At 41.2% G+C, this 60,948-nt stretch overlaps 1 protein-coding gene across 1 annotated transcript; it reads right to left on the bottom strand.

Annotated features, from left to right (window-relative positions):
• Positions 1-829: 829 nt before the first annotated feature.
• On the bottom strand, positions 830-57,373 carry LOC120406930 (melanopsin-like). Its single transcript, XM_039542156.1, is given in 11 exon segments — positions 830-2,741; positions 9,760-9,912; positions 17,297-17,471; positions 25,593-25,700; positions 26,843-26,998; positions 29,090-29,261; positions 40,884-41,087; positions 44,784-44,917; positions 49,981-50,123; positions 57,262-57,300; positions 57,302-57,373. Coding segments are annotated over 11 exon segments (1,743 nt in total). The 3' UTR covers positions 830-2,354.
• Between the last annotated feature and the right edge of the window lie 3,575 nt (positions 57,374-60,948).

Below are 60,948 nucleotides of genomic sequence, written 5' to 3'. Positions count from 1 at the left end.
CAGCTGCTGCTCCCATGTCTGACTTCGCCCTGTAGTTTAACTGTCACATGCATTTGAAGTATTAAAGGGACACTATCAACTTGAAGCATGATTAATTAACATCCCCTGCCACCTGACATGCTCCACAGTTAAAAGAAATTTTATATTCTACACCTGTATACTCCTGCCAGATTTTAGGGTGTTATAATCAGTTTTCTTATTTTTTTAAAAATGGTTCTCTCTCCCCTGTGTGAAAGCATACCACAAACAGAGGAACTAATTATTTATACAGGAGAAACTATAAAACTGGTTGTACAAAAAGTGCTGGCAAATGCATAAACAAGCAGAAAAATTGAGAAAAAAGTGTATATTTTTCATTTGCAGTTACATGTCACTTGTAACAATACTATGTAAACAGTTTTCTGGCAGTAGTCTATGAGGGCTTTTTTTTATGTTGGTATTGCTTTAAATGAAGGGATGTAGTATGTTTGGGAACACCCCCCCCCCCGAGATTTTCCAGGTCTTTCCAGGATAGGGAACCAATGATATAATCTCTGCCCATTGCCCCATCTGAACCAGTGGGAAAAATATTTCAGCATTCAAAGAATTTAAATAAGGACCCCTTATTTCTTATTCCAAACCTTTATTTTACCATTGTTTTAAACTAGAACAGGTTGAAGTCTACCTTCTGCAGCCCATTGATTCATGGGAAAAGGAAAGGTTTAACAGACCTGCAGTCTAAACCTTACATTACATATGGATAGGGTGACCAGATGTCCCAATGTTATAGGGACAGTCCCGATTTTTGGATTTTTCTTATACAGGCTTCTACTACCCTCTCCCCACCCTTTCCCAATTTTTCACACTTGATGTCTGGTCACCCTACGTATGGATCTACTGGCAAAAATGCACACATGGTACATTTGTTTTAAACATAGAAGTCACAGAAACAAACAATTGCTAATTAATTACTAGTAAGATTCAGGACTAAGATCAACGTGTTTTGCCAAAGCCATTATCTAATGGTTGCCTAGCTTAGCATTTTGTTCCTTGTGGTTTTGTGTCTTTCCCCATTATCCACAAGTAAATATGTGAACTGGCATCCTGCAGTAAATCCCACATTTACAATGGTATAGCCCTATGCTACTATACTCAATCCCCACGGGGACAGCTGGGAAAGGAAGACAAGGTGAGTGAGGTAATATCTTTTATTGGACCAACTTCTGTTGGTGAGAGAGACAAGCTCTCAAGCTACACAGAGCTCTTTTTCAGCTTGGGGTAGGAAGTTCCTCTGAGGTACTTTGGAAGGTTGGCCCCTCACAGTAAAGTTTATGCATCCCTGTTCTTTTTCTCATGGGCAGCTGAGAGGGAAAAAAGCTCTTAATACCTGCCCCCTCCCTTTGTGTCCCACCAACAAGAAAACTGAACTGTAGCAGTTGGTGTTTTATTTTCATCAATGAGTCTTTAAGCCAATTGTGAGAATCCACTCTTTGAACAGGAGTCATTACAGTTCACACATGCTTAAACAATACCGCACCCCAAGATACTCTAAAATGCCTTTAAAATTTGTTTTTGGGGCAGTATAACACCTCTAATCTGTCAGTAATCTGCTGAATGGGCACGGTGGCTGTCCTAACATTCAGCTGAAATCCAAGCCTCTCTTTCTTACCCTTATTATCTTCTAAACAAATAATCACTTTTGTATTGAATGATCCATTCATCTAGCTAGCACAGAAAACTTCCTACTAGGGAAAAAAAAAAGACTTGACAAAAAGACATAGGTGCTTCTGATTGTGAGGTTGTATAGAGACTTGCAAGAGAGACTAGTACAGGGTGTCCACATTAATAATCAACTCAGTGGGTGCTGCTATGCTGTTTGCCATAATTTTGGGAAGTACTACTTCTGAAGTCCATACCGTCAACAAATTTTGGTGTATGCAGTCACTACATAGCTTATCCTGTGATGACATTCCAGGAACTATTGCCTTCTAGAGATAATAGTACTTGGAATGATGTTGAATCATGAAACTGCATCCTGGGCACCCAGGTAGGAGAAGTATTCATTGGGTGCTAGATAGTTCTTTGCTGGCATCCACCCATCTATATTAAAAACCATGAAGCAGCAGGTTGACTTGAAATACGCCATTCTAGTTTGCTGCCAGATATTCCACTGCTCATTTTAGCAGCACCATCTAAAAGGCTATTTCAGTGTCTGAAGAGGTCTGAACAAAGATGGATTCAAAGACTGCCTAGTGTCTATAATACAAATATACAAAAAGTCTGAAGATTTAATCTAGAAGGCTTTAGTTATTTGGTATAATAATGTGGAGAAGCAGCCAAGAAAACAATGACCAGAAAGTTTTCTTTTTTTACACTTATGACAGAAACTTCTCAAATGCTGCAAGGAAATCTGTGGAAGAGCTAAGCCCGTCTATGTCCAATAAATTATTCTTGCCATGAAAGTGGAATAAATCAGTCTCTTCCTCCTCTCCATTTTCATGTTCTTCTTGTCCTTCAACAAGGTTGGTCTCGGAAGTAGGAATGACAATGATACGTGGGACTGCAGTACTAATGATAGGGTCCAGGCCTCTGTTTATTTGAGTTTCCCTTTGTGAGGTATCTGAGCCTCTTCCTTTGCTGATGCTGTTCAAGCCAACGGGAAGAGAAGCTGCTTTTAAGGAACTGGTCACAAGTGCTTTAGGGGAATTCTGTAGGACTGACCTCCCAAGCAGCTTCTGCAAGTAGCTGGAGGAGAGCAAAACCTAGGGTAAAAACAACAACACTAAATCTTTAGTACCATCATTTATGCTATGATCAATGGAGAAGCACATTCTGAAACATATTAAAGCATTATTTATCCATTACTAATTTGGAACTGTATTGTACCCATTCTGCCATAAGTTTTTATGGTTACTCAGCTGCTCCAAATCAGTACAACTCCACTGGAGCAATGACAATTTACACCATCTAAGGATCTGACTGACTTCCTGTTTAAAAAAAACCTTCCAAGGAAAAAAATGATATATAAAAGGGAGAGTTTTTTTCAGGCATTCCAATAGTGACGCAGCATTTTGCTGCTGCATCAAAACTCTTTGGGGATGAAAGTAGAAACTTCCATGTGCTCACTCTTCAGAATAAAACTGAGTTTATTTCACAACACTTTCTATTCATTCTGTTCCACACAGGGTCTAATACCGCTCTTTTCGCTGTAGTATCTGAGGCTACATCTACACTGCAATAAAAGAACTGGTGCACAGGCCTAGCCGGCCCAGGTCAACTGAGTTTGGAGCATGTGGCTTGAAGTGCGGGGCTAAAAAATTGCAATGTAGATGTTCAGACTCAGGCTGGATCCTAGGCTCTGAGACCCTGTGGGTGGGGAGGATTTCAGAGCCTGAGCCTAAATGTATACACAGCTATTTTTAGACCTGCAGCCTCAGTCAGCCGACACAGGCTCTGGGACTTGATGCTGCAGGATTTTTATTGCAGTGTAGACATACCCTCAGGGTTTTAGAATAGCCTCTGCTCCCACCCTTAAGAAAGTTCTAATCCTGCATCAGATGCTTCATACATGTTTAAAATATTATTTCTCAAACATTTTAACACATGAAACCTGTCACATCCTGGAACCTTTTTTCTGTATAATGAACAAAGAAGTATCTCAGATTAAATATTTATATAGAACAGTTTGATTCTTCGTATCTTTATTTTTTTAAAATTCCATTTTCCCTGCCACAACCACAGTAACAATTTCAATAGTTGTGTCCTGAGATGTTTCCTATGTATCTTGTCTTCCCAGTAGGTGGCGCTGTAACTATAAGAAATATAGATAGTACCATATTTAACAAAAATGAGGGAAAAGAAAAATAATTCCACTTCTTTGGCTTCAGAAGCTCTTCACTTTCTATTCACTCTGATCAATCTATAATTTCATGATGACCATTTTAGTTTACCTAGGAGACTCAAAAGATCAATCCAATCATCATCAGGAGTATAAAAATCAACCACCACAAACACTAACGCTTTAAAAAATGTAAATAATAATAAAGGAAGTTTTTGCAATCAGACTAATATTTTTAAGTATAAGTAAACAGGTCTGTGTTCTTTTGGGAGAACATGTAAATCCTTTAATTAGCTCATCTGAAGAAACAGGAGGGAGAGAAAAAGACAGACTGTCCTTTTGAAAACCTATTTTATTTCCTTTTTTCCCCCCTCATAACTAGGAGCCAGAAACTCCTGAGTTCTAAACCTGGCTCTGACAATGACTCCCTCAGTGACCTTAGACATGTTGCATAACCCCTCTCCCTCAGTTTTCCCATGTCCAAAATTATGGCAATCCCTCACAGGAATGCTGTGAAGATTACTTAGTAAATGTTTTCACAACATTCTGAACATGGAAAGCGTGAAGTATTAATATTGGCTTTCCTACAATAATTGAAATGATGATTATAAAAATACTTAGTGAGAGATAGAAAGGAAGTGGTTAAAGAAAAATAGAAACCCCTCTCTGGCAAGGAGAAGCAACACTGAAAAGAAAAATATAATGAATACTTCACTCCTTTGGATATTTCTGCAAAAACTGATATAGCTCAAGGCAGAGAACAAGTCATGCTCTTTGTTTTATAAAGCATCGCATACATTTATGGTAATATACAGATCTACATATTATTAACCTTGAGTGTCTTCTTAGGTCTCCTCCTCTCAACATACATTAACTGTCTTTCTTCTTCTATTGGAGGTATTTCTCTAACACTGATAAACCATAGGACTTAAGCTCATAACATTAGTACACTGCAACATGATGGCCAAGTGTATCTTTATCTCCTTCTAGTGGCTGGACTCTGTACAAAGAGGTTTCCTGAATCTGCTAATGCCTCAGAGCTGATGAGCTAGGTTCTTGAGCTCAAACTGTTGATGCTCCTGCTTTTAGATCATGACAGCCTGATTGTAAGATATTTCACCTTTGAGCAAAAGATTTTGCATTTGTGGGAATGGGATAGGACAGGTTTGATGCTATTGTCCATCTCTCCCTCCCTTTAGGTATCACATTGGATGCCTATAACTTACACTATAACATAACAATATATTCCAATTCCATAGAAAGGATTAATAATTTTAATTTAATTATAATGATTTCTGCAGCTACAGTGATGGTCATTTTAAAGGGATGCACTCAAAGTGGACAAAACCAGAATATGACACTCCCTAAATAAACATTTTAAGGATCCCGGACACAGAAGAAAAGTCCAGTCCTCCAAACAGGGCCAGCTAGAGAATTAAAACTCCAGCTCCCCACCTGCATAAGCCATTCACCCCACATCAGAGATCTGTGTTTGTAGTGAATATGGTCGTGTGTGCACACGGCACCATCTCCCAGCTTGGTGGGCCTGGCTTGCTCGTTATAAATAACAGGGATCCTGCTCTTTAAAGTGCTAGGACAGCAGAATTCTTGTTAATTTCAACCCCTGCAGACTCACAAGAATGTAAAGAGCAGGGAGAACAGAAGAAGGGTTTAATGGGGTGACAACAAAGACATTAGAGCCAGCAAGATACCTTGCTGAACAACAGCACTGTGTTAGCCCTTGTCTTTGAAGGCTCATGGCTTTCCAAGACTAGGGGAAATTGTTAAAAAGGTACCATTTGGACTTTGGGGAGGGATAGCTCAGTGGTTTGAGCATTGGCCTGTTAAACCCATGGTTGTGAGTTCAATCCTTCAGGGGGCCACTTAGGAATCTGGGGCAAAAATCAGTACTTGGTCCTGCTAGTGAAGGGAGGGGGCTGGACTCAATGACCTTTTGAGGTCCCTTCCAGTTCTAGGAAATAGGTATCTCTCTAATTATTAGACTAGTATTAAAATATGGACCTTCAGTATGCCTATAGGTCTTCTACACTCAGTATACATTGTTTCTCTGCCATAGGTATGTCTGTAGTGCCCATCCCCATTGTATCTCAGCTAACAATATTTGCCTTTTCATCTACAGATACATGGGTACAGTAGATATTGCTATCTTTTGGGAGCGTAGGTGTGCAAAGCAGGTATGGGGACCGCCTTGTGAGATCATCGTAACTGTCTGATTAGAGCCTCATTTCACACTACCAACATAGCCTAGTCACTGTCACATGACACATCGCTTTCCTGGACCTGAGGAAAAGCTGTGTGTGGCTAGAAAGCTTGTCTCTATCACCAACAGAAGTTGGTCTGATAGAAGATACTACTTCACCCCCCTTGTCTTTCACATGTTTTAGTGTCATTCTAGATTTGATGTGTAATCATGTCATTGTAGTCCATTGCCATAGGCCATTAGTCTCATCACGCCCAGGGGCTAACACAGAAAGCACACTCTCCCAACATGCTGCACGCTCTGGGAACCATTGCCCCTGGGGTGGTAATTAGCTGCCACACTCCGGCCTTGGGTATCTCTCAGCAGCCCACTAGTAATTTTGCATTAAGCAATCTTCATCTGAATCAACTTACAAAGAAGATATCATAGGATACAATAAGTTTCCCGATCTTGACAGGATGGGCAGTTTGTTTTTTAAAAAAATGTGGAGCAGAGGAAAAGTGAGATTATTCTCTGCCTCAGAAACTTTACTATATTGATAAATACATGGACTAAATGATACTTGACCTGACTCCAACTCACAGCAAGATCAATAGTAGGTTTAAAGTGTTGCAACCAAAATCTGTTGTAGACCATCTGGTCATGCTGTCTAGACGTCTAAAGTAAGTGCCTAAAAGGTCAACTTTGTGTTTTTAGGGCAACCGGAAGACCTGATGTTGAAGTGCTCCCATTGATCTTGACAAGAGGATACGTGCTGGAAGCTACTGAGATATGCTTGTGCATGTAAGCAGCACAAAGAAGAGCTTCACACCCTGCACCTGGGACACTCAATGTGAACATTGTGAAAGCGCCTATCTGTAGCATTATAAACCACATGCCAGTGAATAGTACTGAGATCAGTAGAGTACAGGAACCCAATCGAGGGCTACTTATCAAAACTATTTGACAGCCATCCTTCGAGGACAAAAATCAGCATAGCCTCTGATTCTTCTTGTGGAGAACAGTGTGGCCAAGTTACAGTCATTAAAATAATGAATTACTATGGGTCAAAATGTCTATGAAGAAAACCTCAGATATCCTCCCCTCCACTTCTCTCTCAGGGGAAAAAAAGAGACGAGATTGAATTTGGAGTTGGGGGTGTCTGGAGGGAATCCCCTAACTCTTCTTCCTCTCCACTGTCTTAGGCGTTATGTCCAGACATGGATTTAGCAAGGGAGCTTTGAAGCAAGGTGAGGTCACCCAGTTTGGGTCCATTCCTGCCAGCAGGAACTGGACATTTCAGTCACCCAGCCCTGTGACTGAGGGTTAGTTGGAGACTTCACACTCAGGGTCCTTTCCCCACTTTCTTCTACACAGAGGGTATGAGCGTCTACTGTTTCCATGGCTTCCAAAGCCAAGGCCTAAATATAGCACCTCTATATAAAACACTAGCTGCCTTCCTCACCAAGAGACAGGAACAAACTGGAGGTCTGGGCACAGAGGGCCAGATCCTCAGCTGTTGTATATCAAAGTAGCTCCACTGATTTAAGTGGAAATATGCCAATTCACACCAGGTGAGGGTGTGGCCCAGGGTGCATGACAGAGGTGGGATTTGGCACCAAATCTCTTGCTCCCAATAGGTACTTCACTGACACCTGAGGAGCAGACCTACTCATTGTCCATACTGGCTCACCAAACTACAGAACGCTGGCCTAAGTGGTGGCACTTGATCTCTGTCATCAGTGTCTTTTTTTTGGTTTTAAAGTGATGAAACTGATTGATGTGACTTTTGCAGTGGCACCAGTGGCAGCTCCAGGCACCAGCATTCCAAGCGCATGCCTGGGGCAGCAAGCCGCGGGGGGGGGGGGGGGGCGCCTTGCCGATCCCTGCGAGGGCGGCAGTCAGGCAGCCTTCGGCGGCTTGCCTGCGGGAGGTCCGCCGGTCTCACGGATTCGGCAGCAATTTGGTGGCGGGTACGCTGAATCTGCGGGACCGGGGACCTCCCGCAGGCAAGCCGCCGAAGGCAGCCTGCCTGCTATGCTTGGGGCGGCAAAAAAGCTAGAGCTGCCCCTGAGTGGCACTAGCTGGAATGAAAGAAAGAGGATTATTCTGTCAACAGAAGAAGGTATCACACCACACTAAATTATTTAATTTACCTTGCCCAAGATTCCATAAAGCGTTAATGTTACTCTGCAGCCAGCAGCAATGTTTTATTGGGCCAGACTCCCATTTACATTAAGGCCCCTTTACACTATCCTATCAGTGTAAAAGGGCCTTAAAGTAGAAACAAATTGCATTTACACTCACTTTAAGTCCATTTTACATTGCTTGAGCAGCATACATGGGCCAAAAATGTGAATGAGGATCAGGCCCATTATTCATACAGCAGCAATGGTGCGGTGGATGCTTTCACGGATGAGAGTGGAGGTCCAGGCCTCAGAGAACATGCAACCTAAACAGATAGCACATAGATGAAGTGCAGAGATTGGATCCAAAAGCACGAGCTGACAATACCGGACAACGTGTCAGTGATGCAATCATTCTTACGCTGTTTTATTGTTTTTTTCAAAAATTATTTTCTACTGCCTGCTTTGTCAATGCTTTATAAAGGGGAGGACTAAGGTTTTCCAGCCTTGTGGACGAAATGATATGAAAGAGACACTTGGAGGAAGAGTGAGTAGATGCATTCAGGAGTAGGGAGATCAGTTTGCTGTGATTCCTGGGATAGCTTCTCACTTAAACTATGCTGTCTCTAGAAAAAGAACCGGAGATCCAGAAGGAAAGAAAGGTGACTGAATCAGGTCACCTTCTTATGGTGTATTGTTAGTTCAGTTAGACATGTCGCAGGTATCACCATGAGGAGCTGGGTACCTACAAACCTGGGAGTACTAGCCAACCTATTAGTAGGTTGGGTATTGAAAGTCTTACACCTTTGTCTACTAAAGGTGTGGCATTGGTATATTTTTCCATGTGAGTCACAGCAATACTATATCTGGAAGTCCAGTGATACTGAAGTATTGGCAAGAGCTGATTCAGGGGTGATCTGAGGTCATCTTCCGAAGTTCCACCTCTAGAAAAGTGACACTTCTGAGAAAATGACACCAAACTGCAGCAGTTTGGTTTGTAGTTTTGTTGCATCCACAAGAGATGCTCTCAGTACTCACCATCTCCAGTTTCAGTGAGAGAAGGGGGGTAAGCTGCCAGACTTCCCCACTCTCAGGGAGAAATGGGAGTTTCTCTCTCCTCTTCCCCCTCAACAAAGATAAAACATTTTTTTAATGTATACTAAAATGAGGGTGCAAAAAAAAGTAGCTTCCACTACTTCTGAATCTGACTTGAAACCCTTATTTTGTAGCAAATGGAGTCTGCCACAACATGGAGGTGAGTTCCTTAGATTTGGGAGTGGGATGAGATCAGCCAGGGCTGGAGGAGGTAAACATGCTGAGATGAAGCGGTCAGGTTCTTAAATTCATCTCCACTAATTGTGCCACAAGTCAGCATTTGATCTGGCTTTGGAATGGTAGGCTGCTTTTCCAGCAAAGGCAAAGCAGCTGGGAAAAGAGTTAAAGCATTCATAGGGCCTGTAATGGTGGGGATGGGAGAAACCTTCAAAACCACAAATACAGGTGAGGTCTTCAAGATGTATCCACCTGAGCATCAAGGTTGAATGGGTAAACCGGAGAAGACTTGCCAAAGAAAGATTATACAATAAAAACAAGAAGCAATTAAGTCCTTCTTTTACCTTTTCTTCAGTGATTGCATTGCAGCTGTGGGCCTTCAGAAGCAGTTCCCTCTTCTCCTCCTGTCTCGGACATGATGAAAAAGAGTTACTTCTGGAAGGCTGCAGTTTCTTATGAACTGGCTCCACTGGCTCAAGCTCTACGTCACTCCAAGCCTAAACACCAGGTAAGCATTATTTCAAACTGTTATATTCTTTCTAACTTTTTAAATTTTCTTTTTCATCTGCTGGTAAGCAGGTTGCTTTTGCATATAGACAAAATGAGAGTGTTCTAAAATGGGCCACATACCCAGCCCTGACGAATCCCCCATTAGACAAGAATTATTCCACATACTCTTGATTTTCAATCTTACTGCTCTCCTGGGACTTGTCTCTTTGGAAGCACAGAGCTTGTAAAACACAGTGCATCCATTTTTACCCAGACTTTTTACTCACCTTTGATCTCTGTAGTATAGTGATGCTTGTGGCACCTAAGCATTAGATATCCAGTAGCAGAGAGAGAGAGAACAGTCTGGAATGTGGGCAGTTACTTCACTTATTTTTCCTGTGCCTCACTAGGGATGGAGCTCAGTCCTGATTTGCTACAATCCAGATATTCCATTTCTGGACCTATCTTGTGCAAAGATTGCGTATCATGACAAATTATATGTTGATTTTGTGATTCGGACAAAAGGCGGAGATCAAACTGTTTTTGAAATGCACTTAAGTGAGGATTTGAAATGAGGTCCATGAAGGTGTGAAAGTAATGCATGAACATCACTGGATTACTTAGTTCCCTCAGCTATGAATAGTCTTTTCATTTTTCCTTCCTTGTATAATTAAAACTACAGATGCCATTTTATTTACATTAGAAACGGGCGCACACACAGACAAGAGAATTTGTTTGGTGAAAACAGCTACAATTCCTATTTGGTGCTGCCAACTTGTGCATTAGCAAGTGTGTTACAGAACTTCACCATGAACTGCTACCATGCAATATGCAAAAGCCACTGGGTTAAGCTTTTATTTCAAAGGGCATCTACACAGCTGCACTGAACTGGCATTTTAAAATCATGTTTCCTGTCAGTCTCTGAAAGAATAATTGCCTCTGGCAGTGTCAAATCAACACAGCACTGCATTACAACAGCAACAGCAGCAGCGGTTTTGTTTGAGACCTATAAGCAAAGGTTAGGCCAAGGCTGACACCTTTAAAGAACATTATCCCATGCCTAGAAAGGAGAATACTTTCAAAACAAAACAAAACTAAAAGACTCAACTGAGTTTACAGAAAATTAATGGTGACTAACAGAACAAAAGAAATGGCTCGCTCAGGTCAGGACATGTAAGGTGCTATAGAATGACTACAGTGAACCTCATTTAGCATCCACTGATCTACTCATCCATAAAAAGAATTTGTTGAGAGGGAAATAAAGGAGAAAATGAGAGCCAAGGAAAATGGAAAGGTGAAAGGAACAGGAGAATACGTAGGAGAGGGGAAAATAAATGAGTTAGAAGCCTTCCTTTTTTTTTAAAAAAAACTCTTATTTTATCTCCAGAAACAACATATTTCCCGTGTCACCCTTGCATAAGTGCTATGTACAACTAGTGACTTAGGCCTTGATCTAGCAAAGCACTTAAGCATGTGCTTAACTCTAAGCATGTGAGTAGTTCCAGTGACTTTGCTGGATATGTATCTTACAGCAGAAAATGTACCTGCTTTTCCTGTCAGAATGCTTTATATATTTTATACAACAGCCTAGGTTTCTGAGAATAAATTTTAATGCTTCCACAGAACCTCCAGGGCAATTACATGACCATCCATCCTCATGAGCAATACCTTAATGTATCATCCCTATAGTAAGAAGCTTCATGGCCTGTGAGTGTAAATTAGCTCAATGGGCAAAAGTTTCCACATTTTATTTACATTATAACAGAATTACTTATACTTTTTTTTTTTAACAGCTTCTGTTGCCATGGCATCTGTAGCACTGCACAATAAATACAAAAATGAGTGATTCATAGAGATGGTTCAATAAACAATTGCTGCGATGTTTCTACCATGTTAAGATCCTTCATCCTAACATAGTGACAATCAGTTAAATGCCTGGTTGAACAGGGAAGCCTTAAAATTTGCCCTGAAGGTTGAAAAACTCTGGATCACATAGACTTACAGAATTTAAGATCAGGGCCATATGAAGGAGCAAGTTCCCAAGGGATTGGTGTTCTGCAGACAATACTACTCCTGGAAAGTTCTGTTCCATTCAGCCATTGTAAAAGCATTGGAAGTAATTGTAAGTGTTGCAATGAGGCATTCAGGGAGAGGCATTCTCTCAGGTAGCCCTGACCCACACCAGCTAGTGCTTTTACAGGATAAAATGTTTGTATGCCTGCTAAAAGTTTTCATTACCTTAGCTCTGAAGCAGGAAGATTTTTTGACCACACACAAGAATCTCAAAGGGTACAGATATTCTCAGTTCAGTGTATGTGGATTTAGGGGTGTAGTTTCCTGTGGTTATGTCTGCGCTAGCGTTTTTCAGACAACTGGTGCAACTCCACTGGAATCAGCTATATATAACAGATTGCTAATGTAAGGAGGGGACAGGTTTTTACTACTTTATTGTCCTGATTTTTCAGAAGACTGAAATGTTCCCAGTGCACACTCCTAAGTTAGTTTGGCTCAGGGCAGATCTAAATGACAGAGTGATAAAATGGCTGTGTCCTGCTACCTGTAATGGTGGGAGGTTCCACCCAAACTACTAGTGTAGGCAAAGCTTTTGTGTCAAGGACAAACCGGTGTAGAATACTATCAAATACAACTCTTAGCCTGCAAAATAACAACAGGAGAAACACTGCAGGTCGGTGATGCTATGTAACTTAACTTTTAAAATATAACAACTTAGCATCTGTTATTCTTTTAAATTAAAAAGAAATTTTGCAGTAAATATATTATATAAAAGCTAGGGACAAAGGTTACCACTTATGTATTACTGAATGTATAGTTCTACAGTGAAGTAGGGCTGGCGAACAATTACCAGTAGTTGTGTTCTATTATATTGTATCTGTCACCATGATATTTGAATGCCCTCCAGGAGCGCATTTAGTGACAAGACTAAAGTATGTCACTTGTGGTTCTTGCCATATTCTTATTTATTTGTATTACGGTAGCATCTAGGAGCCCCAGTCACGAGCCAGGAAACCATTGTACTACATGCTGTACAGAAAAAACAAAATAAAACAAAACAAAACAAAAAGATAGTCCCTGACCCAAAGAGTTTACAATTGAAGTTAATAGTACTGCTGAAAGTACCTCATAAGACAGAATTTTCCATTTCAGCTGGATGGCTAACTAAAATAACTGCATGGTCTGTCTGAAAGAGTTGCAAAAGCAATGGGCTTCAGACATATCTTAATCTGGTCTAGAATTTTAAATATGACAGAGAGGTTTATTTGATTGTGGTATTACCACCAGATCTTTTGTTAAGGGAAGAGACAAATCATTTCACTATCTGTTCTTAGTTTTAAAAAAAGATTTTTATAAATTAAAGGCCTGATCTTGCAATTAACAGACCATGGGCAGAGTGTTTTGCAGTACAGAACCCTACTGACTTCAGTGGGGCTCTAAGCAGACGCAGCAGTCTGTCCGTGCTTTCAATTGCAGAATCAAACCTAGGTGTCCATCATGGATTTAAAGAGAATAAAGAACATAAGCTGCACTTAATGTCAAATATTTGGATCTACAAAGGATTAATATAGACCTAGCTTGAGCGCAAAATGATGGCCAGTCAATTTAGTCTAGAGCTCCAATAAACAAATATTTTGACTACTCTAAGTGGTTTTCAGGACTGGTTGGAATGTGAGAGGAGAGGATCATGTGTACATAAGAACGGCCGTACCGGGTCAGACCAAAGGTCCATCTAGCCCAGTATCCTGTCTACCAACAGTGGCCAATGCCAGGTGCCCCGGAGGTAGTGAACCTAAGAGGCAATGATCAAGTGATATCTCTCCTGCCATCCATCTCCATCCTCTGACAAATAGAGGCTAGGGACACCATTCCTTACCCATCCTGGCTAATAGCCATTTATGGACTTAACCACCATGAAATTATCAAGTTCTCTTTTAAACGCTGTTATAGTCCTAGCCTTCACAACCTCCTCAGGCAAGGAGTTCCACAAGTTGACTGTGCGCTGCGTGAAGAAGAACTTCCTTTTATTTGTTCTAAACCTGCTGCCTATTAATTTCATTTGGTGGCCCCTAGTTCTTGTATTATGGGATTAAGTAAATAACTTTTCCTTATCCACTTTCTCCACATCACTCATGATTTTATATATTTCTATCATATCCCCCCCTTAGTCTCCTCTTTTCCAAGCTGAAGAGTCCTAGCCTTTTTAATCTTTCCTCATATGGGACCCCCTCCAATCCCCTAATCATTTTAGTTGCCCTTTTCTGAACCTTTTCTAGTGCTAGTATATCTTTTTTGAGATAAGGAGACCACAGCTGTATGCAGTATTCGAGATGTGGGCATACCATCTCGTATGTATGTGTAAAACATAGGAGGATTTGCACTGTGTTAGCAAGTGCTTAGGAATGATTTCTTACAATGCTTGATGCTAACCTTGCTAATTATATTCACAGCAACCAAACACAACTTTTCTTTTAGTGCTTATGAAGTTGCACAGTAGTTCAATGTGTGCATGGGAGTGGGGCAATTCCCTTTGATAGGTGACCAGAAATCTATAACAAAAGGTTTTGTGATCCTTCTGCCCCCTTGATTGGGATTTCTTCAACTTGCCAGTGAGTACTTTCTTTTTACTCATGTATGTTTATTTTACCATCTGTTTACAAAACAGTTGTTTAAAAATCTTTCTAGTGCTGGGATCAGTTGACTGAGAAGCACGATCTCACATTTCTAAAGGTGGACTGGAGAATAAAGTAGAAAATACAGTGCTATATTTCCAGTTTCTACTCAGACATTTACAGCTTGAAACTGTTGCAAATCAATTGGTGAACTAGGAAACAAAGTGTTACTATGAATAATCATGAAAATTCGGTATTTATTTGCTTTCTGAGAAGTAACACTATGTAGTAGAAGAAAGTCATTCAGGTGGCTTAATAAAACAGAATGGACAGTTTTTGATCAAGTTTCTGAATACTTTATGTTCTAACCTGTGGGGAAAAGAATCATCTTCAAGGCAGATTTGTCATGCTCCTTGGTTTTGTTGATGTTCATCAACGCACTTCCTAGATCATACTGTTTTTTCAAAATCTATCTTATCGGAAGGATTTAAAGCATCTCTTTTGAAATTTGGCTACTTGGTCATGTTATTTTGACTCTGATATTAGTACGCTGAAATCAGTAGCTTGCAAGTGACACACTACACATCCATGAGTCCTCATCCTTGCCTAGACTGTAGTCTTCCAGCCCAAAGGACAGCCAAGGGATAAAAGCCTAACTTACTCTTTGTTCAACCTGTCACAGTGATTATTATCTTTGTAAATGTTCTAGATGATAGTTTGAGCTGAGTGAACTTTCTTATGCTGGTTCAGCACAGTGTGAAAGAGCTGAACAGACTAGGGCCCTAGACAGGGCTAGTACTGGCTGAGTGCATCCCCTATGCCAGTGTTTCCCAAACTTGGGATGCCGGTTGTGTAGGGAAAGCCCCTGGTGGGCCAGGCCAGTTTGTTTACCTGCCACGTCCACAGGTTTGGCCGATCGCAGCTCCCACTGGCCGTGGTTTGCTGCTCCAGGCCAATGGGGATTGCAGGAAGTGGCGGCCAGTATGTCCCTCGGCCCATGCCACTTCCAGTTGCTCCCATTGTCCTGGAGCAGCGAACCACGGCCACTGGGAGCCACGATTGGCTGAACCTGTGGACACGGCAGGTAAACAAACCATCCCGGCCCACCAGGGGCTTTCCCTACACAACCGGCGTCCCAAGTTTGGGATACACTGCCCTATGCAGACCACTGATGTGCTGAGTAATGCCCTAATAGGCACAGTGTCAATGCATAAGAGGCTGACTTTTCAGAAGTTGGGGGGAATGGTAAGAAGTCAGTCTGGGGGATAGCAGCAAAGAGTCCTGTGGCACCTTATAGACTAATAGACGTATTGGAGCATGAGCTTTCGTGGGTAAATACCCACTTTGTCGGATGCATCTAGTGGAAATTTCCAGAGGCAGGTATATATATGCAAGCAAGAATCAGGCTGGAGATAGCGAGGATTGTAGTTGGCTAGCCATTCACAGTCTTTAATAGCAGAGGGGCATTGCTGGCATATGATGGCCCACAGACAACCCGCCAACCTGAAGCATATTCTCACCAGTAACTACACACCGCACCAAAGTACCTCTAACACAGGAACCAATCCATGCAACAAACCTTGATGCCAACTCTGCCCACATATCTACACCATCATAGGACCTAACCAGATCAGCCACATCATCACCAGTTCATTCACCTGCACATCCACCAGTGTAATATACGCCATCATATGCCAGCTATGCCCATCTTCTATGTACATCAGCCAAATTGGACAGTCCCTACGTAAAAGGATAAATGGACACAAATCAGATATTAGGAATGGCAATATACAAAAACCTGTAGGAGAACACTTCAATCTCCCTGGACGCACAATAGCAGATTTAAAGGTAGCATCCTGCAGCAAAAAAACTTCAGGACCAGACTTCAAAAAGAAACTGCTGTGCTTCAGTTCATCTGCAAATTTGACACCATCAGCTCAGGATTAAACGAAGACTGTGAATAGCTAGCCAACTACAAAAGCAGTTTCTCCTCCCTTGGTGTTCACACCTCAACTGCTAGAAGAGGGCCTCATCCTCCCTAATTGAACTAACCTCGTTATCTCCAGCCTGATTCTTGCTTGCATATATATACCTGCCTCTGGAAATTTCCACTATAAGCATCTGACGAAGCGGGTATTCACCCACGAAAGCTCATGCTCCAATACGTCTGTTAGTGTATAAGGTACCATAGGACTCTTTGCTGCTTTTACAGATCCAGACTAACATGACTACCCCTCTGAGTCTGGGGGATGAGAGTCCCCAAGGGAACTTTTTATTTTTAGTACTATTCTGTCTGGTCCTATGGATATGAAGCCTACAAGGCCTGGGCTCTATTGAATTTTACCTGACAGATAAAGAGTTAAAAGGCTGACAGCATTAATTTTCATAATTTAACTAAAAAAATACATTTTTGTAATTAATGTGAATTTAATGTGTGTGATTTTTCCGCATAAAATCCCTCTGCACTCTCACAGCTATACCCCAGGCAGAGCACCAGCTGCTACGACGCCCAAGATTCCACTTCTACGAAACAACCACATTGGAATGCATGGTAAAAGTTGGATAAATAAATCAAACGATAATATTCCTGAACCACAGACAGTGATTACTCCCATACAGAAACAACTTTATTCTTCCAAGGCTTTCAGAAACAGATGCCAAAGTATGACTTTGGATACGTTTTTAGAGAATTAACTGGGGACCTGAACTTGTTTCAGACAGGCAAGTTTTATACGCAATTTTCTCCATGGAAATAAGAAAGACTTACTGCTTCTCCAGTGGAAACTGATGAAACACAACTACTCTTGTTCCGGGAGGCAAAAGAGCGACGGCTGGAGACAGAGGCCCTGAATGAAGATTCATTTATAGAACCTGATGAGAGATCGCTCTTTGATATCCGTATAAAAAATCGCAAGCAGGGAACAGCACTGTGAATGGTTTTCCTGAAGGGGAACAGGAGAGTAAAAGTTACAAGCCACATAAGGAGGGAGGGATAGCTCAGTGGTTTGAGCATTGGCCTGCTAAACCCAGGATTGTGAGTTCAATCCTTGAGGGGGCCACTTAGGGATCTGGGGCAAAAAATTGGTCCTGCCAGTGAAGGCAGGGGGCTGGACTTGATGACCTTTCAAGGTCCCTTCCAGTTCTAGGAGATTGGTATAGCTCCAATTATTACCTTTATAACACCACAAATACTAGCAGCACTGTTTGGAAAATGATCTGACAGAAATTCTCTCTCGGTAATCTCAGTATAGCTTTTGTTTTGTTGTATAAAGATTAAAGATTACTTGGAAGTAGCTTGTTAGGGCTCACGTGAACTGTTAACAAGACAAAAGGAAAGACATCACATGGATTCAGCGGCTTTAAACCAAAAGGATTTAGAGGATGCATGGATGAGTAGTGAGAATTGAAAATACAAACAATTTTTAGAAATATGTTCAACTTAAAAAATGATTAGTTGTTCATTTAATTGCAAATAAAGGATTAATACTGCAAACATACAAAGCTATTTAACCATAAGGGGTCAGATTCTGTCCTGTGATGACATCTGTTCTGTGCACAGGAGAAGGGGAGCAGCACTGGGGAGCCAGTTATTTATTTGTATCATGGTAGTATCTAGAAGCCTCAGTCACAGACCAGGACCTTAATGTGCTAGGCAACGTACAAACACAGAACAAAAAGATGCTTACAATCGACAAGCATTTACAATCTGCACAATGTTTAGTAGCAACCTAAGGGCCTGTCTACACAGCATGGCAATGCACACTAGACAGAGTTGGATTATGGATGTTTGGGGCCCTGGGCCAAAGCAAGTGCCCCCCCTTCCCTGGTGCTCATGCAGGGGAAATAGGGTTTCCCCCGTCCTCCCAGCACTCCTGTTGGGGAGTGGAACTGGCAGGAGTGCCAGGCAGGCGGGCAGAGTGGGGCAAGCCCCCGTGCCCCAACCCCCTGCAGGAGCATCTGGTGGATGGGCAGGCAGAGGAGGTCAGGGCATGGGGGAGCCCATTTTTCTGGGGACCCCCTAATTGGCCGGGACGCCTGGGCCTGGGCCCCATTGGCCCAGTGGCTAATCTGCCACGGACACTAGAAGGGCATGAATCTAAAGTGCACCGATGTGTTGTGCACAAACAAGCCTGTACACACCTGCTGGCACGAACTAAAAGTTCCCCAGCATGCTGGCATATCATGGGGCCAGTTAGGGTACATGTACACTGCAAAAAAAAGCCTGTAGGCCCGAGTGTCAGAGACCATGTCCATTTACCTGGGCTTGCAGGACTAAAACTTGCAGTATGACATTTGAGATCAGACTGGTGCCTGGGTTCTGAAACCCACTGTCCTCATGAGGTTTCAGAGCCCAGGATGTAGCCCAAACCTGAACATCTACACTGCAATTTTGTACCCATCAGCATGAGCCCCATGAACCTGAGAGTTAGCTGACCCAGGCCAACTGCAGCCCTCCCGCATGTCTTTGTTGCAGTGTAGCCATACCCTTCGTGTGCAACGCACTGGCGTGCTTCAGAATTCACAACCCTCTCCTGCACACTGCTGCACCATGCAGACAGGCCTTAAGTAACAGTTATGGGTCTCTGAGTTTTTGGGCTGATCTGTGCTGGCCCAGCTCCAGCATAAATTAGAGCAGCCTAGGGGGCTCCACTAATCCACGCCAGTTGGCTACACTCCACAAGGGACCATATGCCAGTTGAAAACTGGCAGATGAGACTAGGCAGAGCCCTCTGGTCCTTTGCCCAACCACCCCCACTCCCTGTGATGTGGTGGTCAGTTGGCACAGGAGCCAGGCATGTTGACTTGAAGCCAACTGATGGTTCTTCCTTGCTGAGGGAATTCTCAGCTGGTTAGCGATGACTAGATTCCAGCTCCTTGAGGCTGTGTTGTGCAAAGCAGATGGTTCAAGGGCAGAGAATCTGGCCCAATGCCTTTGTATAATAAATCTACAACCTCATATCACTCCAGATTAATTCTAGTGCAATCAACAAAATACCAGCAAATATTGCTACAGACAATGAATAAGATGGGACAAGCCACACATACAATGGACAACCACTACTGCTCTGTGCACTTGTGAATCACATATCAGTGAAGGAAGCAAAAACATATATTAAACTCCAGAAGCACATGTTAGAGCTGGATGAATATTGCAACAACAACAAAAAATTGCTTCAACATTGATTCAACTTTTAAAACAAATTTCTGAACAACTTTGCATGCAGGAATGTGTGAGGAAATAGTGACTTTTCAGCAAATACTCCAATATTCAAGAAGAAAATATTACATTTGGAAAAGTGCACAGAGGCCTCAGAAATCTGATTCTGAAAGATACTCTCACATGAATAAGGAACAAAAATATACCATATGATCTGGGAATCCAAGACAGACTGCAGCATATTCGGTAGTCTTAGGACCCCCCCAGCTCTTTGTCTACAGACCCGGCTGGGACAACGGAACGGATGCCTTAACGTCTACAGGAGATTTGGGCCCGAATGAGTGCTAGCTGGCTGAGTCTTAGATTCTGTTCTTGCAATGAGTCCTGCCTATGCAATTGCAGAGCCCCTCCCTGACTTCAGTAGTGCTGAGTGAAGGCAGGGGTCTGCCCCTGTGGAGCTCATTGCAGGATTGAGGCCTTAATCCAGGTGAGACAGAAGTAACGCTGATTGGGTGGAAGAAATAACTGGAAGAATTAGCAACGGTTTTATTGGTAGCTGAGGGAATGCATCCAGTGACTGTGACACAGGTTCATGGCTGAGATGTTTTCTTGGACCCCAGGCTACTGCTGAATTGTCTGATAGGACCTGCAAGAGAAGAGCAATCACTTCTTTGCTACCATAATTCATGCCGTTGTCACACTGGGACTAGATAGTTGTAATGCACTCTCCCATCACTATTCAGTAACTAAAGCTGGTGGCAACCTGTTTATTAGACACTGGAGCTACATGAACTGCACTAGCTGCCTGTGAATTTCCAGGAAGAATTTAAGGTCTATTCTAAACTTCAAAAGACCTGAATGGGTTTAGGACCAGGTTACCTGGGAGACCACCTGTGCCATTCTTCTCTCTTCAGCTGCCATCAGGGCACACTGCAAAACCAAGCTTTTTCTTGGGGCATGTGAGGAACAGGTGGATTGAGGAACAAGATTTATAATAATGCTAGTCTTCTGGAGGTGATTAGAATGGGACATTGAAGCTAATGGATTTTGAAGTGTGCTGTCATAATTTACATTTTAAAATTTAAAATGGATGCAGCTTGTGATGGGTACTTACTGGATGATGATTTTACTGTAAATTGAAATAAAATAATCAAATTTCATATATTGATTACTCGCAAAGAACTACTTGAGAATAAGCTATAGACCAAAACTACTTCATGGAAGTTATCTGATGAATAATTTTGAACAAATCCATTTGAGAACATTGTGATCTGTTTGACGATGATTCACAAACACAGAAAGGAAATTTTTTTAATTTTTTTGAATGAATCAATCAATCATTTAAAAAAATCCCTTCAAATCACAGTGAAAGTAACAGCAATAATTCTAAAATGAAATGAATGCTGAACTTTTTTTATTAAGTAATATTTGTTTAGTTTTGTGTACAGTTTTTCTCCATATTTAGTGGTTTTCAAAAAATTTGTTATTTCCAGTGATCTCTATCATGGAGAGATGGTTTATTCCAGGCCCTCAGAATGAACATGCAAATTTCAAGTCAAGTCAAACTACAGCTTATTGTACTGGCATAGAGAAAAATGATGAGATGTATTAGGAAATGTAGCTGTTCACATCTCAAGTGAAGCTGGTTGAAAAATGAAAAACATTTTGCAAAAAAGAATAATTTTTTTTAATTGACACTTCAAACAAAAAAATCTGACAAAAATTTTAAAATTTGAAAAATTTTAACCAGATGTAATATTGAGATCCTGATTTAACAGCAAGATAATTCTGGATATAAAATCATCATTTCAAATTGATTGAACTCCTAGTAAGCCAATAATGACTAAGTCAGTGTTTGGATAGTGCCTTTTCAGCAGGTATCTGCAGTTAAAAAGTTCTAGGAATAAACACCTGATCAATCCAACTAATGAACTTCCACAGGATTTACGGGACCTTAGCAAGGCTAAAAAGAACACACATGCCATGATTATTAAAGAAATTGCTGATGTTGCTATGACTGTAATTGGAATCAGCACTATTTTCTCTATTATATGCAGTCATTTTTTTGGCTTACCTATTTACAATATATTTTACAGTATGTTTCCTTTCATTGATTACTTTTTAAATTCATCCCACTACCAACAGCAATTCTCAGCACAAGGAAACGTCCTGCACTGTGAGCATCACACTATCATTTTGAACTGTGTGTGAACTCTTTAGTTCACTATTCCTGAATTCTCTGACTCCTGTGTACCATCCAAACCTATCAAAGTCAAAAAGGGAAAAGTTGGTTTCACTCAAGTCAGAAGATCAAAGACAAAATTGTTTTGTTTTGTTCATAGTCAAAAACTGAACAAAATGTCTCATCTTTGTGATATTTAGAGTTGGATGTATGATTTGATTAATCCAACCCATTTCACTGTTTGTGAATTATTCATAAACAGACTTTGATCTTGGAATATTTGCTCATTAGTCAGACTTATTGGGGAATGATATATGCATATATATTTCCATCAATGGACTGCTTGCAAACTATTCATTGTGTTGACTTATTCGCTATTTGTAACTTTCTATTTGGTCTGCATGATTCATTCTCCTAAGTGACATAATATTGCTTCTACTCTCTGACTGGACGATTCTCAGACCCATAAAGTGCTTTCACAAGGATTTCATGAACACTTCTGGTGTCAGAAGTCATGGAAATACAGATGGGAAAGAAGGGATGGGATTTTTAAAAGTGCTCAGTGGTAGCCTAACTTTGTTCCTATTTAAACAAATGGAACATTTCCACTAACTTCAAAGAGAATAAAATTAAGCCAATGCTGAGCACATTTGCAAAGTCCCTGCTGCATAATATTTTGGTTCAGGAATTTTACTCAATATACAAAGACTCTCAGAAGCAGTTCCTACAGTATAGTGCTTATTTAGGGACCAGTAATTTCTTTCTTTACAAACATAAAATATAAATATGAAATCATGGAAAAAAATAACTTTGGGTCAGAAATTCCAGCTTCATACTATACTTTCCTCTATTTCCACAAACCACTGGAGGCTGGTGACTTCTGAAAGTAGACAGGGAGATCTGACATATCCCCTCTAAGCAGTCTGGGCAGATGCCCACTACAAAAAAGATATTGGCAATTTTTGATTCTTCAGTAGTTCTTTATTTTTAAGAGTTATGTTTCCGATAGGAGATAGACTCCCTCTCTGTGTATTTCTCTCTTTTCCAGGCTTTCAATAGTTTGGTGCCCATAGGCAGAGAAATGAGCGCAGAAAAGCTAGTCACCTCTAGTGAAAACCAATTAAGATGTCAAGTGGTACAAACATTTTTACTATACACTCAAGACATTTGACAGTCTTCTGAGATTAAGCAGGAAATCATAATGTTGGGGTGCAAAATTGTCTGATTTGGAGTTTAATTTTCAGAAAAATATTAACTATCTGGGTTTAACTATCTGGGTTTTCCCAGCATCCAACTGTGGGAAAAAAATCAGAGCTCCAAATGACACAATGTTGCAATTTCCCCCTTTACTGACAATAAAATCTTATAGACAATTTATACTGCCATCTAGTGGTACAATTCTTTATATATTTACCATCACCTCACACATTTACTTTGTTCAAAGGCTTGCTATTATATATACAGTCGCTTTGCAAGAGATACTCCTTGAAAGAATTGTTGGCAAGTCATGTGAAATAATGAAAAACAGTTATGGTTAGAAGAAATTCTCCTTCTAAAAAGTCACATATTTTCTGTTGAAAATAGGTATTTGGACAGAAAGTTGTGTGAAAAAAGTGTTTTCACAGGATTCTTAGAAATCAAACATTTTAGCACTTTTACGGGTGTAAACCACTCCTGAACTCTTTCCTACCATGTTAGAAAACAAACCAGAAAAGAATAGTGAGCAGAAAAATATACAATAGAATCTTCTGCTTTCCACATCCCAATTTGACAGAAAAAATATCATTACAATCCCATTCCAATTTAGGGTTTGTTTTCAGTTTTCATGGTCCTCTTCTTTTAGGCATGGAGATGAATCTTGTGTTGATGGATATAACACAGGCTAAATATCTTTGAAATTTCTGCATTTGAGCAAGTGCTTGATCTTGGTTATATCTGTTTGTAGTAAGCAAAATCTAAGTGGCCATCAGCCAGCGAGCTTTCCCACTGTTAGCTGGAACAATTATACAATATCCAACATAATCATTGATGACAACCAGCCATATTGGGTGTCTTTGGACCCACGCCATCATTAAGGCTAGTGGTCTATCTGGAATGAAATTTCACAGCAACTCTCAGAAAAGCCTCTGGCTTAAAGGAAGTCCAAGGCTTAAGCTGCTGCTGGGAAATGCCGTGCAAGTATGTGCTAGTTTGACACCATTCAGCTGGACACCTCACTAGCCCTGGGGTTTAGTGCTTTTTAATATCTTTTGAGACTATACCACTGAAAGACCCCAGCCATTTGATATATTTTGTCTTGTATAAGATGAGGCAGTGCTTTTGTGGAACAGACTCCTTTCAGACTGCTAAAGGATTTTCAGTATTTTTAAAAAATTACCTATTATGGAACAGCAGTGTTTCAACCATTTACAAATCAAAGACCAGATTAATGACCTTTACGAAAAGCATGATGTGTGCTTCCCCAGGCTTTTCCTATGGTAACAGGGGAGGAACAAGTTGGATCTTATGGGAACTTTGTGGAGGCCATGAAGGAGTCACTAATGGAGATTGCAACAGGGCCTGAGCTGAGAAGCGAAGAATGTCTGGTCTTTTGGAAGTCTGCCTAAGATTTATCACATTATCCCTCCACCCACTCCTAAGTACTACCCTAACCCATATGCGCCTCTCTCCAATTAGTCTCACTCTAATTTTTTGGGTGTCCCCATCCATGTGACTGGGTAAAATCCTTCCCTTTGCCCCCCTCCCCCCCACCATATCACCTACATAATGTTCTCATCTCTATGGGAATGGACGGTCACTATACCCCCTCAACCCCTGGTTCACTGAGGTCAGAGGTGGTGGGTAAAACAGAATTCAAATACTTCAGCACAGAAACCCATAAACCAGTTGTGAAGGAACCAGCAAGGAAATAAACAGGAGAAAAAGAAATAAATCAGGAAACAATTCACAACAATCACACAGCAGATTTGCTGCACTTAGGTATACTGGGATTTCAAAAAGCAAGATGGTATAGCACAAATAGTCCATCCCCATTCAGAAAATTCATGGGTGCAGGAAGGAGATGCAGGGGTTATGGGTGAAGGGAGCACAGGGCAGGGGTTAGGGGCCCAGGAGGGGAGTGGCGGGGTTATAGGTGAATGGGGGCACAAGGCAGGAGTTCAGGGCGCAAGAGGGGAGTGGAGGGGCTATGGATGAAGGGGGCACAGTGCAGGGTTTAGGGGCGCAGCGGGGGAGTGGAGGGGCAATGGATGAAGGGGGCACAGTGCAGGGCTTAGGGGCGCAGCAGGGGAGTGGAGGGGCTATGGGTGAAGGGGGAAAAGTGCAGGGGTTTGGGGCACAGCAGGGGAATGTAGGGGTTGGAGTGAAGGGAACATAGTGTAGGGGTTAGGAGTGCAGGAGAGGGGCAGGGTTTGGGGCTCAGAAGGGCGGCAGGCCCATCTGCACATTACCTTGATATTGGTGCACATAACAAAATTCATTCCGCACATGGATGAAAAATATTAGTGAACATTGTGCAATTGCAATAACTTCTTTATCCTGCAGCCCACATTTTACAGCTATTGGGCCATATACACCACTGACAAAAAGGGGGCACAGCTCTATTGATTTCAATGGCACTGTGCCCACTTACTCCTGCAGTGAAGTGCCCTCCATAGACGGGATTATTATTAATGTGTACATTTGTATGTGTACTGACAGACAATTGTACTGTGTTTACTGTACCTGTATCTTGGGTGAATTATTGCATAGATGATAGGGTTGTAGATTGCAGAAGCTTTGGCGATAACAGCTGGCACAGATTTAGAATATGGAGTTAGAGTGTTGCCATGGCTAAAATTAAACAAAAACAAAACACAAAGGTATTTAATGGATGTGTGTTAACTAAATTACCAAAACATACTACTCTTTCTTGATTGACTATGTGCTGTGATGGTCTGACAACAAATAGCTTTGAAAAGATAATTTGTTTCAGTGCATGATTTGGTGCCTTACTGGTTACATTTACTTGGAGAAGCTGAATGGCCATCAACCAATGACTTTTCTGTTTCTAAGAATGACAAGCACCCAGAAAACACACAATCACTTCTTTCTCTGTTGTTCTGCTAGTCAGAAGCAGGCCAAGAGATTATTAATGTGGAGAACAAGATAGGTATGGAATGGTAATAAAAACCGATTCAGAATGAAAATCTCATATTGCCACCCCATAGTATCAATTTCATTCTGCACACCAAAGGGCATCAAGGAGACTGAAATTCCAGTGTCCGAAAAGAAAGGAGCATGAAAAAGGGGAAGTGGGCTGAGATCAGCTTTAGCTGTTTTTGCCTCAAACTCTCCCAGCTGCTAAGAGGAGTCTAATTTCCATTAATCATGTAACTCCTACTAATATCAGTGAAGCTGAATGTGCATCAACAGGGGAAGAGGTCCCCCTACAGGGGAGAGCTGGGAAGGGGAGGAGGACATGAGCTCTGAATTTAAAAAGGTGCGTAAAAAAGCCTCTTGACTCTCTCTCTCTACTGATCACTGTCTTGAGGAGGGGGATTCTTGAGAGATCAGATGTGAGGAGAGTGATTATCTGCTGAGATGCCTAGGATTACTCTGCATAAAGTCAGAATACACACACACACACACAAAGCAGCATGAAGGAAGTGAAAACAAAAATCTGTGCTCAGGGGAAAAAAAGCACACAAAGTTTCATGTAAGAAATGAAATAGACACTAGCTAATCTTGTTCTCTCTTTATTCAGAGGGCTATCCTGAGGAATGAGATATCACCTCTAATCTGGTGTCTATTTTAACTCCTTTTAAAAGGAAGATGAACTCCTTATGGGTGACAACACTGATTATAGTTAAATCTCATTTACAATCCATGGAGGAGTCAGATTTCTGTGAAATATCTCAGGGCAGCTTCAGGCTAGATCACTTGCTCCTCATTACTAACTTATCTTGACTAAGGGCCACCAGATTTCTACTTACCCCGCCCATGCAATCATGGTGACACAAGCATATGGAGACCAAGACAAGACAAACACAACGATGACCACAAAAGCAATTTTTGCCAGCTTCCATTCATTCTTCATGGAATGCGAGAGGTAGGATTTACGACCATAGGACCCTAGCTTCTGAACATCCCTGTGAGAAGAAGAACAAGGGAAGTCACCCAGTGTAAGAAAACATTTGGTACAAGATGCACAATGCATTATTAACAATAAATAAAATGGAGCACACACTTTATCTTTCCCTGCACAAATATAGTCAGTTATTTAATATCTTAAGGATAAAGATCTTACTCTGCTACACCCTGCAAAGGGGAGTATACATGCAAAATGGCCTCAAAACAGCCAAAAGGAGTAAGCAGGAAGAGAGACACTGCCTCCATGACATGCTCACTCTTTGTCCTCAAGAACAGCCCAGATGGGGCTGTGCAGTTCTGAGGGATGGGGCTAACACAGCTGGGGAGTAGCATAGTCCTTTTGGACCAGTAGCGAATGAGCAGAAAATCCCACTCCTTGCCCTCTGCGACAGTGCCAGAGGCACAAGGAGGTTACTCATTTCCTTGAGGAGCCATGCTGCCAGGGTTGGGTGGGAGGCCAGACAGCAGAGCTGTCATCAGGGCTGATCTCATCTCTGGGGATTCCATGTATTACACATGGATTCACTCCTCACAAGGGCAGCGCTCCTTGCTGCCTACACACTTCCACTGACTCCTCCTTGTCTCTTGAGGAGATGATGTCAAATGAACTCCACAGATTCCAACTCACTGAGCCAGGTATATTGGTGTTGTATGCTGGCACGTAATGTTTAAGGGGGCTATTTTACACTCCTGCAGGTTTATCCATCCGACAATGGTATTTGAGCCAATGAGAGATGACATTATTTTTGCTAAGAGATATTTTTTTTTGGAGATCATGGTTTAGCTGCAGATATTCTGAAGGAATCATTAATACAAGCCTGGAGAAATTCTCACAGCTATTGTGTGGGGATTCTTCAGATACCATCATCACTTTTTTATGCCAGCAAAATCAACTAATATCTTGCAATTTATAGTAAACTGGTCTGACAGGATTTAGCATAAAAACCAACAAATTTTAGTGAAGATTTACTTAAAAAGGAAGGCCACTATGCAAATCAGCACTGTGATGAGCTGCTTCCATAAAATGATAATACACAAATAGATGCTCTATGGAAGAAGCCTGCAGAAGACACTGTGTTGGCAAGTAGAATACATATTCAATTCTTGCAGCGGCCATGCTGAATGCTCATATGTAGTGATATTGCTTAAAGGACCAAGTTACCATTCCTTGTTATCAAATTTGCAATTGCCGAGAGCATTCACAACCCCCTATTCAGAAAAGCACACAAGCACGTGCTTAACTGTAAGCACCTATGCAAGTCGATCCCTATTCAGCAAAGCTTCTTAACCATGTGCTCAAGTCTCATTGTAGTCGATGGGGGTTAAACATGTGTTTAAAGTTAGGCATGGAATTAGTTACTTTGCTGAAACAGGGCAACAGGGCTTGATCCCATTCAGGTCAGAAGAAAGATTGACAGACTTCAACTGGATTTGGATTAGGCCCCGAATGAGTCATCTGTACATATTGAGAGGCAAAACAATAGAGAGAGTTCCCTTTTTGATCTCTGATCAGGCCAAATTTTTAGTTCAAATATTTACAAGAGAAGGCTGAGAGTCATGCGCAAAACAATTTGTACCTGCCTGTATATTTGCATGAAATTTGGTCAAATGCATGCACGAATAGATGTGTGTGCACCATGGCCCATCTCGTCCCCCTGAGTTCAGCTGTAAAAGCTGTGATTTCTGGAATGTCTACAATACATGAAACTCTTGAGGCATAAGGACTTTAAAGTCTGTGGAGTGCGCTAAAATCAGATGATGTCCATTTTGCTGTATAACAGATTTATTTGTTGTCAGAACCTCCAGGGGGCTTAGATGATGAACCCAAACACTGAAGAAAATGAAAAATAGCTGAATATGAGAAAATAGCATTTCTGCTTCTATTTATCTAACCCGACTGTCTATCTGGAGCATGTAAGCAGGGAGTTCTCTGTATTGTAATTCTGTGGGACATCAAAGGAGAATACGGATTCAGTGTAAGCAGCATCATTAATAAATCTACTGCCCAGCTTGATTTTCAGCCAGGAGCTTTAAAGTATGCTTTACAGCAAGAAGACAAAAGATTTAACTACTCTTGCTACCCTGCTTACCTGCCAGTACTTCTTATGGCCAGAAACATGAATAAATAGCAATGGAATATTATAACCAGGGGAATGAAAAACACACAGCAACATAACATCATGGTGTAACTTCTGTTTGCTGGGGAATAGGTTACATAGTCCCATGTACAAGATATCATCAACCCTTCTGGCACATAGGAACCTAAGAAACATGAAAAGTAAATATATATATACAAATATATACACACGCACAGTTTGTAAAATTACTGGTCAAGGTTTGAGAACTGGACAGTTAACAAGCAAATGGTAATACTATACATGTGACCCTCACTGGCCATCCTGTACTGCATAATTACTTAACTGCTGTATTGTACAAGCCAGTTCCAGAATACGGAGAGCACAGATACAGTGTTGGCATACATCTTGTCTCCCACCTAGTCTGAACTCATTAAAAAAACTGCATCATGCACAGACAATAAGAAAACGGCTAGCAATCTTTGAGGGGGTCAACAAGCATATAGACAAAGGGGATCCAGTGGATATACTGTACTTAGATTTTCAGAAAGCCTTTGACAAGGTCCTTCACCAAAGGTTCTTAAGCAAATTAAGCTGTCATGGGATAATAGAGAAGGTGCTCTCATGGACTGGTAACTGATTAAAAGATAGGAAACAAAGAGTAGGAATAAATGGTAAGTTTTCAGAATGGAGAGAGGTAAAGATTGGTATCCCCCAGGGGACCAGTCCTATTCAACATATTCATAAATGATCTGGAAAAAGGGGTAAATCGTGAGGTGGCAAAATTTGCAGATGATACAAAACTACTCAAGATTGCAGTCTGACTGGGACTTAACTAAGAGCTAAACAAGGATCTCACAAAACTGGGTGACTGGGCATCAAAATGGCAGATGAAATTCAGTGTTGATAAATGCAAAGTCATTCATACTGGAAAACATAATCCCCAACTATACATATAAAATAATGGGGTCTAAATTAGCTGTTACCACTCAAGAAAGATCTTGGAGTCATTGTGGATTATTCTCTGAAAAATCCACTCAATGTACAGCAGCAGTCAAAAAATGAACAGAATGTTGGGAAACATTAAGAAAGGGATAGATAATGAGACAGAAAATATCATACTGCCTCTATATAAATCCATGGTATGCCCACATCTTGAATACTTCGTAGAGATGTCATCACCCCATCTCAAAAAAGAAAAGATATATTGGAATTGGAAAAGGTTCAGAAAAGGGGAACAAAACAGATTAGGGATATGGAATGGCTTCCATATGAGGAAAGATTAATAAAACGGGGACTTTTCAGCTTGGAAAAGAGATGAATAATGGGAGGGATATGATAGAGGTCTATAAAATCATGACTAGTGTGGAGAAAGTAAATAAGGAAGTGTTATTTACTCCTTCTCATAACACAAAAATTAGGGGTCACCAAACGAAATTAATAGGCAGCAGCTTTAAAACAAACAAAAAGGAAGGATTTCTTCACACAACTCACAGTCAACCTGTGGAACTCTTTGCCAGAGGATGTTGTGAAGGCCAAGACTGTAACAGGGTTCAAAAACAAACTAGATAAATTCGTGGACGATAGATCCATCAATGGCTATGAGCCAGGACGGGCAGGGATGGTGTCCTTAGCCTCTGTTTGCCAGAAGCTGGGAATGAGAGACAGGGGATGAATCACTTGATTACATGTTCATTCCCTCTGGGGAACCTGTCATTAGCCACTGTTGGAAGACAGGATACTGGGCTAGGTGGACCTTTGGTCTGACCCAGTATGGCCGTTCTTATGTTCTTAACTGTCAGTCTTCCATGAGCAACCTTTTAAAGTACTCCAAGTGGTACATGATGGCATTTTGAATACGGTCTAGTGGAGAGACAATCTATCCAACTGCTCCCCACCTCTCAATTACTTGCAAGGAGGTCATTTTCAGCAGACACGTTTAAGAATCTTCAGTAACAGACGTGTTGTAAAGGCGCATCTGCTGAAACCACTGTAATTGAGGGTCTTTTGAGATTACTTTGGAGACGGTCTCTCATTTCATTTCAAGGGATTCATAATGTTACCTGTACAAATTTGATACAGGCTGAGTCTCTGCAAAGTCTCATCCTAGAAGCTACTTTCCCTACCCATACTTTATAAATCGATATGTCCTAAAAAGATGTGGGTTGGATATGGAGGGACAGCAGGAGAACCAGAGATTCTGCAAAGAGGTATTTGTGATGGATCTCAGCAACCACCCTCAGGGAAAGGCAGGGGCAAGGGGCTGTGTGTGGGATAGGTGTGTGGTGGTTAAAACTGGACTCATTTTACACAAGACAGATGTCAAAACTAGTCCCAATAAAATGTTCAAAACCCCTCTGAAGCATTTCTAAAACTGCTTTCTTGCAACATCTGCATATAAAATGCCTGATGGTGTGGTGCACTAGAAGGCTTTTACTGGCACTAATTTAAGATTTTGGGCAACCTAAATTGCTCAATGTGTGTGCGCTCCACTCCTGCTCCCTGCATCTGACACATGCCTAAGCTGAGAGTGAAGCGGGAGAGAATAGCTCAAAGTTGGCTACAGCAGCTTTCTGCCAGCTAGGATTTCCTTGCGCTGTGGGAATCTTCTGAAGCTGGCTTGAAATGGCTGCAATTGTAGTTTGCACCAGTGAAATGGTAAATATCTGCCCCAGGATATTGTATTAATTCTGGGTTTATGTACGTGCGTATTGGAGCAGGAGGAGCAGTGAATGCTGTAGAAGTATTTCTTAACCATTCCCTTCCAGTCACTCAGAACTTTCACCTTAGTTCAGTGGAAGGCCTGAGCTCTGCATAGGCAGACTCTTACACCCACATGGAGTTCTGCTGAGGTCTATGGGACTCTGTACAGGTGCAGGCATGTGCCCAAATTCCTTGGCACAGTCAGGGGCTTAGGCCCTGATCTTGCCAGCTGACTAGTGGAGTCAGAACCTTATGCTCCAGCTGAGCCTCACTGAAGGTATGTCTATACTGCAAATGTATGTGTGTTTGTAGTATGGTAACACGTGTGTGCTATCTTTAATCTAGCTGGCGCAGGAAACAGTAGTAATGTAGATGTGGCAGCAGGAGGTTCAGCACAGGCTAGCAACCAAGGGAGGCTGGGTATGTACTCTAGTCAGGGCCACCGAGAACGGGTTCGGGCCCTGGTGAAATATTTTTTTCGGGCACCGCAGCAAGGGTGGACCGGCTAAACAGGGCCGATGAAGCCGGGGAAGCCGAGCCTCGGGCCCCTTGCCAGGCCCCGGTAATTTGCAGCAGCTTACCCCCAGCCCCCCTTGTTGTTAGCTCCTTGCCACAAGGTCAACTCTGCTCTTTTTACCTATGCTAGCTAGACTGAAGCTAGTGTGTGCACCTGAGCTGCCATCACACCGTCACCTGCTGTGAATACATACCCTGAACAGGGTATGCAGGCTCATGGATCAGCCTGAAGGATTGGGCCTTAGATTTTAAGCACTTTAGGATACAGCCTAAGCAGGGACCGCTGTGTCTTATAAATTGTGACACACACTGTCATTGCTTAACAAATGAGAAATAATCCTAACGGCTATGCAGTAAAACCCACTACTCCACCTAACTCCTTTTCTTGATTATGAGCTGTAAATATAAGAGAGACAGTGCTGAATATCAAAAGCAGAGCTGTGGTGATTAGAGAGCGAGTGCAAGCTTTGGAATGGATATAAGCAGAGATGCTAATTAGAAGAAAAAAATCAGTGAAGGCAAAGGAAAATAGCTTGAAGATGCTCAATATAATTTTTCTTCACTGCATGTTAAATGAGATTTTTTCATTGTCTGACCCTTTTAGCATCAGAAAATCCTCTTCACTAGATGAAAGTAATTCAATTAGCATTTGCATGCTAGCTATCTTATTATGTTAACAGAATTTAGAGTATTCTCACCATCAGGGTAAAGCTGTACTGTTTTTGCTTTTCATAGGCAAGTCAAGGGAAACAACATTAAGCAAGCTTTTTTTGGTTCTCAGTGCCTGGCTTTCACTACCAACAACAAAAAAGAAAAATATCACTCATTACCCACTTCTGTTTCTTCACTCAGGAAAGCTGAACAACATTGGATGATGTTAAGCTTTTTTTAAAAGTTTTTAGAGAAAGATCACTAGCATATCAGTATCAGAGGCGTAGCTGTGTTAGTCTGGATCTGTAAAAGCAGCAACGAGTCCTGTGGCACTTTATAGACTATAGACTGCAGGGAGCTCTGAGCCCTTTAAATCCTGGCTCCCGCCTGGTCACCAAAGCTGCGGGCGGGATTTAAAGGGCTCTGGGCTCTCCACAGCGGCAGGGAGCTCCGAGCCCTTTAAATCTCGGCCGCCGGAGCTGCGGGTGGGATTTAAAGGGCTCAGAGCTCCCCACTGCTGCGGGGAGCCCAGAGCCCTTTTAATCCCGTCCGCGCAAGCCGGTGCAGTCCGGCATGGCGTACTGGCTCTTGCCGGTATGCTGTACCGAACCATACTGGCTTACAGGAGTCCAGAGGTGAAAGTAATATTTTATGAATATTAAGTGTGTGATTGATTTTTATTGTATTGTATGCTATATGATTTCAAGGAGGTAATTCAGGCATCAGCTCACATGCATGTAAACAGGAAAGTGGTCAAACACTTCTGACAGACACCCATTTACCAATATATGTCTTAAAAAGCCATGCAGAGAACCAATTGCTTTGAAGTCTATCCTTGACTCCTGTTGTCAGACATCACCGGTGTGGTGCTCTGCTCTGTTCAATGTTGATAACAGTCAGCTGTGTGCGTGTTCCCTCTGTGTGCTGCCTAACAACTCCCACCTAGTGGGCCACATACACCAGTTTAAACAAGGTCAAGAGACACAGGGAGACAAGGGGCAAGTCTACACTACAAAATTAAGTCGACCTAAATGACATTGGGGATTTTTCTGAAAGGCAATCGCAGTCAACATAAGCAATGCAGCATCTATACTGACACTGCAGCAACCTAACTACGTTGACTAAGCACTACACCTCTCGGCGAGATTGAGTTATTAAATCGGTGTAATGGGTAAGTTACATCGGTGGGAGCTACATTTTAGTGTAGAAACTTACAGAGATGGGTTGACATAAGGCAGCTCATGTCAATCTAACTCTGTAGTGTAGACCAAGCCAAAGGATGTTGGGGTGGATAAAGGAATGCAGTCCCTAGAGGAGGGAGGGAGGGATGGACACACACACACACACACACCGACCGCATGGAAGCAGACTGAACCCCAGTACCAAATGTGGGAGAGTCAAGACAAGTTAGGCCTACCTAAGCACTATGCCCCAATAGCAACTATGTGAGTGAAACCAGACAATCACTATACTCTTGGATGAACTCTCAAAGACAAAACACCACATCACCTGTGGGTGAACTCTTCTCACTAAGCCATTACTCTGTATCTGACCTATCAGTCCTCGTCCTCAAAGAAAGCCTGCACAACACTTTCAAAAGACAAACCTGGGAGCTTAACTTCATAATTTTGCTAGATACTAAAAATCACAGATTGAATAGACACATTGGATTTATGGCTTATTACAACAATCACCCCCAGACGCGTCCCCCGCTTTCTTTTCTCCCTATTACCAGCAAAGTGTCAATGGGTCACTTTATCTTGAATGGTCCCATGAAATACATGTTAACTACTTATGCTGAACCATCTGTTCCATCTTATATTTAGCTGTGACTTTCTGATTACGTTTTCCAGACCTGAAGAACTCCCTGTAAATTCGAAAGCTTGTCTCTCTCACCAACAAAAGTCCGTCAATAAAAGATATTACCTCACTAACCTTGTCTTTCTCATATCCTCTGACAAACACAACTACAACAAACACTGCATACATAAACTTTAGGTAAGACAATTATGCACGTAGACAGGTTTTTAAATTAAAAAATGCTTCACTCTTGTTATGCTTTGTTCTTTCTGTTGAGGTTAAACTATGCTTTGTTTAAACTGTTTTATGTTGTCATGGGGTCCCCTCACTAGTAGGGTGTCTCTTCCTGGCTACTCTGGGGATTAGCTCCTTCCAGGTCCAACAGCTCCTTCTGTCACTCGTGCATGCACCCTGCTGCCCCATGCAAATCAGGGTGATCTCTCTTCATGGCTTGGCACTCCCAGCCATTTCACTACAATGCCTCACTTCTGGGGTTTTAAAGTCTGATCACATGACTATCCGAGAGAGTCTTCTGCTCCCCTGCCCAGTCTTTGCCACTTCCCCCAGTGGCTGGTAGGGGAACCCGAGCCCACCCACTAACTCAGGTTCAAGACCAGGGACTATGTTTAGCCAACCGTGTTCTGCTTTCTCCCAGACTCTGTTGCTCTTTCCCTAGACTCCTTCCTACATCTTCTAACTCCCCTCTCTCTAGGTCAACCAGCCCACACTCCCTCCTCCAATGGATTAACTGCAGACTACGTAGCTCTGTAACTCCCAAACACACACCTGTTCTCTCAGAGGGAAACTGCAGACAACTTCCCCTGCAGCTCTTTTCTGCTGCCAGCTTCCTGGCTTTATATCAGCCCTGCAGGTTCCTTCTCAGCTGGGTTCCACCATCAAACAGCCTCTCAAATCATATTTCTTCCTCAGGTGCAGCCTATCAGGTTAATTCACCTAATTTACCCAGCTCTGCCTTGTGTGGGGGTGAATATCCCATCCCATATGTCACTGTGTTCACACACTGGTCACAACTCCTGAAGGGAAGACTTGTACGGCTCAAACCATTCATGCCTGCTAAGGAATCACTGTTGGTGCACAAGGTGCACCAGTCTGAGAGGGGGGAAATTGTGCGACTCTACCCTGAGAAGCGAAGACACAGGCTTGTAACCCAAAGGGGGTGGGCTCAGAAAAACTAAGCAGCTTCAAAGGTGCAGATAGCCCTGAACTATGACAACCATGTTTTGGGAAATCAGCAGATGTGGCAACTGCAAGGCTGATCTGGTTTATTTTCTTCTACTGATGCCACAATATTGTTTTAACTCATATATTAGGAATTAGAGATGGAAAAGAACTATCAGGTCACACTGCAATTACCCTGTCAGTGTAGGATTGTTCTACTTGCTTTGCCCAGTTTAATTTTACAGGACTCAGGTGATGGAGCTTTCACTGCGAGACTATTCCACATCTTAGACCACATTGGCAAGGATTTACTTCCTGACAATTGGGCATCGGTGTAAATTTCAGTGCAAAACCTCTTAGTGTAAATGGGACTCAGACCCAATTTTTATTGTTGTTGTGATGGCACTTATGATTGAAGATTTTGCAAAATTTTACCGCAGGCAAATGAGTCAGTAAAATTTGCAAGCCTGATTAAAGGCAATAATTTTGTGTTATTTTATTGACATATCCAAGGCTTTCAATTAAGCAGATCATTACTTACTATTACAAGAATTAATTGCCCCAGATATCAATGCTAAAGCCTTATTCCGAGTTAAATCCTACACAGTATACTCAGCTGTAAAGCTATTGATTACAGGCAGATGTCTTTTGCAGTGTAGCTCAATTCAAAGCCCAACTGCAGGAAAAATGCCATATACTATGTTCACAATAATTCAGTTTTAGATACTGGTAACAGAAGAGTTATAAGACAGCAATGATGACACAAAAATGTGGTTATTGGGATATCTAATGATAACCTAATCTGTTATCTTTTAAAATAAAGCTAGCTAATAAATCAATACAGAAAACTAGAGCAGCAAAACAAGGCATGGAATTATGTTATCTTAATATTAAAACAAAAAGGCTATTGTCAGTTGTTATATTGCACCTTCACTTGCAGTTAAAGAAATAACATGAGTTTAAATCAGGCTTCATAAGATTCTGATGAAGGGGATGAGAAGGCTGAAATGTTTCTGGCTTTGTAGTAAATTAATAGTTAGGATAATATTAGGTTTGTTCCAAAAATCGAAAGCATTTTCAGTGAAAAATTAAGAAAAATAAATAAAATATGGGTTGGTTTGTTTGAAAATGTGGCAGGTTTTAATTTTTCATTGAAATCAAACAAAAAAATCATTTTCATTCAAAATCAAACATCTGAATTTGATTGAAACAGAAATGATCCCCATTTTTGGTTCTATACTAGAAAAGGGGACAAAAGAGGGAAAGGGAGAAAACCCACAAAATCCAGATTACTTTTTGTTTTGACCAAAAAAAGGTCAATTCTAAAAATACAAGAACATTTTCAAGTAGAAAGTGGCATGCTTGTCTCAGTCCCTGGAGGAAAACATGAGTACATAGATTTCATTACTATTTGTGATGAGATGATATGCTCTTGTTACGTATGAAGAGGTTTTCCTGCTTATTCAAACACTAAATGCACTAATTCAAAATATTCAAGTGTTGTTCTACTCTGAAAAGTGTCTGTGAACACAGTGTCATGGTCTCTCAATAATTTCCATAATAAAGCTGCTCTGCCTATAAGTAAAAATCCATTCCCTCCACACCCCTGCCCCCAACAACCAGCCCTGCAAACTCAACCGCATTTTTTCCTTTTTTGTGCAACACCACCATCAATAAATGTCCTGCTGGCTAAATTATACCCTTTGTTACATCTGTGCATCCCTATTGCACAGGTTTAACCAAATGGAATTTAACAAAACATGTCTGTGAATGATGCACAATAATAAGCAGAAATCCAGCTCATCCATCTGTTTTAACACTACCTGGGCTAACCAGGCTCAAAAGCAGTAAGATGCTATTTCACTAAAGTCAGTAGATATGACTGAATAAACACAAGTGTATATCACATTAGCCCACTAGTTTATGTCAACTGAAGATCTGACCCAAGGAATATTTCTGTTGAGTAAGAAGGTATAATTTTTACTAGGTCATTTATCTCAATGAAACCTCACTTTAAGGTCATGAGGTAAAATCACAGAAGTAGAGAAATTTACAGCCAAAGGGACAATATCGTCAAAGTTTAAGACCAAAAATCTGACTTGTGCTAAATATCTAGATTTAGACCAAGATTTTCAAGAGGGGGTAATGACACCTTCAAATCTGTAAAGCACTTTTTGATCCTCAGATAAAATATGCTACAGAAGACCAAACTATTATTATTGTTACTTAAGGCTGACATTTTCAGAGGCGAGCAATAATTCTGAGTGCCCTGATTTTTTGGATGCTTTAAAGAGGCCCAATTTTCAGAAGTGCCGAGTATCCACCTGCTAAAAATCCTTTAAGATGTCTCAAAATGGTGCTCACACAAAAAAATCCAGCACCCAAAAGTGAGAGTCATTTTAGAAAATGTTGCCCTTCAGAAATATTATTTTCCTCCAGTGTAGCGCATTTAAGCTGAGGATCTTAGAGCGCTTAACAATTATTAATAAATGATAGCCCTGTGAGATAGGTAAGTAGTGCTATCCCATTTTTACAGACAGGAAAATTAAGAGACTGAGGCCAAGTGATTGGACAAGATCAGCCAGGAGTGGAGACTCTAGGAAGAGAATCCTTATCAGCTGTGGCTCTCAGGCTCAAAGGTTTGTGCCTTAGCCAGAAGACTATTCTTCCCCCGATTTTCTCACAGCCCCGTTATACTTAGCCAGGCTGTCTGAGAAGGGGTAAGGAGATGCCAAACAGGGGACAGAAGGGGAGATAGATACTCAGTGTCCCAGCATAAGAGGTTGAGGGTGGAGAGAAACCCAACAGATGGAGGAAGTAATGACTAGTGGGTGATTGGATGTATGTGTGGTGGGGAGGATGTTGGGCAAGTGATGGATCTGTGGGTGGGTGTGGGGACAGGTAGGTATGCGGTGTGAATGTGTGCGTGCATGTGTCTGGAGAAGTTTAGTAGCAGACAGTAAGAGAAGATTGTGACAAGTAGTGGAGAGAGGGAAGGAAGGGACAGTGGAAAGAGAAAGGAGGGAGAGATCATTTGGAAAAGAGAATGAAGGAAAAGTTGGGGATAGGAAGAAAGCAGGCCTTTAAAAAAGGAAAGAGAAAGGAAACTAAAAGCACAGGAAGCTAAAATTATTTATGATCAAAGTTTAAATTCCAAATTAAATAAGCGAAGCAAGCAAACAGTGATGGATTTTAGATGCAAATCTAAATTTTCAGATTGAAAAAGAGGGGACTAAAGGGAGGATACGATAGAGGTCTATAAAATCATGAATGGCATGGAGAAATGAACGAGGAAGTGTTATTTACTCCTTCACATAACACAAGAATCAGGGCTCACCCACTGAAATTAATAGGCAGCAGGTTTAAAACTAACAGAAGGAAATAAAGTCTTCACACAATGCACAGTCAACCTGTGGAACTCGTTGCCAGGGGATGTTGTGAAGGGCAAAACTATAATGGGGATCAAAAAAGAATTTGATAAGTTCACGGAGGATAGGTTGATCAATGGCTATTAGCCAAGATGCTCTGGGTGTTCCTAGCCTCTGACAGCCAGAAGCTGGGAGCGGACAATAGGGGGTCAATATTTGCCAGTTTGGTCATTCCCTCTGAAGCAAAGGGCATTAGCCCCTGTCAGAAGACAGGATAGTGGGTCAGATAGGCCATTGGTCTGACTCAGCACAGCCATTATTATGTTCTTATCTACAAAACATGACTGTAATTCCTCTCTCATATATCAGTAGGCTTGTGTATAACACTGGATACAATACTCAGTTCTAGTACAATTTAAAGGAGTTATGAATAAATTTTGCAGGCTGCTCAAAAGACATTGACCTGGCTATTTGCACCTGCTAGTCGAGCCCTACACTTTTGCATGTGTTAGGTGTCACACAAGATGGACTGAATCCAGGGATTTCCTTCTTCAGGAGATTCTCTGATCTGATCACAGTGCAGGATGGAACTGCAACTTCTCAGTTGTGCTGATTTGCTTCTTCTTAGGAGCACGACACTTGCTAAACAAGATTAGAATTGTCAAACACTTCCAAGGAAAAGTTTATGAGCCAGACTGAGATACTCAGGGACTGGATTCACTAACAAAGACAAGAAGGTAGGGGGAATTTAAGGTCCTGATCCAAACACCATTAAAGTCAATAGACAGAGTCCTCCTATCTTCAGTGGACTTTGAAGTAGAACTTAAAAATACTTTAAATATTGTATTATTATTTTTTATGTAATCTCTGTTCAGGCTGAAATGGAGATGACAATTTTTTCTCACTGACTAGGAAGACATACTATTTTTCAGTGTTATCTTTCAAAGCTACTTGTTTTAAAAGTGGTAACACTAATATTTTACTCCTCCTGAGATAGTCACTTCAATGTATTTATATAAGGCCAGTACAGAAGGAAGAAAAATATTAGGGGTAATTCTCAGCCTTGCCTCAAATTGCCCTCCCTTTTTGCGCACACAATTTTGCATGTGCAAATAACCGAGGTTGCTATTGATTTAATGTAGATAACTGACTACCAGGCTGCATCTTCACCTCAGATATCTACATGACATTCATCACTCCTGCCTTTATTTTCAAGCTCAGAAGGAAGGCAGGCTTTTGATAATCTGTCCCTTTATCTCTTGACATAAAAGATGACTGAGAAAGTAAGAATGTGCTGACAACTACTGCTGAAGAGAGAAGGTACCTACCCTTCCTGACTTGAGAAGTACTGATACACGCTTATTATGCCATTGGAGGATTTGTTTTGCTTGAGCATACCTGGAAAAAAAAAAGCCACCTGCACTGCTGTAGGCACAGATATACTATACTATAGCAACCCCCCCAGGCATTAGTCATATATACACTCAACAATAATGCCTATGGGCCGTTTTACACATCTGCAACAAAGCAAAAGCGCCATAATGTACACACACACACACACACACACACACACAAAAGAGTAAACAACGTACTCCACCCAAGAAGTGGAGCCACGCTCCATCCCAGCGAGTAGAGCCAGACAATAACAATGATCTGCGATGTGTGTTTCTTGGAAGTCCACCGCATGGATTGCAGAGGCTTAGTGATCACAAGGTATCGATCAACGGAAATAGCTAATAAAGTCATCATTGAGGTTATTCCAAAGAGCGCCCCGCAAAAAGCATACAGGTTACAACCTAAACAGAAAAGTGGAACGTAAGGTTTTTAGTTTTCTAAACAAATGTAGAACTCTCTCTTACAGCCTGATACAATCAACTTCCTATTTGTGATCACGCTGTTCTTGACTGAAGACACTTCTCGTCATAGGAATTTATACAGCCTTCCTGCATCAGCAGTTTATTTTTATTTAATGGGGCAAATATAAAATTAATATAAAAGTAAGCAGGAAAAATGTCCAACCCTCTACTGTAGTCTATGACTGAGAATCATTTGTCAATGGAAAACTGCCTCAACAAAAATCCAATACAATTAAAGTTACATTTTCCTGGAATGCTGCCCAATATAATGACCTTAACTATGCTGAAACAGACATTTGTCTCTTAGAGACAAAGGATATATCAAAAAATGAACATTGTTTTATGCAGGGTTGTTGTAGCCCTGTTGATCCCAGGATATTAGACAGAGAAGATAGGTGAGGTTCTCTCTTTTATTGGACCGACTTCTATTGGTGAGAGAGAGAAGCTTTTGAGCAACACAGAGCTCTTCTTCAGGTCTGGGAAACTTTACTCAGAAGCTAAATCTACACTGCAATTAAAAACCCATGGCTGGCCCAAGCCAGTTGATTCAGGCTCACAGTTGAGGAGCGGGGCTGTTTAACTGTGGTGTAGATTTTTGGACTCGGGCTACACTCCAAGCTTTGGCATCCTCCCACCTTGCATGGTTGTAGAGACTGGGCTCCAGTCTGAGCTTCTACACTGCAATTCAACAGCCCTTCAGGCTGAGACTCAGAGCCCCAGTCAGCTGGCACAGGCCAGCTGCGGGTTTTTAACTGCACTGTAGACACTGTTAAATACTGTTAAAAGTGTCACTGTTAAATACTTAATACCAGGTGGAACAGATTGTTTAGCATAAGTAGTTAATACCTATTTCAAGGGACCATTCCAGGTGAAGTGGCCAGTTAACACCTCTCCAGTCCAGGGGGAAAGGGCTACCCAAATACCCTGAGAGAACCTACTTCAATACAGAAATAAAACCTCTCTGACTGCCACCCCACACTGGAACCCATGAGGGATATCAACAACAATTAAAACCCATATTCAATGAGGACCACATTGTGAAAGAAATCAGGATGAACTCCTCTTCAAACAACCCTCGAACCTCACCATCAGAAGCAAGCTCCCCACAGACCAGGACCACACCAACTTATAGTGGCACCAGACCTTGCCAGAACAAAAAATGCAAAACCTATAGACCAGTGGTGGGCAACTTCTGGCCCATCAGGGTAATCTGATTGTGGGCCACGAGACATTTTGTTGACATTGACCTTCTGCGGGCATGGCCCCGCACAGTTCCTATTGGCCGCAGTTCACTGTTCCCAGCCAGTGGGAGCTGCGGGAAGCGGCGGCCAGCACGTCCCTGTGACCCGCAGCTCCCATTTGCCGGGAACGGCAAACCACAGCCACTGGGAGCTGTGAGGTCCGTGCCTGCGGATGGTCAACATCAGCAAAATGTCTCGCGGCCCGCAATCAGATTACTCTGATGGGCTGCATGCAGGCCGCAGGCTGCCCACCACTGCTATAGACTTATCTTCACTGCTATGATGATCAACACTCCTCACAACACACCTTTCAAGATCTATGGGTCCACCACATGCCTATCACAACATGTGGTTGGCCTCATCCAATGTATTAAATGCCCCAGTAACAACTAGGTGGGTGAAATGAGAATCACTATGCTTGTCAATGGATTCACATAGGAAAATGATAAAAGACAAAAAATGCCATATCACCTTTCACTTTTCACAAAATGATTGCTCTGTATCTGACTTCACAACCCTCATCCTCAAAGGAAAAAGGGACACCTTCAGAAGGAGAGCCTGGGAGCTTAAATTTGTAACTCTGCTAGACACTAACAATCATGGACTGAACACAGACACTGGATTTATGGCTCATTTCAACTATCTGTAACCCACTTAATCCTACGCAGTGGTGCTGGAATTCTTTTAGTAGTGGGCCCTGTCCTCCCCCGACCTCCAACCTGAGGCTGGGAGCAGGGACGTGTCTCCAGGAGAGGGGGACCCAGACAGGGGTAAGGGGGCTGAAGATGGGGCCACAGCTGGGGGAAGGACTGGGAGCAGGGCCAGGAGTGGAGCCCCAGGCCAGCAACCAGGACCTGCGTGGGGGCAGCAACTGGGAGCCCCGGGAAGGAGCCTGCGTAAAACCTGGGGTGCTGCAGCACCCTCTGCTCCTCTAAGTTCCCATACCCTCCAAACCAGACTCTTTCCAAACCCCTTCCCTGTATGACTGGGGAGGGGTTAATGGGCACATCACCTTTAATGTTCCCTTGAAATATGTGTTAACTACTCATGCTAACAATTCATTCCATCTTGCATTTCGCGTGACAAGCTAGTACCTTTCCCAGACCTGAAGAAGAGCTCTGTGTAACTTGAAAGCTTGTCTCTCTCACCAGCAACAGTGGTCTAATAAAACTTCACCCACATTGTGTATCTAACTTTGTTTTATATGAATTAAAAATGCAGATGCCATGCCATTTTAAAAGCCTATATGGAAAACACAGCCACTTGTCCTATGAAATATGGTACACAATGTTATTTTAAGTTACAATTTTCACTTTGAGTCAGAATGATTTTTCCTTTGTATATTCTGCTAAAAGACAAAGACAGACAGAGTTGCAATTTGAATAATTTGACCTGGAAATCAGTGTCAAATAGTCATTTCTTAGGATTGTCTGTGACACCGTGTCATCACACATGATGGTACACTAGAGAAACATGATGGTATGCTAGAGACAGCACATAGTTCAAAATGACACAGTTGACACCAAAAGTAATCATGTCTATGTCAGGAGCATGGAGTTAATGGACCAAATCCTTCTTGCCTCACTCATGCAAACTGTCCCATTTATGATCATGGGATGACCTGTGTAAGCATGGCAGGATTTGTCTAGCGAAGTGGGAGAGACAAACAATATTGTGAGCCCAATGAATACATCTTCTCTGCTGGTACTAAATAGGTTGTTTCAGGACCTGATTCACCACTGTGCTACTCCAGTTTTATGCTGATTTAATTCTATTGCTATCAATGGAATTATGCCAGCCTAAAAGCAAAACTAGCACAATTGTGAATCAGGCCTTTAATCGGAGCTTGCAATATTTTCAAAGGAACTACAATTTAGACGTCACATGTTCCTTGTTTTGGGGAAGAGAGTAGCAGCTGAGGCCATCATTTGGCTCTCTTATTCTGTGATTCTTTTTACTGATTGAATGCTCCCAGGGGCCTCGCACTGGGTACCGGGTATACATTTCTAAACAAATAAATACATAATTCACTGTCAATCAAGAAAAAGAAAAAACTCTATACATGGCTTAACAAAACTATCCTACCTATTATTCTACCCATCATCAAGCATGGTAACTGGCCTTACATGCTAAGTGGTCATGTGATCACTATGGTGTTGCTCTTGAAGCCAGAGGTTTGATTCCTTTCATTCAAAGAACTGGAAGGGGAAGGAACCAAACCTATAAAACACAAGAGGGTTGGAATTCAGTGACTTTGCGCCAGTCCTGTTGGTTGATGATGTCAAGACTCTGGCTTGTGCCTCAAGAGTCTTGATGCTGCTGCCTCCATGCCACAGCATGGTGGCTAAGATAGGTTCCCATGCAGAGGGATATATGAAGTAGTATTGAAAAGTACCTATTTCTCCAAGTATCCACTCTTTGTGCAAACTGTTGATAAAGCAAATGGGGGCCTGAGAAGCACACATCAGGAAGTCACTCACAGCCAAATTAATTATAAAGTAGTTTGGCGGTGTCCTCAGCTTCTTGTTGCTTAAAAGTAATAAAATAAATAAAATAAATAAATAAATGCAAGCCAGACAGTTAAGTTTGTTTTTACTGTTTACTTACTCAAAGAATCTGACACTTTCTAGGTTACAGTTTTATGCTTCATTCATCAATCCATTACCACAGCTATGGATGTCAGGATTTTGGAATGACGACTACGGGAAGAGGAAAGGATCTATTTTCAAACATTTTAACAATAAATGTAGAAATATATTGAATATACTCATACTTACCAAACTCCATTTTAACAGAGTAGGAGAGAACTCTCAATTTCCTGAGAAACATGTTTTTGCTCAATAGAAACAGATCCTGAGGTGCTGAGCACGCTCAGTTGCCATTGACACCAGTAAGTGTTGAGAGTGTTCTCCATTTCACAGGGTCAGACCCTAACAAGAGTACAGTGTCAAAGGCTGCACACGGGTGATCACTGAATTTTTAATAGTTGCTGTGCTGGTTCAGTCAGTCTCTGTATTAGCAAGACCGAACTCATTTTTTTTCCCAAGTGATTTTTGATAACCTGAGCATCAAAGGAGATACACAAGACCAAATGACATTTTATTCACTTGGAGTCTCACATTATAGAGCTGTTTATAAGAAGCAAAACTATAGACTACATACTTATAATTAAAACAGTAACTGGTGTGTAAAGAGACAAAGTACCACAAGGTACAATTACATATTTTCATTTCTTCCAACTAGCACTGTAGTATTTATAACATTTGCCTTACTTGTATGCCAAATTTCTGCCTGGGAGAATTGTTACATCTCAGTTATAAATCCTTGAAGATATACATGCAAAATGGAAATGCTGAGACATTTTAACTGCTTCAATGCCACCTAATATAATGGTACATGTGGCAAAATACACTCTCAGCACTGCTCTGTGTACCTACCATAATGATCACAGGTGGGTTAATATTGCAATAGAATAGCTTTATGATGGTCTTCAACGAAGAATCTGAAGCAATTTATAACTACAGTAGCTCCTTGTATCTGACCCCTCCACTCTAAAGAAGTTCGTATTCAATGCTGATTCTACTCTCTCTCTTGGCTTCTAAAATCATTTACCTGGAAAGTGACTGTAAAAGTGGCACTGTGGAGCTTTCATCTCAATGATTTTCTGTGTAGTTTCGCATTTGCAAATTTATTCAAATTTAAGGCACATGCCAAAAGTGGCACTCAGCTTCCCTAAAGCAGTGACTTGTATAGAAAAGCCTGACCAAGGTGTGACCTACGTTTTCTGCCTATTGTAAATACTGCTGTCTCCTCTCTCTCTCTCTCCACTCAATCTTTGTTGAAAATTTTAGCTGTGCCAAATGGATCCACCCTTCAGCTATCAGAAGGTGCTTCAAAGAAGCCATATACTAACTGTCCACCTTAGCTGGATACAAGCATCAAGTCTGCAATAATCGTCTGTGCTGTTTTCACGCACTGTCATGCTCTGGCCCAAAGACTGACTTCTGAGACAGACCTTAAGCTATGATCTCCCAAGGGGTGGCATGTGATTCTGTACTATAAAGCCTACAAATGCCATTCTATATTAAAGTTGAAGTCTGACTGGCTCAAGGGTCTGGTAAAGAGATATGGAACCTTTCACTTCTGCATTAGGTCACTGGGTTGAATTTATTCCTGTTGGTAAGACCAAAAGTCATCATCCACTGACCAAGAGTCAGTGGGCTACATAAAAATTAGTGGTTTCAGCTCATGTAGAAAACAGCACTATTACTGTGACCCTAGATGGCAAAGACATGGAGATTAACTACCACATCCTCTCAATCCTATGGGTGATCGACCCAGAACAGGATTGAAGTCACTGTGGAGAGATGCTCTCACTACTGCGATTTCTATTTTATCAATCATGTGGACAAATAGAAGGCTTCTCTTTCTAGAATTTGAATTCAGCCCCTTTCACAGGATTAAGAATATAAAAAGGGGTGACATCACATGTCTATCAGATATAAGGAGTATGCAGTATTTTTTTATTTTTGGTCTCAGAATCCATCTGCAATAATTCTTAGTATTTCAGGATTACATCCACAGGATGCACATATATATAAAAACAGCCAATCCTGACTGTGCATACTATTAGAAGGGATGTAACAAGATACACTTAAAGAAAAAGTCACAGCTGAATCACAGACTACATGTTAATTTTTTGGTCTTGAACAAGTTTAAAAAGCAACCCCTAAAACTCCATTGACATTTTTCCAATAGGATGTCATCCTTGGTATGTCTTTAGTAAAGCAAGAGAACCTATTTCAGCCATCCATCAGCAGCCTTGTATGTTTCCAGTGAAGCTCAAGAATGTTCACTGATTGGAATTAGTAGCTGGAAAGTCCTTTTCTGACACTAGAAAGCTAAAACGTGAAAGCAGAATATGCTAATGCCAAGTACGCTGTTACCAATGGTGGGAAATCAAAGATGACGGCACCTGAAGGTTTCAGAATGGAAGAATTTACAGACACTTCCATTTTGTCATGACCAGGAGGAATCATTGCCCAGACTGATAACAAAAACTTCCTAGCTGTAAGAAAAAACACTGACCTAACCTGGGATTAAACAAAAATAGAAAACAAATTTAATGTTGAAAGTCTCTCAAGTGGTCTGTGAAAAACTTAACATTATTCATTTTAGCTATGCACCCTTCAGCGCTCAGATCTCATGGTGATGGGTTCAGTATAAGTAATTAATTAATATAGGTTTCCCCAAAAACCTTTAGATGGTAAACCCTTCAAATCAGCGCTGGCCTGTTTTCTGTTTGTATAGTACTTGGCTTTTGATGACTACCAAAGGATAAATACTTACTGTCAATTTAATTTAATTTTCTTTTTTAAAAAAGGAAGTAAAAACTGAGAAAGAAATCACTCCTGAGTAATAACGTTAACTTTTGCATGGTTCCAATTAGGTTTGGAAATTCACAACCTGCTGCAGTGAATAGATTGTAGGGGGGCAGAGTTCAGACCTTTGCTGTTGCTATTGTTTCCCGGAGATAGTTTTCTCCAGGTCTGATTGAACAGGGCAGCAGAACTATGCCTGATGACTCACAGAAGGTTTTATTATGGAAACTGGGGAAAAAACTATTTTAAATAAAAGCAGAACACTGCAGAATGCAGCAAAATGTGTGAAATTGCTAGAACTGCAGTTTTCACAAAACCAAAACTTTCTTCTGTTCCTAATGTTAAGCACTGCCATGTTTAAAAAGCTATTTTTAAAAGAAAAACTTGCATTATCTAGTTTACTTATAATATATCTAATGAGCATGCTCAGAAGTGACTTTCCAAGAGCATATAGTAATATTATCTAACCAGTTGTTTTTTTTCAAACTCACTGGCTGATGGAGCACTATTAACAGGCCAAGTCTCAAAGTTGAGCCATTTTTAAATTTTTGTATGAAGAGCAAAATAGTAAGTGTTGCAATAATAGTTTGCTGTGGGAAAAGTGTATCAACATTAGTCTGGCTGGCATAATTTAGACAGCCGGGGCCGGATTTACACCTTACATACCCCTAGGAACAGCATCTTCAGTGCCCCGCGGACTACAGCTGACCCTGCACCAATATGAACGTGAAACGTATTGCGTATTGTATCAAATTTGTGCCGGCCGCAATATACTGGCCCCTCTCCTCCCTGCAGCAGCTCCTCAAAGCAGCGCTGCCCGCGCCTAGCCCCCCCTCTCTGCTGGTGGAGCAGTCCCAGGGCAGCAGGAGCAGCCAGGGCACAGCCTTCCCGGGAAGGCTATACATGGTGTTCCCATCCTGAGCCAGAGCACAGCCCACCCACCGTAGGCAAGGTGCAGGGGTGGGGACTGTACCTCTCCCAACGGTGAGCAGTCCCTGGGTGTCTTCTGTCCCTCCCACAGCCCAGTGTGGCAGCCATGCTCCGGCTCTGCCCGAGCAAGTGAATGGGGTGCCAGCTACACCCCTTCCTGTCCTTCCCAGGCACAGGGCAGAGGCAGCTGAGATTGGAAAGTGGCTGGGATGCTCCAAGCACCTGCAGCAGCCACCTCTCCCAGCCATGGCTCATAGTGCCCCCCCTGCGGGTTGACTCAGATGCTCACCCTGCTCCAGCCCCACATGCTAGGCAGCCACCAACCTGTGCCAGGAGACCACTTTTAACTTTTAGGCATCCCTACTGTGCCTAATTGGAAATCCAGCCCTGCAGACAGCTCACTGTGAGCAAAAGAGATGATGAAGCCCTCAGATCTTGGATGGGAAGGTATAAAAGCTGCGAGTGCTGGCTCCACACCATGCTCTGCTTGTCTCTCCTGATGAAAACTTTCTCAGAGGTGTGAGGCTCTTGGCATGGGATGGGATGACCACTTCCCGGTGCCATTCTTCTCCACTAAACCAGCCCTCCCAGACGAGTGTGAAAAAACACACCCGAGTGACATACATTTTGCCGGTCTAAACGCTGATGTACACATCGCTATGTCAGTGGGAGATGCTCTCCTGCTGACATAGTTACCGCTGCTTGTTGAGCTGGTTTTATTATGTCGACGGGAGAGCTCGCCCTGCTTCACATTTTCATGAGCCATCAATGTATAAATACTGTCTGCCTGCAGGCATGGAGAGCATTGATGGCATAGCCTTATTTCATGTACCAGGGCGCTTCCTGGATCCAACTGCCCCCACCCTCCCCCAGCACCTTCGAGTGACTGAGGCAGTCTTGACAGTATCTTTTACATATTCTTGGGTGGTAGAGGGTGAAGAGAGTCAGGGAGAGCGAGAGAGAGAATATAATGGTGCAATTCAGCATTTCTTCAAATCTGTAAGTTTAGTCCATCACGAAACAAGTCCCATGTGTTTATTTTCTCATCGTTCTGAATTACTCAAAGGAAAAAGTACTTACAGTGATGCTCCTAGTGATGATATGCACATGACCTTTTCTGCATCTTACATCACCAAATACGTGCAGAGAAGAAACTGATTCAGACTGTTCTCCCTCACACATAACACACACACACACACACACACACACACACACGCTACTGTACAAGCTCAAGTCATTGGGCTTGCTGAATCAACCATGTCTGGAACTGAATTTCTATACCTGTAAAATGCATAGAGAACTAAAAGGTTTCCTATAACTCCAATAGATCCAATTATAAGAACACAGGTTCCAGTAACGTAAAGGATATGATCAGGAACTTCTGCTTTTGTCACAGTGTGGTGATGAGTTCCCATATCCAGGATCTGGAAAGAAAAGCAAAGGAAAAATAAAAAAGTTACCAAAATCAGCGCTTTTAATCAAGGGGACAATTTGTCTGTACACTATATATCCCTAAATACATGCTACAAATTAAAGCCAGATTCTTATATACCATTGAGACACTTTTGTAGGGCTGTGTAGAAAATTTGGCCTTGCCATTGATAACACTATATTCGTACTATGCGTAAACAGAGCACTTCATTCTCCAAGCCTCTCTATCCAGCACCTTTCACAACAGCATACACAAATGTAAGGAAAAAATGAACTACTGGATTATGTGAGAGATTGCAAGAACAGTCTCACATTTAAGATAAGAAGCTGGTGCTAAATATATCTAGATACTTACTTTTTTGCTGGGGACATGTGGATAAAGCGAAAGAATATGGAATTTAAAGGAGAATTCCTAATAAAATCCTCTTATTTATATTATTTAATATTTATGTCAAGTGCCACGATGCTTGCAAATCACTACCTATCTGGATGGCAAGCTGAGGCCTCTACTTGTCTGTGAAGCTTTGTAACCTCATCCTCTCAACACCTCCTCCCCCATCCTCTTTATCTGTTTTGTCTCCTGTCTGACTGCAGATTGCAAGTGTTTTGAGGGAGGGACTGTCTTTTTTGTACAGTGGGGTCATGGTCTTTAACTAGTATTCCTAGATGCTACCATGATACAAATAATAGATTTATACATGTGCATGTTGCTTTAAAAAGGGAATTGGAAGTACTGTACCTGCCCAAAAGGAACTACCAAAAATAAATGCATACAGTCTTTTTAAAAATTGTTCAGGTCACCTGTTAATGGAGTTAAATTTCCATCAGAATCCTGAATGACCTTTTTTGGGTTAAATACTACAGATTTCAATAAGAGGAAAACATTTAAAAAATTGTTAGAGGCACAACATACATGTTAGGAATTATGAGATTAATCTGATGATATGAAAAAGGCAAAGATGTGTTGGCATATAAATAGGTATCATATTTTCTGAAACAACCACCCAATATAAATTAGTGTGCATTCTATAAATGCAACATAAACCTCAATAAAACAAACAAACAAAAGCTCATCATGCCTCTGCTTTTGTTAGTAGCATTGCCAACTGTCAACATTATTCCTAACCATATCCCTTCAGTTGACTTTGGGAAGTACAAAGACTAAAGTTTCCTATGTTTCTATTCCCCCTAGTCCTCTTGACAGATGGTACTGAGAACTCTACATGGAAAAACTAAAAGAAAAGAGGAAAAACAGCAGCTGTAGCAATGCTTGTGTCAGTACACGCTCATTAAATAATTCTGACATTCCCATTACTGTAGCCCGTAAGATCTAAACCAGGTGATAATACAACCTCAAAAGGGTCGAGAAAGTTTGGAGTCTTCATCCAAAGGTATCACAGACCTACTGGATTTGAAGAAGGTGAGTGAAGCTCCTCTTTTCAATTTGCCTGCCCCTAGTTCCACAGACATCCTTCATCTCTTTCTGACCTTTTCTATTATGTATGTTTTTCACCTCCTACTGCCTCAGTTCTCCACACAACCACCACCCTCCTCCCTGAAATGAATGGAACCTCCAAGGCCTGTACACAACAAACACGGATAATTTTGTGATCTTCTTAGTGTCACCCTTATCTGTGCCTCCCACTGCTATCCTATTATTTGCTATCATTGCATCTTACCTGTAATGAGACAGTAAACTCTTTGACACAGGAATTTTTATTTGTTCTATGAGGTGTCCGGTACAGTTTGGGATGCTGTGAAAAATATAATTATAATAGGGCTGGTATGGGATGTGTGGGAAAGAAAAGGGCATTTGAATATACACTTTATAAATGTACTCTCTATGCCATTATCTAAACCATTGATGAAAATATTGAACAAAATTGGACCCAGAGCTGATCCCTGTAGAAACCCACTCGATATGCTCTTCCGGCTTGACTGTAAACTCCTGATAACTCCTCTCTGGGAATGGTTTTCCAACCAGTTATGCACCCACCTTAGAGTAGCGCCATCTAGGCTGTATTTCCTTAGTTTGTTTATTAGAACAGCCTCTCTCCAAGTAGCTTTCTCCACCTTCTGAACTGAAAAATGAGAGCTGTTAAGTTATTATACAGCCAATGAGCAATGAGCAGGTACTGTATTGTACAACTAACCCATTAGCAAGGATGAGCAGAAAAGCCATACCCGACATATGGTCCAGACCCATGATCCACGTTGCAGACATGATTGGGTGATGGCCCTCTTATGGATCTATAAGAGGATTTAGTCCAATCTCGCAAGGTGTGGGTTCCTGCTGTTAGTTCCTGAGCAACCTCAGTGCTCCTTGGCCATGATAGAAAACTAGGTTGTTCAGAAACTTTCAAGACACACTAAGAACCTTGCAGGATTGGACAGAAAATGAGGACCTGGGAGACAGTGGGTACTGGAGAATTTTTCTAAAAGACAGAAGTGGTGAGTGGATTTGTAGCTTCTCTTTTGGATTTGATTGGGTTTCTGAGCAGAAATCTTAAACAGTTAAGAAATCCAGTTAACTGCCCATATGGACTATGGAAAAAACACAGAATTTGAGAAGCTTTCAAAATCATCTGAGGCTTTTTTTTCTGGTTATTCAACATAGACTTTTTATACCAGAGTACATGCTCTTGGGCTGTAACTGAACCTCCACAGCAATGGAAAAAGGTTTGGCTTTGGGATTCACAACTTAATTAGGGAGAGATTCTGTTTTGTGACGCCTGAGAGGCACAGCACAGAAGACTCATCCCAAGGGCTGAGGGGACAAAGGCAGCCTTAAACCATTTTTGTGCCTCCCAGATTCTGAGCTGCTGCAAGGACTGAAATAACATGCTCCACTCTCCCCTATCCACCACTACCTTTATAGCACAGATTAGAGCAGCCTCAGGGGCACAGTTAATTTGGTTACTCATTGTTATGATTTTATGCTTATCACGCCAATTGCTTCTCTATGAAAAAGTGGCTATAACCCCACTTTAATTTATCTTTTCTTCCAGTTCCTCTGTATCTGTGTTACAATATATAAGGGATCTTGAACTCCTTTATATATTGACAAGTGGATGCATGTGGGTTTAAGAGAATCTAAAAGTGTGACAGTGGATTAACTATTCCCCAAAACAAACATACAATCTAAAATTGACAATGCCATAGGAATAAACCAGTTATATCCTCAACATCACCTATCAGTAACCCCAAGTTCCCTGCATACCCAGTCTCATGACTGAATGTGGGGAGGGAAAATTACTAAATTCAGTTGTTTTGCAATTAATAGGACTTGACAGCTTTAAAAGTGATTCACATGAAGGCTTCACAGTGCACAGAACTAATCAATAAAAATGAAAATGTAATGATTGGTGAAGTTTATCATTTTGTTTTGTCTGTTATAAAACTGTCTATTTTTTCCACATGCATACTTTCATGCCTCTGAAGTTTGTCTAACAGAGCCTTAATGTGCAAATTCTACTCTGAAAATTATATAAAAATGGCATCAGATCTGCTTTCTGTGTGCACTCAGAATTATATCTGCTGACATTGATAAAAATATGTTTTATTTCTATTATTCCTGAAAACTCAGCACAGATAGGAGAATGATTTGGATTCTCCTCCTTCTTGCACATCATCTGCAGTGTTATCAGGGATGTCCAGACGGTGCTGTGACATGGTCTTACAAGTTATTTTTCTTAGCATATGAGCAAGTTTTTAGTCCTGGAAGAAATGCTGTGTTGTTTGTTCTGTTGTGGTTCCTTTAGGGGAACTGTGGCAAGCAACTATGGCGTTTGCTCTCTGCTTTAATCTCCGTAACTATAGTCAGTTCTTGAGGCAGAGTTGCTCCCTGAGAACTGAGCATTGGTGTTTGTCTGAGAGTTCTGAAAGAGGATTGTTTGCATGCTGTTTGTGACCACTTCTCTTTCAAGACTTGTGTATATGTGTAAAAAAACTAAGTTACACTAAGAATATATTCAGTCTGTACCACTGATTTCTCCTCCAGCCAGAAACTGACTTGTAAGGCCCCAACATTTGCTACTACTTGGTAGAGACATGATGATAGCATTCTTTATTAAGTTCCAATTATAAAGCCATTACACCTGTAGTAACCAACCAAAAGCAATATGGTGCCACAGATGCTTCTTGAGAGCCTAATCTGACCTGCAGAGCTTTTATCATTGGTGATGGTATGTGAGAAAGAATTACTGTAACTCAGCTTTATCTGCAAATCCCAAGCTGGCAATTAGGGAAAAAATATTTTTCCATGTAAGCATATTTTATCTGGAAATCATTGACACAAACACAATTCTATACTGCCATTTTTTTTAGTTACCAATGCTAAGACTCTGTAAAGTACACAGAAGATATTTTCTGTTGAACAGGATAATAAAGAGGACTTTTTACACTGTACATGTACTTTTCCATCTTCCCTATATTTGATAAAAGTTTATGCCTATTCAGTAAATGAAATTGGTAACAAAATGTGCATTTCCCTAAATCTCTCCTGCACTATTTAAGAATATGCACACAGGTTATTGTTGGGCAGAGTTTCAAACATTATTATAAGCCATAGTGTGGACAGGGACAAACTGGCTAGGGCCATATGCTTTCCTTTGCAGCTGGTTTTCAATGCAAAGTACTACTGGAGCCTTGCTTTGACTGCTCTGGTTAACTGGATGTTCCTTTCTCAAAGTGGATATACACAGATGGACAAGCATGTAAGAAATGTGGTAGAGGGAATTTATGCATGGTGGGCTCTAACATAGGTGACAGACTTGCAGTACAGATTTCATGGGAAAATGGAATTAGCACATTTCCTAGCCAATTTTCAAGAATACAACCCCATTGAAGTGTTATTTTATATTACAAATAAAAACAATTTAAATGATCAAACATTTACTTTTCAGCATGTCACATGCACCCATCCAGCTCAAAGAAATTGTACATAAAACATCCAAATTGTAGCAAAGAATCCAAATAGACATAATCTAAGATGCAGTTTGAGGTCAGCACAAACTTATAGAAAGTCTTCCTTCATCTTGAAGCAACTTTGCGTATATTTTTTAACCCACTCATCAAAACCTAACCCAACACTCAACAAAAATTATAAGCATAGGAACAGAGTCTGAAAGTAACAACTAAGCCAAATTAGAATACAATACTATCCATTGCTATCTATACTTGACTGAATTGGCGGCCCAATCCAGCTCCCATTACCAAAACTCTCATTGACTTCTATGGCAACAGGACCAGGCCCTTGAGGTGGAAGCTAGGGCATTTCCCTCATAATACACAACATTGGATTTCTAGTCTTTTTGTATCTGATATCACTTTCAGATGCATCCCTGAAACTGCTTTTAAGCTAGTAAGGGTTATGCATGCATATACGAGAGCAGAGTTGTGTACTCTGACAGACCTGATCAACTCTAACATCATATAAACAATAATGCTAACAATTATTATGATTGCTTCTCTCTATCCTCCATGTTTTCTTTTACACAAGTGTTCTTACCCCAGGAAAAGAGATGCTGCATCCTGCTGCCGCACAAAATCTTTGGGATTTTCTCTTAGAATTTCTGTATAGATTGTTTTCATGTTAAATGAATACATGCTTTAGCATCCTGTAAGAGCAAACACCCTTTAGCAACACTTGCGGAAAGTGAGACATGCTAATATACCAACAGACCTTTTCAAGTTAAAGCACCAAAGTTTAGAGAGAAGGTTCACTTTTTCTATGACTTTTCAAGGCATAAAGGAGAGGAGTATTAATAAGTGTCAAGTTAATGGAAGAAAGAGCTGGCTTCCCATTGAAAATCTCAACTAAAGGTAAAGTCTGTCATTAAACTTAAGACATTAATAGGAACTTCAAACTAAGGGTAAAATGTTAAAAGTGCTTAAGTGACTTAGGAACCTACATTTCATTGAAAGTCAGTGGGGCTTGTGCTACTAAATGCCTAGGGTGCTCCCATTGGCACTGCAAACCTTTGGTGTAACATATTCTCTTGACCCAACCTGCCCTCCAGTCCCATTCTCCCATCACGGCCTTCTCAGATTCTGTAGCCCATTCTTTCAACTTCTACAGCTGCCTGGCCTGCCAGCTCACCACTGTGTCCTTTCCACCTGACCTCCAGTCAGCCTCTCCCCTTCACAATTCCAAACCAGTCTACCCACCCCACTCTCAACCAAGTTCACAGGACCTGCTCCCTTCCAATATTTCACCTGATCCCTCACATCCCACCAGTCCAACCCACTGCTATTACATCCAGCTGCATGCCTTGTGATTGCCACTCTAACTGACCTTTCTTCCCACCTCTCACTTCAGCAAATCCTCAAGATATTCTACCTGACAAGGCAGCTACAAATTCAGGCAAGATTGCTTTCTCCCCAAGCCTCCCCCACTTTCCTGTTATTGTTTTCAGAATGTGCACACAAAGAGCAGGAATTCTGTCAGTAAGCATGGTACGGAATATATAGAAAAATCCAAGCAATCCTCAAAATAAAAAACAGATGCAATAAAATGTGTTTAATAATGGGGAAAAATGACTATCACCTTGTCTCAGAATATACTAAAATGACTTTCCAGCTGAGCCTTGTAGGCCTGTCCTGCAGCAGAAGCCAGGAGACAGCCAGGGAAGTGAAGGACCCACTCCAGCCAAAAAGGAAAGCTATTGACTTCCCAGTGAAGGACAATAGTCCTTCCGATTGACCTACATCTCCACCAGATAGCTATGGCTTGTAGGAAGACGTGCGGGGGCATTTTTTTGTTATTTTACTTAGTTTATGGGCATTTCATATCCAATTATTGCTGTAGGACTGGTTACTTATTCATTTGTTCGTTACATCCTTAATTCCTTTGCCTGTCCTCTTTCCTTTCTTTTAATTTACCCCTCTCATTTCTGGGAATAAAATGTTGTTTATCCTTATCTATTGGGCCTTGATTTCCTCTCATCGTGAACAGTAATGTCCTAGAGGCCACAGGGGCTGTTTGTTTATGTCTGCAGCCAGTAGGCAGAGGCACTGGGCCCCAAGAACCCAGGGCCCATTGGTCGTAAGGTGGACCACAGAGGCACTTGGAGGAAGGACTCTACTACGCTTGGGGATGAAGGCTACCCCAGAGGTGGAGTACATACTTACATCATAAACAGAATATATTTTCCAAGGTCCTTGATGATGTTTCCCTTCCAGAACTACCACTATAACAACGAACTTCAAATGCAGGAAATATACTGTCACATCCAAGTGCCATGTTCAATTACTTAAGAACTTTTGAGGAAGACAACACTGTTGGGTTAATATAGAGTGATGAGAATAAATGTAGAGTGGTCATTTTGTGAAATAAGACATTGCAGGTTATACATGGAAAATCTCTGGTATCAGAAGGAAAAAAATCTTCTAAAACCCTCCAACATTAAAAGAATATCCCATTATTATTATTTGAATAATGATAGTGCCCCATTGAGCTAGGCATTGTATCTGTATAACCTGGGCTGAATCATGGCTCCTTCAAGTGGGAAACTTGGAGATTTTCCTATGCTATGTGACTTCAAATACTACTTATATATTCAATGTACCGAGTAAATTCAGAAGTTTATAATATTTTAGTGCTAGAAGATGTTAATATACATGTCACAGGGCGCCTCTGTTGCTACCCAGTGTACTTCATTGCCTGGCCAGTTTGCATGGTCACAAACACACACTAGGTTGTCACCCTTTCACCAAGCATGTATTTACTCTTTCATTACAAAGCAACATAGTGTAATGCAAGCTTGCAGCAAAAGGACTCTTCCACGCAGCCTTCACTCCTCAGCTGAGGCTCACCCTCTGAGCTTTCCTTCTCAGCCCCCACTTCCTGTTCCTTTCACTTATATCTCCCCAATTAAATCATTAGCCCAGTGATTACCACCCAGGTGATCATAATCCACCAACAGAAAGTATTTAATTGCTCATAGCTAAGCCTGCACCTTCTGCAGCAACATCAATGACCAAGGTGCTACTAATAGTGCCCCATCACAATACTGTCAAAAGAAACCAGAGTGTATGCCAATATAAGAAACAAATCCAAGCAAGACATAATATGGACTGACATATATTTGTCCAAAGCCATTTGATTCTTCTGTGTCCTTGGCTTGTTCACTAGACTCCAGCCTTTTTTGGCACCAAGAAAAGCCCTAGCCTTAGCTGGTGATTCATAAAAATGTTACCGTAAGTTCTAATGACTGATGGAATTTATTTTATGATATCTTTAGGTTACGTGATGGATAAGATAAAAGGAATTCTAATCAGGTCATTATTAACAACAGCTGTGACAATCAACAATTTTGAATGAGTTAAAAACATCTTTCAATAGGTAATTATTTCATCCATTACAGAACCCATAGGCAATAACACATATTCCTTATCAATCCCCTTGTTATGTTTATAGCATACTTTTGTAGACACTTTGAGGGTTTTTTCCCCTGGACACCTAGACTATATTAGTAAAGTAAGGGTAAAAACAGGGGTTAAAAGATTTCACACATTCCATTATTGAGTTCATTTTCCCTTCACCCATTAGGCTCAATTGAAGGACAAAACTTTTTAGATTAAATATATATAGGGCAATAAATATATAGATACACAAATAACAAGGCTTTTGGTTAGCATATAGAAAATGAGAGTTTAACATAGAAAAATCATAAAAGTGAATATTTACTAACATACTGAACTTCTTACCAATTTTAGATAACCCAGAAAGCCATGGCTGAAAAAATGTTCTTTTCTACATATCACTGCCCAGGAAACGGTGGCATATTCTGGCGGATTTGAACTTGGTCATAGTGTCCATGCATTTATGAGTTCAAGACTTCACTATTGTAATGCAAATCTAGGGATGACACCACTGACCTGAACAAAGCTCCAACTGGTTCAGAACACAGCAGCCCATTTGCATAACAGAAGACCCCCAAGGGCATTTCCACCTCTGCACTGGCTCCAAATGAACACCACATCAGACTCAAAGTTTCAATCTTTATCTTCATAGCTCTCCAGGTTATTGGCCCAAGTTACCTGAGGATCTGCCTCACAAAGCATCATGATCATGACCACCCATGACAACTCCATTCCACTGGAACCAAGGAACTGTTCCCTTCAAGAATGAAACTTGTGAGACCAGGAAACAGAAGTCCTTCCGTCTCAGGACTGTGGAACTCACTTTCAGGTGAGATCAGAATGACAACCAACCTCAGAGCCTTCAGACCAAAATGATCTTTCTCTGGCCTATCACCATAAACAAAAACAAACAAACAAACAAAAAAAAAGCCCTGTGTATTGTCTGGATAATGGAGGGGAAAACCAAAGAATTGTGTATGTTCACTTTAATACATTTGTAAAGATTTCATGCACTACATTGATTGAAGGTGCTGTATAGATAGATTGATGTGTTAATGCTACCAAAACCCAGAGATGGAATTACAGTTTTATAGGAAGAATTATGGTGTATTCATCACCATCATTTTGTCTTGTTCCATTTAACCTGTGTAAGCCAGTGGTCTCAATGAGCTTTCCCCTGCCATCTACTGATGAATTGGGGGAAAAGGGCTCGGAGCAGACCATACTTGAATAGACACCTATTTTGCCTAGATATACCAGGAGTGGCATTTAGTTTCCCCAGGTTTCTGGGTGGAGGCTCGAGCTGATCCTGTTTTGTAATGTTCAGACGAAACCCTACGCATTTAACCTTGTTGCTGCTGACACCACCTGGCAGAAGGGTTATTCTTATAGCAGTTTCTCTCACTGTGTCTTTAATTCCGTAGGCATTAAGGGCCAGATTTTCAAAGGTATTTAGGTGCCTAAAGATGCAGACAGGTGGGATTTTTCTAAAGTGCCTAAGCAGGTTAAGTGCCTAATTCTTTTTGAGTTCAGTGGGGTTAGGTTCCTAACCCGCCTAGGCACCTATATGCATATTTAGATGCCTAAATGCCTTTGAAAATCTGTCTCTAAGTGATTTTTATATATTTAAAACTTTGTATGGTCGTAGGCTAAATAGCATACTATCCAAGTAACCTTTGGTTTAAGGTCAAAGGATCCTCCAGCAGCAGTGCATAATGTTATCAGTCTAGAAGGCTGAATCAGCAATTTGTCAGGAGATGAATCATGCTTATTTATATGAAAATGTATATAGGATTTTAATCTGAGAAGAACACACACAGTTATTTGTTTTTAGTTTATATATTTAAAATTTCAAAACTATTCTCCTCCAGAAGACAAAAGGACCTCTAGGGTGAATTTGTAATTAACATGTTGAAGGTCTAGGTCATGCCTTGGTGCAAGCAGATTATTTTGCATTGCCATGGGGAGAAATAGTTTTATGGAGAATAAACAAGTGTTTCAGTGAAAACAGGCAAATTTATTTGAAATTAAAAAAGCTAACAGTATAGAAAGTATAAAAGTAAAATGTAGCACCAAAGATACTTTGTAGAGGAAGTTTCAAACAATGCTAGTAAACAGATAAGTAAATTAAATTTGTGAGTATTTGGGGAATAATTAAAAACACAAGATAGATTTGTAAGGATGGTTAAATCAAATGGTAAAGTGTACTTTGACAGCTCTTGTAAGAGTGTCTATATACATAAATTAAAACTGACATCTGTATAACTAAGAAATGACTGCTTCATGGAGCAGCTGGTACGGGAACCCACAAGGGGAGAGGCGACTCTAGATTTAATCCTGAGTGGAGCGCAGGAGCTGGTCCAAGAGGTAACTATAGCAGGACCGCTTGGAAATAGTGACCATAATACAATAGCATTCAACATCCCTGTGGTGGGAAGAACATCTCAACTGCCC

Source organism: Mauremys reevesii, linkage group 5 (genome assembly GCF_016161935.1).
Source record: "Mauremys reevesii isolate NIE-2019 linkage group 5, ASM1616193v1, whole genome shotgun sequence".
NCBI classification, from domain to species: domain Eukaryota; kingdom Metazoa; phylum Chordata; order Testudines; family Geoemydidae; genus Mauremys; species Mauremys reevesii.
Note: the sequence above shows the minus strand (reverse complement) of the source record. Positions and strands in the feature narration are given on the sequence as shown.